Below are 72,089 nucleotides of genomic sequence, written 5' to 3' on the forward strand. Positions count from 1 at the left end.
TTAGTATGGATTTTGGAGTCGCCATGAATAATAATGATAATTAATTGAATATAAAGAGCATCAGGATTAAACTAAGATGAAGCTAAGAGAAAGCCACGTTAAAGTATTGTGTTTTCAGCAGTGTTTCAAAGTGCTCCACTGTATTAGCCTGGTGAATTTCTATCGGTCAGCTATTCCAGATTTTAGTTGTATAACAGCAGAAGGCCGCCTCACCACTTCCTTTAAGTTTAGCTCTTGGAATTCTAAGCAGACACTCATTTGAGGATCTGAAGTTATGATTTGGAGTGTAAGGTGTAAGACATTCTGAATTATAAAAGATGGAGCAGATTATTTAAGGTTTTGTAAACAATTAGCAGTATTTTAAAGTCAATTCGAAATGACACAGGTAACCAATGTACCATAAAGGAACCATAAAGTGGTATTAAAGGGCCAGTATTTTTTAGAGTCCATCTGCTCTTAACATTCTTCGCATGAACCTGTAACAATGACACACAATTCCATACAGCATTCGAAATCTAATTGACAAGACTGAAACTGGTTATCAGGGCCAAGATACATTAGAACAGCTGGTAAACAGCCAGCCAAATGCCACTTGTTTGACATTTAATTATTTATGTGTAACACACTCATGAAAAACTCTGTCACATAAACTTTCAGTGCCTGCACCCAAATTGGAATTTGAATCACAGCACAGCCCAAGCTCTCTCTCTGTCTGCCTGATGGCAGTCCATTATAGCAGTGATGGGCTGAATTTAGTATCAAATTGAAAATCTTAAAAGACAAATGCTCAACACAAAAGATTAGAAAATGAAGAAATTCAAGAGGGAGGATACCTCTGGAATTAACAAACGAGAACCTGTGTGACTGGTGTGCAAGAAAGAGGGAGGGATGAGGTGGCACCTTAGGGGTATATATTGCCCAGTAAAGTGCCATGCAGTTACTCAAGTACAGGACACGGGCACACTTCATACATCAAGTAATATATTGATCTCAGGTAAATCCTGCTTAACTTTCTTTTTATTTTAATATTAGGATATGCATGTACCTTCTCAAAAATGTTAAATAATACTTGATATTAAGAAAATATAGATTATTATATAAGCATTTAAAAAGCTTCTGCAGCTAAATTTCAAAATTAATTTAAAAATGCAGTTCAGAATTTTTACCTGGGATTGTCTGATTTATTTTAATAAAATATCAAAAAGAGTAATCATATTAAATTCTGGTATTAAAATAATGGGAAAATATGTTCATATAACTTACTGAAATTTTTTCACACTATTTCCTTTAAATTATGGCCTGTCAATAAATGTACTGCATACGTTAAAATACAAATTTATCATGTCATTTGTCATTTTCAAACCCACTTATTCAGATTCATTTTGGGACTTAGTCCACTGATGGGAAAGTTGGAGCATTTTACCTTATTTTGACTAATTCATGAAGGAGTCAGATATGACTTTTTTGGATTAAATAGTTTTATAACAGTGAGTCATATACATAAATAACACATGATTGTAGTCTACATTAAATACATGTATGTTAACAGCACTTCATAATATCAGAGAGTTCAAAGTGAGTTGACTCTATAGCTTCCATAGACAGCAGATTCCCATTCAAATGATGTGATGTGATACCCCTTTAAATAAATGACCAGATAAGTTACTTTATTTTTTAATGTTAACATTTAACTCACCTCATAGAGCAGGGTACGTGAGCTGAAAGACAGCAGATTTCAGTTCAAGTGCTGCCCATACGAATGAAAAATTAAAAAAAGAGACCTGCTGAATATCCTTTTGGTTTCCCCCAGACAACAATGAGATAAGACAGAAATAAAATGCAGACACGTTCTTTTGTCTCATGCGTCTCAGATTTTCCTCCTGAGACAAAATCTACTCTTGAGCTTCAGCAGAGTCACACATTGGGCTCAGATTTTCCAAGTAGTGTCTTAACATTTTTTTTTTTTTTGCAATTTGAAGTACTTGCATTGTGTGCTCATTAATACCTGAAATGTGTGGGCAGTTGTTTGAGGTAATAAAACACTGTTTATACATCTGTTGTCCTTGCTTCTGAATAATGCTATTAGCTGCTCTCATTTCTATTGCTGTGCTCCGATTAGATCACACTCATTCTAAAAGAAAAGAAAGGCTGTATATCATAATGGTTAAGACTTTGGACTTCACTCCCTACGATTGTGAGTTAAAATCCCACTCCTGACACCACTGTGACCACAAGAATGTCACTTAATCTGCTTGAGCTCCAAATGGAAAAAGAATTGGAATCAATTGCATCTCATATGGTTGCGAGACATGGATGCTATCCAGTGACCTGAGGTGAAGACTGGACTCCTTCAGTACTGTGTCTCTTCAGAGAATCCTTGGGTACCGCTGGTTTGACTTTGTGCTGCTCATGGAGTCCTGAATGAGGCACATTACCTGCATTGTGAGGGAGTGTCAGTTACGGCACTACAGCCATGTGGCGCGTTTCTCTAAGGGTGATCCGGCTCGTAAGATCCTCATTGTCGGGGACCCGAGTGGCTGGACCAGGCCAAGGGGTCACCCACGTAACACCTGGCTGCGGCAGACAGAGATTTCTGGAGGGTGGGACTGGACCGCATGTCTGCCTGTGGGGATTGCCAACTGAGATCCTCAGCTGTTTCGTCATGTAGTGGGTGTGACAATACTCTGTACCGATGTATGCTCCCCAACTTGACTTGACTTGATTTCATATGTCACCTTGAATAAACGCATCACATGTCAATGTAACATTTTGTGTGTGAAAAATAAAATGAATCAATTTTCTGGGTAAAGCAACACTCAAATGCTCAAATTTCTTATCTGAGTGGGGCCCAGACTTGAAGTGTGATAATGTATGTACACTACTGAACCAATCAGTAAATTGTTTAATTGTACAATAATACAAGTTAAAGTAAACATCATCATGTTTCTCAAATGTATACAAAGAGGTTCCGGGCCTCATAGTTTCTGAAGTGCTCAGATCTGTCGGGGGCCTAAAACTGTCCTGACTGCAGCTGGAAACTTCTCATTGTTTGTAAAGTAACATACATTTTAAGGATATATTTGTTCACTCTATGCTTTCAGAGTGACACATAAATAACTCCTGTCCTCTAAACCTTTAAAGCAAATTTATAATTAAGTGATTTTTTTTTAAATAATTTCTAATATTTAACTTACCTTACTTAGAAAGAGAAGTGAGCTGATGTACAAGTGGCTTGTGCGCAGGTCTCTCCTGGATCCATTGGGGATCCACTTTTTTATCAGAAGCAGTTGCCAGATGAATTTGTCTTCTTCTTTCGACTGCTGCCGTTAGTGGTCGCCACAGCAGATCATCTTCTTCCATATCTTCCTGTCCTCGTCATCTTGCTTTGTCACCCCCATCGCCTGCATGTCCTCTCTCACCACATCCATAAACCTTCTCTTAGGCCTTCCACTTTTCCTCTTGCCTGGCATCTCCATCTTTAATATCCTTAAATAAAAGAGGAAGTGACCACTCTAACTGTACATTTGAAACAGTAAACTAGTCCATAATTGAACGTTTCTGCATTTTCAAACAGGCTTTAAAGTAAACAATGTATTTCAAGGGGAGATATTTTTTTTCTTTTGAAATTTCAAAAAAATTTAATACACAATTTTGAAGAGATTTCAACAACAATTGAACTTACCAGACAAATATCTTTAAAGAATAAATGCGCTTAAATTCAACAAAAGCGGCCCAGTGGGCGCCAAGTTGTATCAGGCAGACAGACAGACACAGACATCACAACAGGTGCTTAACCCATTGTATGCAAATGCACCTGAAGATGGATATGTGTGTAATAAGAGTTTTTACCTAATTATTACCAAATTGTATATGTACATACATCAAGTCTGTGTGGTGTACTGGCAGTAAATGGTTGCCTACCCACATCTCCCGCTCTAGCCTACAAGGATGCCCTCCTCCCCTTCGACACAACACGTGTCATCGAAATGCCAAGGGGGTCACACACACCACCCCCATTATTGTGTACATACATCATAATGTTCCAAAGTCCGGGCCCCACTCAAATAAGAAATCATTGACAACTTTCACCGCGTTGGGAGGACGACAAAGAAGTAAAGAAAAAACAGGGAGTACCAGCACTTTTTGTTTGTTTCCACTTCAGGCACTGATCAGGTTTGTTTCTTTAAAACAAAAACAATGCACCTTATAATTAAATTGTCTTGAAGTTCAGATAACTTGAAAAACAGATTGTTATGGTGTCAGATATTGGTGTCAAATATTTTTGTAAACCTATGTTGCAGTTTTAGGAATTCTTTTGTATCAAAAAAATGTCATTTTGAAACTTAGGAGGATTTAAATAACCGTTTCATGTTGTGGAATGTGAAACCAAAACGAATCTTCTGAAAAATGCCAATGATTGTGTAATAAACCTGATGGCTGTAAACTGAAACCATTGGAAAGAATTTACTGATGAAAGATAAGTACCGTCATTCACAAGTATTTCTTCATTTCATTTATTCATGCTGCTTGGCAAGAGTTACTTCCGTAGAGCCAAATTACCAAACCACCTGGGTGGTGAAGCGCTGCACAGATGATCGTCCTTCTGACGGATCCTCCTATAACAGCAGAAGACTTCTGAATTTCTGTTTCAATGACCATTTTGTTTTCATTTATCTCCTCTGGCGAATGCCCTTCTTGACAGGTTGTTCAGTTTGAATGGGCAACCAACTCCAGGAAGAGTTCTGGTGGTTCCAAACTTCTTCCATTTCAAAATTATTGGGTCCACTGTGCTCCTGGGGACATTCAAAGCTTTAGAAATATTTTTATACCCTGGTCACAATTTAATTATGGGGGTTTATAGAGAGTTCACACTGGTTTTTGACGTGACATGAAATGTGAATTGTGGACCTTATGTTTACAGGTGTGTGATGTTCTGAATCAGTGGTCTCAAACACCAGTCCTGGAGGGACGTAGTGGCTGCAGGTTTTCATTCTAATAATTTTCTTAATTAGTGGCCTATTTTTGCTGCTAATGAACTTCTTTTGAATTCATTGTAATTGACTTGCTCTTGAAGACTCAGACCCCTTAATTGTTTCTTTATCCTTAATTAGCAGCCAAATAATAATGGGAAACAAAATGAGCCAAAACAAGACCAGCAACCTGTGACTATCTTACAATATCTGAAAATAAAGAAAGATGAAGGTCTCAGGAATGTCGATCAGCTCAGGTCCCCAAAACATTTTACCAGCGCTCTTAGAAAAGTAAAGAAAAATCAACAATTTTAAAAATGTCTGTTATTGCACAATGAAAGCAGCAACAAGCAATAGAATTAAAGAACGGGTTTAAATAACAACGAGACACGACATCTCATTAAGCAACTGGTTGGAGTGAAATTGGTTGGAGTTTGAGGCCCTGACTTAGCTGGTCTTCTGTTGGCTCCCTCAATTCACATTTCATTTCTATTTGATTGCCATTTAAGAAAGAAATTAAGCCATTCAGAGGAACAATGAAGAAATTCAGGGGAACAAATCTTAAATAACAAGTCTACTAAAGTGAAAGTAAAAGGAGTTAATTAGCAGAAAAAACTGGTCACCAATTAAGAAAAGGGTTAGAATGAAAACCTGCTGCCACTGCGGCCCTCCAGGACCAGAGCTTGAGACCGCCGCTCTAAATGATGTCCAATCAATTCACTTTTCCACAGATGGACTCCAGTCAAGTTCTTGACACATATCAAGGAGAATTAAAGCAAACAGGATGTACCTGAGCTCGACTTGAAGTGCCACAGCAAATTTGTTTTCTGAACCTACTGATGGGCTGGAAACACTCCTGGTAGCATTTGATGCAAGGCAAACACTTCAGCATGCGTGGCTTTCACTTAAATGAAGATAAAGATCTGACTGTTCATGTAGTCTAAAGTCATTAATCAAAACTACCAGCAATTCTTGTTTTTTCCGTCATTCATACTTCTTCATATAATTTTTTTGGAGAGTTACCTAAACAACATCCCAAAATCCTGAAGTATTTCAGAAATGGCATTAGTTTACTTTCCTTCAAATTTCTTCTACATTTCTGTCTCCACTTCTATTGTAACAATACCCCCTTGGGATGCAGTGACCACAGTTTCAAAAGGAACAGATATAGGAAAAGATAGTAATGACGGCAATGTTGGCAACGGTAGCACAAAGAAAGATACGCTGACTTAAGTTAAGTTCATCAATGCCAAAGTGTTGCTACCTGATAACTACCAAGACTTGAATTTGAATCCCTACCTGCACATCATCCAGACACATTCTTCCCTTTCCTTTTTCTGTGTGTGTGTGTGTGTGTGAATTATCTCTCAAGCTTTGCTCCAATGTCAAAAAGATGTGTAGGTTAGCTTTAATCCATAGGAATGAAAAATTCAAAAAAGAGATGTTCTTAATATCATTTTGCTTTCTCCTAGAAAACCATGAGATAAAAAGAAATAAAATTGCTTTAGTCTTATGATCTTCAGGTGTTTCTCCTGAGACAGAATACCCCACACGTGTCTCCTCTCCAGTTTCAGCAGAAATCTCAGTAAAGTCGCACAATGGGCTCAGATCATCCAAGTAGTGTCTGACATCTGTTTTTGCCATTTGAAAGTATTTGCAGTGCGTGAAATGTGTGGGCAGCTGTTTGTGGTAATAAAACACTTTACTCTGATTACAAAACTGAAGCTCTTGGTTCTGAATAATTCTGTTAGTTCCGTTGATTTATATTGTTGTGCTCCAATCAGATCATACCTATACAAGAAGAAAAGGCAGACAGTGTGGCATAGTGGTTAAGACTTTGGACCTCAAACTCTGACATTGTGTGTTTTAATCCCACTACTGACACCAAGCAAAACAAAAGAAATATAACAAATTATATCTCAGATGTTGTAAGTTACCTTGGATAAACACATCAGACCAATAATAAATAAAAAATGAGGTCTTGAAATAAATTAAAACAAAACTAGAAACAGATTTCACAAAATACAACATTCTTTTCAAACCAAATTCTCAATTCTATTACTTTGTCTTCATTTATATCTCATGTCTCCTTTTTGTCTGAAGCTATTTTTCCTAAGGAATTGTAGAAGAAACATCTGTGACAAAGTCGATTTTTAAATGATACAAAAATAAGAATCTCTTTAGGTCTCATGAGCCATCAAAGATCAACCTTTGAGAATCATGCATTAAGCAAATTTGACAATCGCTTTGTGATGCTTCAGTCTGCTCCATCACACACTCTGCATTTCTCATTTTCTGAGTATGTTTATTTATTGTGCAGGCACACAATGTGCAATTGACTGTCAGAATTCCACCCATAATGGCTGCTACAAGCAGATAAGCAAGCAAGAAGTAGTGCCAACAATCTTGTCACAAGCATTTCTTAGAAACATGGAAAGCATATTTCATTTAAATGAAACCTTTGATACTTCAAAGTGGACAGATTTGGAAAGTTTGAGACCCATTAGCTCCATTATAAAATTCAACAGCGGTCTAGTCATTAAAAAATTTCTAAAATACACATCACATTCGGAGTGGCATGGTGGTGCAGTGGTTAGCTGCTGCGTCGAGGTAAGGAAATGAATGTTCACATTCCAGGTCCTGGACTTTGAATATTCTCCCTTTTTCCATATTTGCAGTGCGTGAAATGTATAGGCAGCTGTTTGTGGTAATAAAACACTTTATTCTGATTACAAAACTGTAGCTCTTGGTTCTGAATAATTCTGTTATATTGCTGTGCTCCAATCAGATCATACATATACAAGAAGAAAAGGCAGGCAGTGTGGCATAGTGGTTAAGACTTTGGACCTCAAACTCTGACCTTGTGGGTGCTTCAGTTTTTTCTCACAGTACAAAGACATGCAGGTTTGATAGATTGGCAATGCTAAATTGGCCCTAGTTTGTGTTTGGTGTGTGTGACGTGCAGTGAGGTTCATGGCTGGTGAGGCATTGATTCCTTCAGAGTCAGATTTACAAATATACGAACCCAAAAGAGTAGCTTATTTACTATTCAATTGGCAGTCAGCATACACATTGACTACTGTTTATGTTTCATATCTCATCAGCATTATTTACACACACATGGTAAGGTACATATTTAGCTATGAAAGAACGTTACATTTATATTGGGGAGAGAAAGTGGAGAGAGCGTATCTGCTCTGCACCCTCCATGTGTTCTCAATTTGCCACTGCAATTCCACAATTCATACTCATTCAATACAAATGAAAATATAGAGTGGTGTACAAAAAAAAAAATGGATTTAAATTTTGACCATAATTGAAATATTTAGTTGTTTTTAAAAGCTTTAATTCAGATGCTTTAATTAATTTTAATACAGACTGGTAAACTAAAGGATAACAAGAAAAACAAAACTTTATTTAAGGTCAAAATTTAGTTGTCCCTTAGTTTGAAACAAACCTTTTAAATCTGGCATTGGTTTTCTGTTATTTATCACTACCGGTTTTGTCTGAAAGTCCAGTTTTGAGAAATTGTTAAGGTTAGATGTTTAATTTTCCATTTTGGTAGTCAGTCGGAACAAAACATAAAAATAAACGGACCACTGAATTGCATTTGATTTTCTGATATCGCTAACTTATTGGTGCCTCTGCATAGAAGAAGAGCAGCAACAAGCACTTGTTGGGCTCACATGTGCCCCCTTCAGGGCAGCATGGTACTGTCTGCCTCACCTTGTGCCTTTTTTTTTATATATGATCAGCAAGACTGAATATGTCACACATATTCATTAAAGATATTAGCCAGACTGTGGAAAGTCACGGGTGTATAATAAACATGTGTGCAAACATTATATTGGCGACAAACAGAGAGATAGCAACAGGCAAACGCCAATTGCATGCAACAACCCCATGTGTTAAGGGAGAGTGCAGTCTGAGGTGAGTTGAGGCTCCTCGCTGCCACACCTTGTGTTTCTCCCCTGTATTTAAACAGGAAATGCGAAAATCCAGCGATTTTGACTATAACAATGATCAAAATTATTGGAATCATACAGATAACAAATTTATAGTACAGACCAGTGGACACATTTATTTTATGTTATCATTATTAGTTTTTTAACTTTTCATGATGACAGGTGAGGCTCTGCCTCCCCTGGCTGCACATCCCTGCCTGCTATGCATTGGTGCCCCATCTAGGGTTCATTCTAGCCCTGTGTTAGCTGGGATAGGCTCGAGTAGACCCCTGTGACCCAATTCAAGACTAAGTGGGTTAGGAACCTGACTGACTGACTTCACTTTTGTATGTAATTTTATATGGAAAACTATTATATAAATATCAGTTTGAAAACATGACTTCAACTAGAAAAACACCAGACGTTTCCTTTAACTTTCATTTTCCTAGGTGCTTAGATAGCCTGTCTACTTTTATTAATTTTAGTCCTTTCTTCATCAGGTTAAGATGGGAAACGTCTGCTGTAAATGCAAATGCATCGAAGAAAGACAATTCAGGTAATTTGTTTAATTTCTATTATTTCCCCTGAATATCAGAAACAAGATGAAAAAAGGAATTGGTAAGAAAACAGTCAGCTTGGCATTTACACCTCTTAGTCTCTAGATAGATAGATAGATAGATAGATAGATAGATAGATAGATAGATAGATAGATAGATAGATAGATAGATAGATAGATATTAACTTTAGTGTAGTAGGCAGGATAGATAGATAGATAGATAGATAGATAGATAGATAGATAGATAGATAGATAGATAGATAGATAGATAGATAGATAGATAGATATGAAGTACTTTTTTCAAAATATTCGTCAGTGTCATGGTGTAAAGTATAGAATGTGAAAGTTGGCAACTTTAAATATTCAAGATGTTGTGTAGACGTGGCTCAGTTGCAGTGCTAAGAAAGTGTCTGATGAGAATATATTCCTGACAAGCTGTTTGGTGGTTAGTGCTGTGTTCTTTGCTTCTTTCTGGGTGGCTTCTTCTCCTTGTGTCTTCTCTGCCTTTCTCTTGGCTCACCTTTTCCCTCTCATATCAGAAAAATTGTCAAGTTCCATACGAACTAAATCATTTCACTTCTTTTTGTCTGAGAGGCAGTGACTGTAATAACTCTGCTAACATTCTCTCACATCACACTTTTACTTTTATTAAAAAAGTTTATTACATTTTTTCTTAACAGAAAACAATATCAATTATTCCTGAAGGCTTTTGAAGAACGTGAGCAAAAGTTACAAGGGTACGTGAAGGAAATTGAAGAAGTGGCAGGTTCTTTAGAAGAAATCCAGAAGAATATTGATAACACAATTGACCAGGGAGCAAAAGCCCAGGTGTTAGGGGGAGTCTTAACTGCTGCTGGCATAGCTTTGTCCCCCTTCACTGGTGGTTTAAGTCTTGCAGTTAGTGCGGCTGGAAAAGCAATGGATGCTGTAGGGGCAGCAAAAGGAAATGCAGCAAATGCAGATGTAACACGTTACAAAAAAGAAGAGAAGCGAGTGAACAAGCTGTTGGAGAATTACAAATTAACCATGGAAGAGTGCTATAATAATTTTAAAGATCGAGAGAAAGCAGCAAAGCGGTTAAATAGGAAAAGTGTGAGGTACACTCAGTCAAATAACGGTGAAAGTCTGACCTATGAAAACAAATTTCCTGAGTTAAACGAATCTGCAGTAGAATACAGAGAATCGGGAGGCGATCTCTCCAGCGCCAAACGCCTCGCCGAAGCTCTCCATTCCACTGGCGAAGTATACAGCAGATACCAAATGCAAATGTCCCTAGGAGATAACTCCATCCTTGACGTAGTTAGAGAAATAAGGGACAGAGTCGTCGTACTGAAGGATGAGCTGAACAACTACAGAAACCTGTGTGATGAGATGCACTGCAAAAAGCAACCTTCAAAAAGTCAGGCTTGTCATGAAGAATCCCCACAAGGGAGCAGGCAGCAGGCTGACTCTGACTGACTTTGTCTGTGACTTTCTTTTAATAACCCCCTCTGGACCCACCAGCAGTTTATTTTCTTCAGGGTTACTGCTGGCTGGAACTTTTATTTTCTTCTGTTCTGTTGGCCACTTTAATCACAACAATAACATTAATCACTTTCATTGTTAGGATGCTTTAATATTAATCTGCCTTATTATGTGTTTAAACTAATGTATATTTTATTATGTGGGTGTTTGGTAAATTGTGAAGTTTGCTGTTGTATTTTACCTTTGAACTCATTACAGCACTTTCAGTCTGAACATAGTGAAGAGTGTTATAACAAAATAAATTCATTTGACTTGAAAAAATTAATTTTGCAAAGGTGGCAGAATGACTACAAAATTATAACATTGCGTCACTTGTCTCCTTAATGTTATGTTTACCCCCCCAAAAAAATAAGGCAAAAATATATAAAGAGCTTAATTACATAATCATGTAAATACCAAAACGTCAACATGCTTGGTGTTTGAGCATGAGAGAACAGAATGTCGGTTCCTGAGGTGCATGATCGATATGTACCTTGTGTTGATGTTGGCTACCACAGCGTGAGGATTACTGACTTTCATGTTTATTCTGACATTGACAGTTGCTGGACTATGAAAAGCTCTCAGGGGCATAACATCTTGCTTGTCTTTCCATCGATTTAATTTATTTTGCATTTTTTATCATACAGCTACTGATGCTCCAAGTTTCACATGACCATATTCACTGGGCATATCACAGAGGTTCAGTCATCCAGTTCCATATAATGAATCAGTTTCACTTTCCATGTCAACATCTGATGACCAATTCACATCATCATAACTACCATTCGGTTTCAGCAATGGGTCAGCTTCAGTTAATTGTAAAACTGCCTTTGATATGTCAGAGGACAGAGACTTTGTGAAGTGGGATCCAGCCTCACGCACGGAGGCAAAATGGGTTGGGGTTAGATAAGGGGTGGAGAAAAAAGAGCAGGCTATATCTAATATATCCTTTAAATCCTTATAATTATAATTACTAACGTAACAATAGGCTGCATGGCAATAACTCATGGGAAAATTGGAAATTAAGGTTAAAGTTGTCTCACTTCCTGTTAAGACTGCAAAATGACATCAAAAATTTAGAATCAATGTCTCCATGATGGGACAGTTAACTTTATGAGCTGGGATGTTAAAGCACTGAATCACAAAATAAAGAGAAAGAAAGTACTCTCTCACCTAACAGGCTTAAATGCTAAAATAGTATTTTTACAGGGGACCCACTTACTAATTAAGGATCAGTTCTGGCTGCAAAAAGACTGGACTGACTAAATGTTCCACTCCAGCTTTACAAAGAAAACTAGAGGTGTGGAAATTCTCATACATAGAACAGTCTCATTTGTAGCATCAGATGTAGTATCTGATCCTGAAGGGAGATATGTGATTGTCATGAGCAATTTATTTAACTGTAAAGTGATTTTGATAAATATTTATGCACCCAATGTCGATGATAGGGAATTCATACAAAATGTATTTGCATCCATTCCTAAAGTGAACACTCATAAAATTATAATGGCTGGGGACTTTAATTGTGCTTTAAATCCACTCTTAGATAGGACTCCTGTCACAGGGGTGATGACATCTAACACTGCAAAGATAATTACACAGTTCTAAACTGACCACAACCTATCAGAACCCTGGAGGTTTCTAAACCCAAACTCAAGAGAATATTCCTTCTACTCACCAGTGCATCATTGCTACTGAAGAATTGATTATTTTTTTATAGATAATAATTTCTTGCCTACGATTAAATCTTGCAAGTACGATGCTATTGTTATTTCTGACCATGCCCCTCTGATCTTGGAGCTAAAATCATTATACCCCACATACTCATCTCGTAGATGGCGTCTTAACCCACTTCTGTTAGCAGATTAGAACTGTACAGAATTTATATCAAAACAAATCAGTTTCTTTCTAGAGACAAATACATCCTCAGAGGTCTCTGCAGGAGAAATACTCTGGGAAACTCTAAAGGCCTTCTTAAGAGGACAGATTATTTCATATCTTTCCTACACAAATAAATTAGAAACCAAGAAGGTATCAGAGGTAACCAGCGAAATTACTAGAATAGATCAAGAATATGCCAGGTGTCCAAATGAGGCTTTTCATAGGAAAAGACAGGCTCTGCATTCAGAGTTCAGCCTCTTAACAACCAAAGAAACTGAAAAACTCATTTTAAAATCAAGACATCATTACTATGAACATGAACAGAAAGCTAAAAAGCTCTTAGCTCAACAAATCCTCAAGCAAGAAGGTTTTCAATGCAATCCCAGCAATCACCAACATGAACAGTTAATAAAATCATTGACCATAAAATTATAATGCAGACATTTAGAGACTACTATAAATCCTTATATTCTACTGAGTTTAAAGAAGACAACACACAATTTAATGCATTTCTGGAAGCATTATAGATACCACAAATAGATACTGTTAGTGTAGAGGAATTGGATAAACCTCTGGTGCTATCAGAATTACTAGATGCTATAAAGTCACTTCAGACCGGGAAAACAGCAGGCCCTGATGGCTACCCCGTCAAATTTTATAAGAAATTCTCCACTCAGCTAGATCCCCTCTTATTAGCAAAATTTACAGAAGTTATAGACAATCAAATTCTAACTCAAACTTTTTGCCAAGAATTAATCACCTTCTTTCCTAAACAAAATAAGGACTTATTACAATGTGCATCATACAGACCAATCTCATTTCTGAATAATGATGTTAAGATACTCTTCAAAGTCCTAGCTAGAAGGATGGAGAAAGTGCTGCTTTCGGCAATATCACAAGATCAAACTGGATTTATTAAAGGCCGACACTTAGCTTCCAATCTTTGACGCCTGTTTAATGTAATGTATTCACCAGTAAAGTCAAACACCCCAGAGATATTATTATCATTGGATGCAGAAAAAGCATTTGATATGATTGAATGGAACTACCTTTTCACTACATTAGTGAAATTTGGGTTTGGCCCGAACATTTGTGTATGGATGAAACTACTATATACAAATCCAGATGCTTCAGTTTGTATTAACAACATTAATTCAGACTACTTTAAACTAGAATGTGGTACCAGACAAGGATGCCCCCTGTCACCACTACTTTTTGCAATCGTCATTGAACCACTGGCAGTTCACTGTCAAAATGTTTATCAGATAAAGGGGATTATCAGAGAAGGACTTGAACAGAAAATGTCTTTGTATGCAGATGATACGGTACTGTATATATCAGACCCACAAAATACTGTGCCTGCAGGCCTAACAGCACTTACAGAATTTCAAAAGATCTCTGGTCTCAGAATTAATTTGAATAAAAGTGTGCTCTTTCCAGTGAATTCTCAAGCATGCAATATTATATTGGACACCTTCCCTTTTATCATTGTAGATCAGTTTAAATACCTAGGGGTAAAAATCACAAGTAACCATAAAGCTCTTTATCAAAAAAAAAAGTTTGCCGTCTATATGGAAAAAATTAAGTAAGACTTGCATAGATGGTCAACCCTTCATCTCAATCTAGCTGGAGGAATTAACATTGTTAAGATGAATATCCTTCTCTTTTTATTTCAAAACATTCCAATATACATCAATAAATAATTTTTAAAGCAATCAGATTCAACAATAACCTAATTTATTTGGAACTCAAAACATTGACGTATCCAAAGAGCGACACTACAAAGACCTAAGGCAGAAGGTGGCATGGCTCTACCTAACTTTTAGTTTTATTACTGGGCAGAAAACATACAAGCTATAAATACCTTGACACAAAAAGATGAACATACACAGGCCTGGTGCACAATAGAAATAAAATCCTGCAGTACTTCTTCATATTCCCTGCTTTGTGCCCCAATAAATGCAAATTATCTGCAATATACTAATAATCCAGTTGTGTTTCACTCACTCAGAATATGGAACCAATGTAGAAAGCATTTTAAGATGGAGAAGCTTTAATCTGTGGCACCTCTGCATGATAACCACCTTTTTCAACCCTCGCAAACATATGCAGTTTTTAATATCTGGAAAACATTTATGATAAAATTACTTAGAGATCTTTATATAAACAACATCTTTGCATCCTATGAACAATTACATTCCAAATTTAACTTTCCAGAGGCACATTTCTTTCATTATCTTCAAATTAGAAACTTTGTTAAACAGAACCAGCCCGATTTTTCTCATCTCCCACCTTCCTCTATGCTGAAAAAAATGTTGCTCAGTTTTGACGACTCAGACAGCATTTCTGCAATATATAAAATTATTTTGCAGTCCCTCCCTTTCAAAGATCCAAGAGGACAATGGGAAAAAGACCTCTCACTCAACATATCAGAAACGGAGTGGAAGGTAGCAATGCAGAGAATTCACTAAATCTCCATATGCACAAAGCATACAACTCAAAATTATATATTGAGCACATCTGTCTTTCTTTAAACTGTCCAAAATGTTTCCAGGGCATGATCCAACCTACGAACGCTGCAATCAAGTTCCAGCCTCACTGGGTCACGTGTTTTGGGCCTGCTTCAAATTAACATCATTCTGGACAAAAATTTTTAATTACCTTTCAGACAGTCTTGGTGTCACAATCCCTCCTAACCCATTAACAGCTGTGTTTGGTGTTCTTCCAGATGGGCTTAAAGTGGAGAAGGACACACAAACTGTAATGGCCTTTAGTACGCTATTGGCACGCAGACCTATCTTGCTAAACTGGAAGAATCCTAACTCTTCTCTTTTAAGTCAGTGGGTAACTGATGTCTTATTTTAGTTGAAACTGTAAAAAATGTAATTCTCACTTAGAGGATCTATGCAAAACATTTTCAAAACCTGGCAGGATCTAATCAATGATGTTTTAGAGTAAGCTTTTAAAGCACAAAGGAAGCAGATTCTCTTCCCATTTCTTTTTCTTCTCCATTTATCTTTATCCGCTTATTAAACTCATCAATTTATTTATTTTAACTACCTTTAAGTCTTACTCCGTTGGCCATGCTCTCTTTCTCAGGGGTGGGGGTTGATTTGTTTTCAATCCTATTTTTTTGTAAAAATTGATCTATTTGTATGGAATGATTACAATAAAGTCAATAAAATTAAAAAAAAAAAAAAAAAACTGCCTTTACAGCTTTCATTTGACATTATTGTTTTAGTTGGAGTCTCCACTCCTCTCATGGATATTGATGAGACACCTAAGACTGGCAAAGCTCATAGAAATATTCACAGTATTTTTCAGCATGATTTTATTTCATCCACTAGAGGGCAGCAGAATATTTCCCCAAGTATTATTCAGGCTTAAAAATGTAAAACAGATCATTACGCGTCACCCAAGTCTTACTTGTTGTTACCAGTAATTGCATAGAATCCCAAGCCCATTTTACACTCAGAGTTAACAGCAATGAGGTTAAAGAACCCTATTAGCTAATTCTGTTTAATAGGAGCACTTGCATATTATGCGAGAACCACCTATTGCAATAGCCACGTGTGTCCGTCTACCTGTGTTTCTCTCCATCTGTCTTTTGGTATAGTGGGTCCACAGCTCAAATTGAAAAGGCCAGTTTCAATATATAATTGCCACACTCGCGACTTTAGAGGGGGCATGGTAGTTTGGCCGGAGCGGTTCCCGAAAGCTTCGTGATGCGGGCGGTCCTTGCTTAAGTGCACAGGTGAGGGATCGTCCGCATCCGTAGTTGATGTCGAGAGCTGCTAATCGTCACACCTGATCCATGTCCCCGTAATATATAATAAAAGCATGAGGTGGATAGAAAAGAGAGAGAGAGAAAAAAAAAAAAGAATAACAATGGAGGTTAATGGAGAAGAAGAAAGCCGGTGCATGAGCGAGTGAGAGCAAGAACAGGATCATTGAAGGTTGAATGCAGCTGGTAGGAGAGCCCCAGAGAAATGTTTGGCCAACTCTCGGGGGCTGGAGTGACCGGTAGAGGAGTCGACTGGACGTTGAAGGAAGCGGCAGTTGAGGAGGCTTTGGGGGTGTTGAGCCCCAACGTGAGCACCCTGGTTGCTGGGGAGGGAACCCAAGTCTCGGTCCGTCTGGAGCCGTACGTAGCCGGGGATCGGAAGGCTACCAGTACAGAAAAGGAGGGAGCTGCATTTGCTGGTAGGGTGACTCCCCTGTTGCGGGGCCCATATGGAAGAAGCAGGGGAGCCGCCGGTAGAAAGAAGTAAACACTAGATTTTTAAGAAAAGACTGCTTCCAGCCATTGTTTTTAACCTCCACTTTTTCACCTGTTTAAATGGATTACTTCTTTAAGAACTATTTGAGACACTGCACTTATTTATTTGGACACTGTCTTTGGTTTTGTTTTTAATAAAAGCACTTTGCACTTTTTGTACCTTCTCCTTGCTTCGTTGTTGATGCCTTCACTGTCTAGCTCATCGGTGGCATTACCAACTGTCTGGACGGATGAAACAACTCCGTCCCAACATAATAACAAATGGATGGATTTTGTTGAAATGTGGGACACTTATCCTTGAACAAATTCTGTCTACACAGTTCAATTTTCGTTAAGATATCTGGTACAAATTGTGGTCTATAAAAATATTACATTTCAGAATTTGCCATTGAAAAATATTGGTAAATTTGTAAACTCATCTTAAAATAAAGAAACATTTTGTGTGGCCTCAACTACAAATTAGTTTACTGTTTTAATATTACCTTTACTTTGGTTACACCAAATTGTATATTTTCCTCTTTTTTACCTTTGACAGCCACTGCAGATAGCAAACATATCCCCAGTACAAGTGAAGGAAGCAGCAGCAAAGGTAGATACTCGCTATCAAGAGCACAGAAACCTCTCCATCAGTAAACTGCATCGGCTTTATGAAGTCTTCCCAGCTGCTGGGGTGCAAATGAAAGAGAACCAAGGCATCAGAGTCTCACACTTCCTGATATTTTAAGTAGGAATAATTTAAAATGCAAGCAAGGAAAGCGAAAAAGTATATATAGATATGAATGAATTTCCCTGTGGTGGTTAAGCCATTATTCATGAAGTAAATAAACATTTACTCAGAATTTACCTTACAGTAAAACCAAACTCACAGTTCCATAATCTGTACATTCACCTGATATCTGTAATACCTAATACTAGCTAACACTTTTTTGTCATCAAAATGATAGCCATGATTTCATCAAAAAAAAGAAAAAAGTTGACAAGCCTTGATTAGTAAAATACATTTTTAGTATTGGTGTTCTTCCCCACATGTTGTTAGCTGTTACTGTTATTGGTCGAACTGTGCTCCCCCTTTCGTCTTGTCATTTATTAACACACCTGTCAGTCACGTCCCACACTCACAATCATGTCATAAATGTCTATGAAACTCACGTAAAGCATGTAGGTCCCATAATAAACATTTAAATACAATACATCGCTTGTGTCTCACGTAGGCACCCCTTTATCTTTTGTTTCAGTCACGTCCGAAGTGTATCTTTAAGGTATATAAACCCCTGGGTCTGGTTAGTTGTGGTACGCAGCACTTTGGACCTCTGTCTATGCACGTCTCTTTGTCTCAATCCGACCGTGGAAATCACTTGCCTTTTTACAACGAGGTACGTCTACAACGCGGCTGCAGAGAGCTTAGACAACTCTGCACATCCACATAAAAGACTTCAAGAAAGCTCACCCTTGTCATTTTTATGGAGATGTGATGAGTTGTTTAAACTCTCTGTGGCCGCATTGCATGGACAGCATGGAGTGAGGCAGAAAAACTGGTTTTAGTAATTAAAAAAAATCACCCTATACGAGGTGTGGCAGAAAAGTAATGAGACTGGCAACACTGCAAGCGATCTGGCAACGCTGCGCTGTTGTCCTTGATAGAGCACGTGATCAGTACCCTCCCATAGCTCAGTGCGAGTTTCAACTCCTTCCGTTAACTACGTGATTTTTGTGACTGCTATTAGCGAAGTTGTGTTTTTGGTTGTGCGTCACGCAAAATGGAACAGCGGAATTTGGAGCAATGTTGTGCCATTAAATTTTGTGTTAAGCTTGGAGAATCGGTAAGTGTGACGTTTGAAAAGTTAACACTTTGGCACAAATCATTTTTGGAAGGCAGAAAACACGTTGAAGATGAACACCGTTCGGGGAGGCCTTCAACTTCGAAATCCAATGAAAACATTGAATGTGTGAACACTCTTGTGAGATCAGACCGTCGTTTAACATTAAGAATGTTGAGTGAACAATGAAAGGCTCAGAAAAAGAGTCATTCGCGTGAGACCAGACATTGCAGACAAATGGATGCTCCATCATGACAACGCCCCATGTCACACTGCCCTCTCCATAACAGAATTTTTGACCTCAAAAGGCATTCCTGTGGTTCCCCAGCCCCCTTATTCACCTGACCTCAGTCCTTTTGTGGAGTTTAGTTTTTAAAAATGTTTCTTTGTTGTCCAGAACCCCAGATTATCAACAGACTCAAATCAAGTGTGTTCCTCATTTTAATTTCACCCCACATCATAAATTATATGACAGAGATCGATCACTGACCTTAATTCTTGTCATTGCTCCTTGAACACCATGGACACCTTTATGCTCGTCTTTAGGGATTATTCTTTGAGAAGATGTTAGACTTGTCAACTGTTCTTTGGTGCAGCGTTTCTCAGCCTTTAAATATTTGCAACCTAAGTTTTCATAACAGTTTTAATCGTGCCTCCCTAACATTTTTTTGAAATCCTAATAAAATGTATTCCTATATTATTTGCTGCCGATACACAGCTACAAGTTTTATTATACCTACTTAACTTTTATCGACATTTATCTAACTCTATATTTATTTTTCTAGTATCAGAATGTAGTTTAAGTTAATTTGTTTTGGTTTCAATAGATGTATTTTTCATATTTTTGATTTTTGTTCTCTTTTTTTTTTCACATCTTCACGCCCCCTTTTTTGTTACCCCCACAGGTTGTGAGAACTGCCCCTTTGGTGTGATTTTCTTTCATATTTTATATCTAACATTAAGACATGAATATTTGAAGTGATAAAGGATGTTTTAGAAAAACATCAGTAAGCAGAAGAAGTAAACAAAGTAGTAAACAAAATTCTTGTAACTCTCTTGGCACTAAAGCTGTTTTGGTAAATGATATCATATTAAGTACAAAATCTGATCTGTGTCTTCTTACTGAAACCTGGCTTAGTAACTGTGACACTGTTCCCCTAGCAGAGGCGTCACCAGATGGATACTCGTTCCTTCATAAGTCTAGAGATTCTGGTCGAGGAGGAGACCTTGGAATAATTCATTGTAACAAAATGCAAATCACTTCTTAAAATTTAGGCAACTTTACATCCTTTGAGGCATTCATTTTAAATATTAAAACAGATTCCAACACAATTATAGTGCTAGTCTACAGACCACCAGGGCCATATTCATTGTTAATGACTGAATTTAGCAACCTTCTATCTGATTTGGCTATAAATTATGATCACGTAGTTCTGATGGGGGATTTTAATGTACACATTGATGTGGAAACTGACACTTTTAGCAAATGTTTTACTTATTTGTTAAATTCAGTAGGATTTTGTCAGATTGTCAAAGGTCCAACTCATAATCATAACCATACATTAGATTTAATTATAACTTACAAAGTTGAAATTCAAAATTTAAATATTACTCCATTAAATGTAGTTATTTCCGATCACTTCTTAATTACATTTGATTTAGTTCTGCCCATGCCAACACACTCACAGATTAAAACAAAGACAGTGCGACATCTAGATTGTAATTCTGCTTCAAAATTTATAGATACCTTGAGTAAGTCGAGTGTAATTGTGGAAAACCATTTAGATCAGTTAACATCAAATGTAAACGTGGAAAACAATTTAGATCAGCTAATATCACATTATAATGTGACCTTGAGAGATGCTCTGGACACAGTGGCTCCCTAAAACAAAAGTGATCAAAGCACATAGAAACTCTCCCTGGTTTAATGAAAACACTCAGCTCTTAAATTAGAGTGTCAAAACTGGAGCTGATGGAGAACAACAAAGCTACATGTCTTTCAAATTGCATGGACAGAGAGTGTTAATAAATATAAAAAAGCCCTCTTTAAAGCTCGCTCAGAATACTATTCTACATTAATAGATAGCAATAATAAAAATCCTCGGGTACTTTTTAGAACAGTGGCTAAATTAACAAATGGGAATTCAGATCAACAGTGCAAAATACCAACAGATATTAGCAGTACAGACTTTATGAACTTCTTCAATGAGAAAATTAAAAATATAAGATCCCAGATCTCAGCATCACAGTACAAACCAAATACTAGCTTAGCAGACCCTGCCACATTGCATTCAGCACTTTAATAATTTTAATCCTGTAACTGAGCAGGAAGTCTTAACTTTAATTACTAAAATGAAGCCCACTACTTGTTCCCTAGATCCAGTGCCAACAAAACTAGTAAAAAGTGCAATGGATGTTCTTGCAGCCTATTCTAAACATTATCAATAGTTCATTATTGCATGGCACAGTACCTGATGCACTAAAAGTGTCAGTCATTAAACCTTTACTTAAAAAGTCAGACCTAGACCCACACATACTAAATAACTATAGGCCTATTTCAAATTTACCATTTCTCTCTAAAATACTAGAGAAAGTAGTCGCCAGTCAGCTTCAGTCACACCTTACACATTACAATTTATTTGAGAAATTCCAGTCTGGTTTTCGCACTGGTCATAGTACAGAAACGGCACTAACACGGGTTGTAAATGACATTCTGATATCCTCTGATGAAGGAAACTCCACTGTAATTATGTTGTTGGACTTAAGTGCAGCATTTGACACCATTGACCATTCTATTTTACTGCACAGGCTAGAAAACGATGTTGGGCTTACAGGCCCGTGCTCGCTTGGTTCAGTTCTTATTTATCAAATCGATTCCAATATGTACAGAAATGTGCTGACAGTACTCCATCATTATACACAGAAGTTCAATATGGTGTCCGCAGGGCTCAGTACTGGGACCTTTACTGTTTTCACTTTACATGCTTCCACTGGGATCTCTCATTAGGAAACATAATGTTAATTTTCACTCGTATGCAGATGACACCCAGTTATACCTTTCATTTAAATCAAATGAAGTTTCTCCGATGTTGTCTTTAATTAGTTGTGTTAGTGAATTAAAGGAATGGATGAATGAGAACTACTTGTCTTTAAATACAGATAAAACAGAGATGTTAATTGTTGGAGGGAATGACGCTGATCACAGCAATATTTTGTCATCATTTAACTCAGTTGGAATCCCAATTAATTTTACTGAATCAGCCCGCAATCTAGGAGTTATCTTTGACTCTAGCATGTCATTCAAAGCAGATATTACAAAGTTGTCGAAAACATGTTTTTCCATCTTAAAAATGTTAGGAAATTAAGGCGCTTTCTAAATAAACAGGATTGTGAGAAATTAATTCATGCATTTATCTCTAGTAGGATTGACTACTGCAATGCGGTGTTCACTGGCTGTTCAAACTGTTCTCTATACAGCCTCCAGTTAATCCAAAATGCTGCTGCAAGAATTATTACAAGAACAAGAAAATATGAACACATAACTCCAGTTCTTAAATCTTACACTGGCTCCCAGTTAAGTTTAGGGCAGATTTCAAAATCCTCCTTTTAACATATAAAGCATTAAATGGCCAAGGTCCGCTTACTTGTCTGAACTTATCATGACTTACAAACCTGAGCACATTAAGATCTCAAGATGCCGGTCTGCTTAGGATTCCAAGGATTAATAAAATAACAGTGGGAGGTCGAGCTTTTAGTTACAGGGCCCCTAAACTGTGGAATGGTCTTCCTGCTTCCATAAGAGATGCCCCTTCGGTCTCAGCCTTTAAATCCCGGCTGAAGACTCACTACTTCAGTTTAGCATATCCTGACTAGAGCTGCTGATTAACTGTACAGACTGCATCTCTGTTGTTAGTCATTAGCACTAAAATATAAGTAACATGATAATTATATTTGAATACTAACCCTCACCTATTCTGTTTCTTTCTCGGTACTCAAATGTGGCATTGGTGCCACGCCCCCCTGCCAAGTTGTTTGCCTGCCTATGGTAAAGTCATCCCTGATGGAGGATCACAGGAATCATGGGAAAGAGGGTCCTTTCATCGGATTGGCAGCACTGTTTCAGCCGTGGAATGGCCAAATGGGGTAGGCAGCTTGACGGACGAGGTCTCCAAGATTCTAAAAATATCCAAATATTATTATGTGATATCATCTACTGTTAAACTGCGTACTTCTAAAATTTTTATTTTTATGCTGTATTGAGGATTTGTTTTGTTCTGTGTATTGTATTGTATTGATCCCCTTTTTTTGACATCCACTACACGCCCAACCTACCTGGAAAGGGGTCTCTCTTTGAACTGCCTTTCCCAGGTTTCTTCCATTTTCCCTACAAGGTTTTTTGGGAGTTTTTCCTTGTCTTCTTAGAGAGTCAAGGCTGAGGGGCTGTCAAGAGGCAGGGCCTGTTAAAACCCATTGTGGCACTTCCTGTGTGATTTTGAGCTATAGAAAAATAAACTGTATTGTATTGTAAACTGTATTTCCATGTACCAGAGAATAGATAAGATCTTCATATGCCTGTGCTACTCACTGCATATATGAGTATAGGGAGGGCTGTTATTTTATTGCATGTAAAACAGTGATTCTCAACCTGTGGGGCGGGCCCCCCTAGGGGGTCGCGAAGATGTGAATAAAAGAAAACAAGAATCAAAAATATGAAAAAAAAATCGGTTGAAACCAAAACAAATTAACTTAAACTACATTCTGATACTAGAACAATAAATATAGAGTTAGATAAACGTCGATAAAAGTTAAGTAGGTATAATAAAATACGCATCTACATGTTGGGGGGGTGCGATTAAAACTGTTATGAAAACTCAGGTAGCAAATACTTAAAGGTTGAGAAACGCTGATGTAAAAAGTTTCTATTTGTTTCTGTAAGGCTATGTTTTTTTATTACAAATTTATATTAATTAGGTACCGCTAACAGAATTCCAAATGTCAATCTCAGCATTTGTTGTAGATGACCAGTATGGTGAAGGCCATCAAAACATTCAATTTCCAAAATCCATTTAACATTGTTACAGAAGGCAAGCAGTTTCCCTACTATTATACGGCTTAAAATAATACCCATCCTAAAAAGGGATGCCAGTCTGCTGCAGGGCACATTCGCTCACACTCACTCAATCCACTCACGGGACGGAAGGACAATCCCAACCGCTTTTATATAGTAAGAAAGAAGAAGAAGATATCACACAGTCTGGAGTAGAAAATCATCTTTTACCTGGAAAAACAAAACTACAAATCCCATCGTGCATTGCAAAATGGACGGGGCGTGTGTGAAACTCCGCGCCTGTGTAGCACTCACAGGACGGAAGGACAATCCCGACCGCTTTTATATAGTAAGATGAGACTGATTTTCTAGTAGTGCCAGATACCTCTTCAAAATTGTACAATTTCTCAAACATTAAACTTTAAATAAGAAACAAGTTTGAACCCTGATGCTTAATTAAAATCCAGGTCTGTGGCATCACACTACTGGAGTGTTTCTGACTGAGCTTAAGAAGAATTCCTGTAGCCGGGGAAGCCAACATCCATGTTATGCTCTCAAGTGGCTCGCATACAGTTAGACAGTGGCAGGTTCTTACATTGTTGTCCCTCAAGTGGTCAGCCGACCCAGTGACTCTGTCCTGAGCTATCCCAAACACTCCTGAAGCCAGGATAATGATTTCAGGTTCCACAAGGTTTCTGTTCATTGCAAGGTTTGTGCCTGGGTCTTTAACATTTCATCACAAATATCTCATGCAATGTCAAAAACCCAGGTTCAATCCATGGTAATGGTAGAAATCTTAAGTAACCTGAGACCATTAGACTGGTGCCAGGAGTGAACCAAGTAGTCCATGATAGGGTCATTGGGACAGCTGACTGCAAAGAGGGTCAGCAGTGTAATGAGTGTGTAAGATTCCCCAAATTAGTTGTCTGTACAACAGGAATGCTATCTTCCTGGGATATAGGTGTTCTTTAGCTCAAACAATTCAGTCCCTGTGGTGGAACGTCATAGACCCAGGTTCAGCACCAGACAGAAGCGGAAAATCTCAAGGAACAAAAGGTTTGTTACTTCAGTAGAAATGTTGATTTTATAACCTATTCAAACTATCAAATATAAAATACCTAAAACTGAATCTTTTGAAATTCCAAATATATCTACACACTCCTTGATATACAAGTGCATAGAGTTTTGTTTTTCAAAGTTTTCTCTTTAACGCAGTAATTCTATTCGTAAACAAAAAATTTAATTCCCATCCAGTCTCTGTTTTTCAGTACTTCCGGCTCAGCACAGAGACACTGCTCACATTCCCTCTATCCTGGCACTTTACACATGCGTATAAACTTTCCTAAGTGTTTTTCAACAACTTTCACATCAGAGTCATCCCATTTTTTCTTCTTGACATTTTTACGAGAGTTATTACATTTTCTCTTGGTTTTTTCCAAACCTAAGAGATAAAAATGCTCTTGATCAGTAGAATGACATTTATTTTAACATTGGCGTAGAGTTGGATTTATGACATTACCTTGCGAAACATTAGTAATGCTTGCGTCCTGTTCTTGCTGTGGAGGATTGTCTTCTCTAACTAAAAACAAAATTGACTGAAATTAATATATTTTGTATCGATCACTGTGGGGCATGTCAGCAATTTACAAACGCACAAGTCAAGCTCTGTCTGCAGCATTAACAAAACTGTCATTGTGTGAAGGAAAGAGTTCTTACCTTCTTTTTCCTTGACAGCTTCCAGTTCATCCTCACTTCCTGAAGAGTCAGTATGTACTTGAATTTGTTCTTTAAAAAAATTAAAATAAACAATAAAATCAACTATATACACTCACCTAAAGGATTATTAGGAACACCATACTAATACGGTGTTTGACCCCCTTTTGCCTTCAGAACTGCCTTAATTCTACGTGGCATTGATTCAACAAGGGGCTGAAAGCATTCTTTAGAAATGTTGGCCCATATTGATAGGATAGCATCTTGCAGTTGATGGAGATTTGTGGGATGCACATCCAGGGCACGAAGCTCCCGTTCCACCACATCCCAAAGATGCTCTCTTGGGTTGAGATCTGGTGACTGTGGGGGCCATTTTAGTACAGTGAACTCATTGTCATGTTCAAGAAACCAATTTGAAATGATTCGAGCTTTGTGACATGGTGCATTATCCTGCTGGAAGTAGCCATCAGAGGATGGGTACATGGTGGTCATGAAAGGATGGACATGGTCAGAAACAATGCTCAGGTAGCCCGTGGCATATAAACGATGCCCAATTGGCACTAAGGGGCCTAAAGTGTGCCAAGAAAACATCCCCCATACCATTACACCACCACCATCAGCCTGCACAGTGGTAACAAGGCATGATGGATCCATGTTCTCATTCTGTTTACGCCAAATTCTGACTCTACCATTTGAATGTCTCAACAGAAATCGAGACTCATCAGACCAGGCAACATTTTTCCAGTCTTCAAAGTGGTACCCAGTGGGGTCTTCTGCTGTTGTAGCCCATCCGCCTCAAGGTTGTGCGTGTTGTGGCTTCACAAATGCTTTGCTGCAAACCTCGGTTGTAACGAGTGGTTATTTCAGTCAAAGTTGCTCTTCTATCAGCTTGAATCAGTCGGCCCATTCTCCTCTGACCTCTAGCATCAACAAGGTATTTTCGCCCACAGGACTGCCGCATACTGGATGTTTTTCCCTTTTCACACCATTCTTTGTAAACCCTAGAAATGGTTGTGCATGAAATTCCCAGTAACTGAGCAGATTTTGAAATAGTCAGACCGGCCCGTCTGGCACCAACAACCATGCCACGCTCAAAATTGCTTAAATCACCTTTCTTTCCCATTCTGCCATTCAGTTTGGAGTTCAGGAGATTGTCTTGACCAGGACCACACCCCTAAATGCATTGAAGCAACTGCCATGTGATTGGTTGATTAGATAATTGCATTAATGAGAAATTGAACAGGTGTTCCTAATAATCCTTTAGGTGAGTGTATATATACACATATATATATATATATATATATATATATATATATATATATATATATATATATATATACACATATACATATACATACACATACAGTATATACATATATATATATACTGTATATATATACCCACTTCGAGATACAGTACAGTAAAATTCAGTGGTAAATTCTCACTGAAGGCATCAAAACTATGAATGAACACATGTGGAGTTATGTACTTAACAAAAAAAGGTGAAATAACTGAAAACATGTTTTATATTCTAGTTTCTTCAAAATAGCCACCCTTTGCTCTGATTACTGCTTTGCACACTCTTGGCATTCTCTCGATGAGCTTCAACAGGTAGTCACCTGAAATGGTTTTCACTTCACAGGTGTGCCTTATCAGGGTTATTTAGTGGAATTTCTTGCTTTATCAATGGGGTTGTGACCAGCAGTTGTGTTGTGCAGAAGTCAGGTTAGTTGGACGATCATTTATTTTTCGACAGGACAATGACCCCAAACACACCTCCAGGCTGTGTAAGGGCTATTTGACCAAGAAGGACAGTGATGGAGTGCTGCGGCAGATGACCTGGCCTCCACAGTCACCGGACCTGATCCCAATCAAGATGCTTTGGGGTGAGCTGGACCGCAGAGTGAAGGCAAAGGGGCCAACAAGTGCTAAACACCTCTGGAAACTCCTTCAAGACTGTTGGAAAATCATTTCAGGTGACTACCTGTTGAAGCTCATCGAGAGAATGCCAAGAGTGTGCAAAGCAGTAATCAGAGCAAAGGGTGGCTATTTTGAAGAAACTAGAATATAAAACATGTTTTCAGTTATTTCAGCTTTTTTTGTTAAGTACATAACTCCACATGTGTTCAGTCATAGTTTTGATGCCTTCAGTGAGAATCTACAAATGTAAATGGTCATGAAAATAAAGAAAACACATTGAATGAGGAGGTGTGTCCAAACTTTTGGCCTGTACTGTACACTTGGAATAATTTTATCATAGGAAACTGTTATTAAGACCTGATTATGGACTTGCCCTTTATTTATTTTTTGTTGTTTCCTGTCATCTACCTGCTTATTCTTGGAGATTCTGTGGCCCTACATGACAACAAAGAAAGAAAGAAAGAAAGAAAGAAAGAGGGAAAAATGACTTCTTGCCATTAGCTTAGCAAACATTCAAAGTTCAGAGTGATAATTCCACTATTTCCATGTTTGTGTACGTCTTTTATAGAAATGGTACAAAGCCAGTTTATTATAAAGACAAGAAAACTGATCTGCTAGTTTGTTTCTTACAGTCTTTATTTCTCATCGTTCTCTAGCTATTAGTTCACAAACTAATTCTTCCTTGTTGCTCATACGACTCTGTTTTGTGTTTTCATCGTGCTCACTCAGTAGAGTGTAATTTTATTTTCGATCAGTTTAACTTTCAGACTCTTCTGACTTATATAATGGAGAAACAGAACATGGCCTCTATACTTGTATATTCTGTCACAGAGCGCAGGATTCTGTAAATACATGAAGCCAAGCTACTAGAGCTGTACAGAAAACAGGAATTGATGGTCTTTTGGGGACTGAATGTCTTGTTCATTTTAAATATGTACAGTATTTTTAGCAGAATTATTACAATTTTATAATCAAAAATAATTAGAAAAGATGTTGTCTATTGACTATATGTGACTATTTAAATAAAGGTGTTAATTGATAGCTAAGCTTCTCAGAAATGTAGAACTCCCAGTGAGTATTACATCTGATCTTCATGAAGTGTAAGGCTCAGGTAAAAGATCAAGATGTCTTTCTGGGTGCTCCAGGCATAACAAAAAGTGATGAAATGGCTGTCTAAGTAAGGGAGGTGTAGGTGTGGAGTAGCAGCTTATCTATCCTTTAGTATTAGTGGTAAGAAAGGCAAGAAAAGTTTCCTGTTTTATTTTATACATTAGGTTTTTGTTGTTTTCCTCAGTTTTCCATGGTTAACTGCTTAGTATTAATCATAGGGTACTGTTCTTCTTAACAGTCTATTTTGAAGTTTTATTATTTTAAAAATATGAGAAACAATGCCGGTAAAAAAGTAGAAGTGAGTGTTGAGGCATCAGGTTTAAAATAGCAGTAACATATACTGACCTGTACAGCCCATATGTCCACCTGAACCTGCCAGTCAGTGGCCTACAAACGTTTCTAACAATAATATTGCAGCCTTGTTAAAGATAAAATATTTGTGGCATCAATGAAATCTTAAAATATTTACTCAAACCTATTTTCATCGTTGCACAAACATAATAGGCAATACAAGATCTACTTACTACAGCTTTTTAAAGAGGATGAGGTAAAAGAAGTTTCTTTACTTTACAATAAAAAGGGCTGTGAAGAAGTTGTTTCCTGAATTAAAGGAAATAATGAAGCTCTAGAAAATGAAACAGTGAAAAATTGCAGTTACTGGAGCGTCTGGCGTGGGCAAATCTGCCTTAATCAATGCCATGAAGGGTGTGATGATGACCCGGGTGCAGCTGAAGAGGGCTCTACAGAGCAAACTATGGAGGTCACAGCTTATCAACACCCACAACTGCCATCTGTCTGTTTCTATGACCTCCCAGGTGTTCGCACTACAGAATTTTCAAGTACAACATATGTTCACAAACTTTAACTTGACAAATACAATGTTTTCATTATTGTTTTGGGAGTGAGGTTCAATGAAGGTGATGTTTTTGTTCATAGAAAAATAAATGAAATGGGAAAGAAGATTTACTTCCTACGCAGCAGAATAGACATTAAAATGGATAATCTAGAAAAACTGAACCGAAAACAAGACAGGGAGAAAGAATTCGACAAAATCAGACAGTAATGCATCAAAAAGCTAGAGGAGAACAAGTTCCCTTCACAAGAGGTTTTTCTTGTGTCCAGTTACCGTAGGAGTGATTTTGATTTTCCCAGGTTTTGTAAAGTGGTGGAATCCGATCTGAGTGAGAACAAGAGGCATGTATTTAAACTCTCCCTTCCCAATTTCAGCACTGATGTCATTGAAATGAAAAAGGCCAGTCTACATGGAAAAATCTGGCAGCTGCTGTGGCTTTTTTTGCTGGAGGTGCATCTCCTATTCCTTGAGTGTCCTTAGCTTGTGATATCGCCATTTTAGTAAAAACATTTCTTGAAATATGGAAAAACTTTGGCCTGGATGATGACTCCCTTGGAAGCCTTGCATTGAAAGTTGGGAAACTTGTTGAAGTCCTCAAAGCAGAAGTCAAGAATGATTTTATCTCCGGTATCACTAGCACATAACAAGCTGAGGAACTCTATAATTCAGCAGGGTCTGAGACAGTGCTTCATTAAAAGAGAAACCTTGTGACAGGTGGGCCCTGAGGTCATTTTTTAGGCTCTGATTAAAACGTTCAACTCCTCCATTAGCCTGAGGGTGATTAAAGGATGTTTTGCTGTGGCATATACCTCGGTTTTGGACAAAATCAGTGAACATGGCAGATGTGAACTGTGGACCATTATGTGTTATAATGCATTTTGGTAAACCCAGTGAGCCAACAGTATGTCCAGGAAACCAATGAGGGACTCTACTGTGACTGAGCCAATGGGAATGACCTCTGGCCACTTTGCATGGAGGTCGTATGCTACTGCCAAGAAGCGCTGGTGATGTGGCACACATTTTACTTCGCCACAGATATCTACTTGAATATGTTGCCAAGGTTGAAAAGGCCATGCCAAGGGTTGGAGAAGAGGAATTGGTGGTGGCCCAGTCTTACCACTTATTAAACATGGTGCACTGTTCCTCAAAGTCTCAGTCAATGTCAGGCCACCAGACTAGGTCCTTGCAGCGATACTTTAGTTTTAAAATTCCGAGGTGGCCCCGATGAGCCATGGCTAGAACCCGACCCTTGAAGCTGCTGGGTACAACTGTGCGATGTCCATGAGTTAGACAAGTCTCATTCCAACATGAAAGTTCATCTTTAAATCAGATGCAAGACTGGAGGTCAGAGGGCACTTCCAATGGCCAGCCAATTAGTAACATACTGTCGTAGAACTGTGAAAACTGGATCAAGGTAGATTCTTTTGTAAGTTCCTGAAGTGATACTAAATCTTGGTATGGACAGTGCAGCATGTGAATCAGATCCTCCTCATGATCAATTTAGATATTGATAGGGGAATGAAAAACAGAACAGGACAACAAATCAGCCACTACATTGTCCCATCCTAGGGTAAACTGTAACATAAAACTGTACCTCTGGAGACGCTCACCCCAGTAGTGCATGCGCAGCAGCCTGTGACTTGAACTCCCCTACTGAGTATTTCTGTTCAGCAGGGCTCAATGCACGGGAGGCAAAAGCCACAGGCTTCTCCACTCCATCTTGTATCTGTGAAAGAACTGCACCTGATGCTGAAGCAGATGCATCACAAGTTACAGTAGTTGGACTGTCCACATTAAAATGTGCCAAGACTGGTGAAGTAGGAAGCAACTCTGTAATTTTGTAAAAGGCTTCTGCACAGTCCACAGACCAACTCCAGGCTGCCTCCTTTTTTAAAGCAGCTGCTGAACAGGCATAGTGAGTGCAGAGTATTGTGGCGTGAATCTCATGTAGTACCCCATCATCCCCAGATATTAGGCCAACTGTGAAGCTGAAGTAGGTGCTGAAACACGCCGAATGGCCTCCACATTTGACTGAAGGGGTGATAAACCCTGAGTCGACAAGCACAACCCAATAAAGTCAACTTCATGTGCAGCAAACAGGCACTTATCTACATTTAAGGTAAGGTTTTGGTGACTAAGAGCTGAAAAGGTTGCTTGCAGATGCTCATCATGGACAGCATTATCTGAGCCATGGACTACAATGTCATTCAAGTAAACAACGACCCCTGGAATTCCTGCCAGGATAGTGGACATCATTTTTTGGAAACAACTGGGAGCAGAGCACAGACCAAATGGCATCCTGGTATAATGAAAAATTCCAGCGATGGTGGTAAATGCAGTCAAATCCCTGCTGTTCTCATGCTGAGGAACTTGAAGATAACCTTGACTAAGGTAGAGCTCTGAAAAAACGTTTGAGCCATGGAAGTGAGTGGTGAGCTCTTCAATGGTTGGCAAGGGGTAACGATAAGGGATGATAGCCTGATTTACTGCTCTTAGATCCAGACATAACCGCAGCTCTCCTGACTTTTATTCTTCTATAACCAAATTTGATATCCATGGGGAGGTGTGGATTGGCTCTTTAATGCCATCTGTCAAGAGGCGTTGTAGTTCTGGTGTGACAGCTTCCCACAGGGCTGGGGCACACACCGAAGAGGTTAAAAAACAAGGGAGACACTTGTATTAAGCAGGGGCTTGTGCGTAAATGTGCTTAGATGTCCTAAGCTAGTGAACAGGGTAGGCCATTTCTGATGCCACAGTGATGTCACATTTAGACTAATTAATACTTCACTGTCCAGAAGTGTGAACCCTAGACTGGTGAACACGTCAAAGCCCAAAATATTGCAGCCTTGTCTTGTAATATGTAAAGGAAAGTGTTTTTGCCATATGTTACAGTGCAGCGCACAAAACCCATTCATCCATCCACTATTCAACCCGCTATATCCTAACTACAGGGTCACGGGGGTCTGCTGGAGCCAATCCCAGCCAACACAGGGCACAATGCGCGCACAAAACCCATCACATCAATGGAACTGCCACATCCGTAGAGGGAAATATTAGGTGGCTGCAGTGGTACGTGCAATAAGAATGTTGTATAGGTGGCCATGTTTAGAAGTGACACTTTAGCTCCTGTGTCTAGTAGAAGAAGGATGCAAATATCATCTAGGAGCGAAACACAAGTAGAGAGGAAAAGATTGTCTGGATAATGCTGTTATTGCTGTGTACAGTTACCATTTCCAGGGTCTGGTGCTGACCTGCGCCATATTGCAAAATGGTTGGGTTTTCGACACTGCCTACATATTTGTCCACATGCAGGGCAGTCCATGGCACGAGACACATGTCTAGTAGAACCACAGTTGCCACAGCGCTGGCGAGACTGAACTATATGAGGCCTCATCTGCTGTAGTGATGCTTGAGACTGACAGTGAGATCCACAGTTACACTCTGTGCCCTGTGGCTCATTCATTGTCTGAACAGCAGTTAAGGGATTCGCTGGAGGCATCTGTGTTTCAGATATTTTATGTGCACACTCAGAAGCAGATTCTATTTGGCAAGCAATAGTCAAATCTTTAGAGAATGTCAAGTCATCATCTTCCCAAAAAAGCCTTTCACACACCAGTGGAAGACTAACTTTTTCAATCAGTTGGTCTCTAATCATTTCACCACGAAGGAGGCCAAAATTACAAGACTTGGCTAAACTCTTTAAATCAGCCAAGTACTGCGAAATAGACTCACCAGCACATTATATTTGATGATTGAACTGTAGCCGTTTCGAAAAGGCATTCTGTTTTTTTGTAAAGTGCTCATCTAGAAGCCCAATAGCGGCTTTGTATGTGGCAGCGTCACCAAGAGTCTGAAGAACTGTAGTTAATAGATCACATGTGATGAAGACCATGGAGCGGCTGCTGCTTCACCACCTGAGGCCACAGGTCCACCACACCCTCGACCCTCTGCAGTTCGCATACCAGGAGAAGGTGGGAGCGGAGGATGCCATCATCTATATACTACACAGATCCTTCTCCCACCTGAACAGTGGCAGTGGTGCTGTAAGAATTATGTTTCTGGACTTCTCTAGCACCTTCAACACCATCCAACCTCTGCTCCTTAGGGACAAGCTGACTGAGATGGGAGTAGATTCACACCTGGTGGTATGGATCGTGGACTATCTTACAGACAGACCTCAGTATGTGCATCTTGGGAACTGCAGGTCTGACACTGTGGTCAGCAACACAGGAGCGCCGCTGGGGACTGGACTTTCTCTGGTCCTGTTCAGCCAACGTACATTGGACTTCCAATACAACTCGGAGTCCTGCCATGTGCAAAAGTTCGCTGACGACACTGCTATTGTGGGCTGCATCAGGAGTGGGCAGGAGAAGGAGTACAGGAAGCTAATCAAGGACTTTTTTAAATGGTGCGACTCAAACTACCTACAACTGAACACCAGCAAAACCAAGGAGCTGGTGGTGGATTTTAGGAGGCCCAGGCCCCTCATGGTCCCCGTGATCATCAGAGGTGACTGTGTGCAGAGGGTACAGACCAATAAATACCTGGCATTGAAGCTGGATGACAAATTGGACTGGTCTGCCAATACTGATGCTCTATGTAAGAGAGGACAGAGCCGACTATACTTCCTTAGAAGGTTGACGTCCTTCAACATCTGCAATAAGATGCTGCAGATGTTCTACCAGATGGTTGTGATGAGCGCCCTCTTCTACGTGGTGGTGTGCTGAGGAGGCAGCATAAAGAAGGACGTCTCACGCCTGAACAAACTTGTTAAGAAGTCAGGCTCTATTGTAGGAATAAAGTTGGACAGTTTAAAATCTATGATGGGCACTAAGCAAACTCCCATCAATCATGAAGAATCCACTGCATCCACTGAACAGGATCATCTCCAGACAGAGGAGTAGCTTCAGTGACAGGCTTTTGTCACTGTCTTGCTCCACTGACAGACTGAGGAGATCGTTCCTCCCCCACACTATGCGAGACTTCAATTCCACCCAGGGGAGTAAATGCTAACGTTATTCAAAGTTATTGTCTGTTTTTACATGCATTTTTATTACTCTTTAATTTAATATTGTTTTTTTTTTTGTATCAGTATATTGCTGCTGGATTATTTGAATTTCCCCTTGGGTTTAATAAAGTATCTATCTATCTATCTATCTATCTATCTATCTATCTATCTATCTATCTATCTATCTATCTATCTATCTATCTATCTATCTATCTATCTATCTTCTGAGCTGAGGCAATGCAGGAGAATAGCTCTCTTTCTGGCACTGGTAACTGCGTCCACACCCATGCCAAGCAGGTACGTTTGAAACGAAGACTTCCATCTGTCCCACGGGTTGGGTGGTTCACCCGGCTGAGGCAAGAAAGACTCAGGAGGTGGCAGCGAAACAAACAGAACATTTTCAGCCATCCTTGTGCACCAATTTAGTGTTCTTTAGGCTGAAGTAGAGACACACTCAGAGTAACGTTTCGAAAGCTGTTTATTTTCTAACCCTGTTCAACCAGCTCTCCATACAGCGTTTTAGAAAACCGCACCCTTCCCTCAAGATTTCATACATCCCAAAAGACGCAGACCATAGTAATCAATACCTGAACATAAAATAATTGACTAAAGCATTATTGAACAATCATATACAACAGTTATGGCTGGCAGTTTGTATTGTGGTAGAAATCAAACAAGTTAAATAAAGACAAGTTTGATAAAAAAAAAAACCTTTTTGAGTCAGTAATTGTATATCAAATCGAATTTCCCCATAAGAAATAATGGTAACTCAGATGACTCGTTCCACAACCCAAAACTATTCATATTAAAATGTTTATTAAAAAATATAAAGTAAAAATACATAAAACAAATCAACCTGCACTTTACCTATGAAAAGAATGATGGCTGGTGTGAGGAAGACGAGAGAGAGGAGGATTATTGTGTAGGTCGGTTTTCACTCTAACTACCGGAATCAATGTTGGCTCACTGGAATCTTCTTCTTTTTTGCGACTTTAACAAGGAGCCTCTCCAATGACAATTGCTTTTGGCTGAAGAATCACTACACTTGGAAACAAATTTTTTAAAAACTTCTTTACGCACTGTAAGGTTTCTAAACTGTTTTTGGTTTCCCCCAATGGGACGACACGCGGAAGAGAGTCCCGAAGCAACTGCAGGCTCCCAGCGCTGTAGCAGTTTGCCGTAAAAGTGAATCCAAAAAGATCGCAGGTATGCTATAGGGGCCTACCGTCGATGGGTGATGCAAGGAATATTATAAATGCAGGGCACAGTATTACTTGGCCACTAACCTGGCCCTGACCCTGCCTGACTGCTGTGTCTGTGTATAGGAGAGCGGCAGATCCCGTTACAATAAATAACCGTGCTGTTCATGTTTCAAGCTGAATAAAAGCTGGTTTTGCTGAAGTACTGAGACTCAGCTTCGTGCTTTGGGGTGCGAGACAGGGACTCACACATTACATCACACACAATGCTATAGTAAACTGTGTACCCTCTTACGGATGTTGACTATACGAGTGAGGCACACCAACTGAGACCAAGAATGGGAGAGGATTACTTACAATCCCACAGCGAGAGAGAGAAGAATCATCGGCTCAGATGGGATCACGTGACGCTCAGCGGACAAAGCATATATACATACTACTTATATTGCTTGCCTAAGATCCATTTTAGAAAACAAGACAGAACCATAAAACTTTGCCGTGAGTTCTTCTGAAGTGGGATGTGGATATTGGTGAAGAATTATTGCTTTATTTACTGTACAAAGATCTACGCAGATGCCCAAGCCACCAGACTTCTTAGCTGCTACTATTTTGGAGACCCATGGGGAGGCTTTGACTGGTTCAATGATGCCAGCTGCTAGTAGCTGCCGCAGATCAGTGGACACCCCATCTCGGAAGGCCAGCGGGATATGTCGGAGTGGCTGTACAAATGGCGTGACAGTGGGGTTGAGTAAACACTTGTGAGTGTAGGCAGTAAGGCAACCCAAACCTGTAAAGAGTCCCGGCCATTTTTGTTGTTGTTGTCTTTTATCTAAGACAGAAAATCCCAGGGCAAGAAACAGATCTAACCTCATCAGATTCACCCCTTTTTTGCTTGTAACACGAAAGCGAATATTAGGCGGAACATCTCTGCCATACTGAACAGTGAGTTAGACTGAACCCATCACTGAGATCCGTGAGTTCCCATAACTATTGGAAGTAGTTGTAGGTGGAGACAAGGCCATAGAACTGAAAAACTGTTCATATGTGTGTATATTTAAGAGAGACGTAGTAGCACCAGGCCTCAAAAAGAGGGGAATGTTCACACCATTTAAACTGACTGTGCATGACTTGAAAGCTGCAGGTCCTGAAATCAAATTATGAATTATAGTTGCAGTCTGTCCGTGCGCACTGATTGGAGAAGAACGACATACCTTAGCAAAGTGATTCCGTTTACCAGAGCCGCGACGGTGGCTTTGAGCTCTGGTCGTGTGTGATGGTGATCCACACTTTTCCACAGTGCTGCTGAAGTTGTTCTGAATGCCAGCGCTGCACAAACTGCACTGTCTGTTCTCCGTCTGTTGCGCTGACTTCGGATGCTGCGGAATCGTCTGTCTAAAGTGCTGAGCGTAACTCTCTGATGCGGAGACAGAAGCAAAGCGTTTCGAAAGCTCCGACGCACAAGCAGCGGAGGATTCAACAGTGAATGCCACTGCGACTGGATTTAGTAATGTCAAATCATTTGTTTCAAGCAAAAGCCTTTCGCGAACTTTATCATCGCTAGTGCATTCAGTTAGCAGGTCGCAGATCATCTCCTCTTGTAATGTCCGAACTTTTATGAGCTAGCTAGTCCTCTTAAGTCTGCGACATACTGATGCACAGTCTCCCCACGAAGCTGACAGCGCTGTCTGAAAAAGCACTTTGTGGGGCAGAGAACTGGGCATTCAAAAGTGTAACTGCAGCATCGTATGAGTCAGCCGGTCCAAAAAAGTTCCAAGCACTCGCTGCCCTTCCGCTACCAAGCAATGAACGAGTAGCGACGTTTTGCGTGCGGCCGAAATATCCGTAATGCCCAAGGCAGTGCCATAGACTTCGAAGGACAGTGACCAGCGAGTCCACAGAATAGGAGGCTCAAAAGGGTAAAATAGGAAGGGAGACGGTGGTTAAAGAGCCATTCTCGTCGCCAAATTTAATGTCTAAGAGAGAGGCTGACAGCTGGAAAATGCAACATCCAAAAAGTCCTTGTTTTCTTTCTTTTTTTTTCTTCTTTTTTTTTATATTTCTCAGACCAAAGCAATCAAGCTTCTCACAGAAAGCAGACCTACAGCATATGGCTGCGTAATCAAACCCTGTAATTCAGTTATACAACAGTGCACATATACTGTATACAACAGCATCATTTACTCTTTACTAAACACTGAACAGGGAGCATCCATCACAGAAGTCTATTACAGAATGATCAAAGACACAAAGGGTAGAAGTTAATTTTACAAAGTACTGAATTTATACACAGAGTCAGTCAATGCATATGTTTACTCTGGTTGGTCTAGACCCAAATGACTTGTTAAAAATCAATCTATTCTGCGATCCTTTGGATTTAGCCATCACCCTTGAAATTTCTGTGTACGTAACAACTGTTTTTTTTTTTTTTTTACATCTGCTGATCTCTTAGTCATTTCCTGGTAAAATTTATGGATTACATCAACCTTCCTCTGTTACCAAAACTAATTTTTATATATTTCAATGTACACTGCAAACCAAAATGCTTAACTATTGTTACCTCTAAATTATTCTCTCACAGTATAAATGTGTGTGGACTCCAGTACCTTCGTCTCTGAAATTTACTGCAAGATAGAAAAAGTATAACTCAGCAAATCAACAGAAAATATTTTGAACAAGAAAATTATACTCTTAAAATTGATATATCTTTATTATTTTTGGAATCAAATTAATGTTCTCTATTTGTAATTGACACTGCAGTTACAAATTTAGAAATAAAAGTATATTACGCTCACTAAAATTCTCCTTGCAAATCAATTAAGAAAGACCCTAAATTACAGGCAGTTGATGTATATCACATTGTTAAATGTCTGTTTCATGTACAGAATTAAAGCTTTCAGCTCATGATGTGAACTTGGAATTACTTCTCTGTGGCCTTTATAATCACCCTCACTGCCGACTTTCCAAATTCATCAAGTGAATTTCTCAGGATGGTGTAGATAGTTAGAAAAGACACAGGCACCCCAACAAGTGATCCAACAATTGGGATTAATTGAACTGCTTCTGCAGCAATCATAACAGCACCAGCAACTGAAGTGGCGATCAGTCTCATAACTGATGCTGTGCTAATGTCAGAGATAAAAGGATTCTTGACTTCTGCTTTGAGGACTTCCACAGATTTCCCAACTTTCAATGCAAGTCTCTCAAGTGATTCATCATCCAGGCCAAAGCTTTTCCGTATTTCAAGAAATGTTTTTACTAAAATGGCGATATCCCATTCTAAGGACGTTCCAGGAATAGGAGATGCACCTGCTACAAACGAAGCCGCAGCAGCTGCCAGAATTTTTTGGTGTAGACTGGCCTTTTTCATTTCAATGACATCAGTGCTGAAATTGGGAAGGGAGAGGTTAAATACATGCCTCTTGTTCTCACTCAGATCGGATTCCACCACCTTACAAAATCTGGAAAAATCAAAATCATTCATACGGTAACTGGACACCAGGAAGACCTCTTGTGAAGGGAACTTGATCTCCTCCAGCTTTTTGACGCAGTACTGTCTGATTTTGTTGAGTTCTTTCTCCCTGTCTTGTTGTCGGTTCTTTTTTCCTAGATTATCCATTTCAATGTCTATTCTGCTGCGTAGGAAGTAAATCTTCTTTCCCATTTCATTTATTTTTCTGGCAAAAAAACATCATTTTTCATGACCCTCACTCCTAAAACAATAATGAAAACATCGTATTTCAGAAGTTCAAGTTTTTCGACATATGTTGTACTTGAAAATTCTGTAGTGCCAACACCTGGGAGGTCATAAAAACAGACAGTTGGCAGTTGTGGGTGTTGATAAGCTGTGACCTCCATAGTTTGCTCTGTAGAGCCCTCTTCAGCTGCACCAGGGTCACCATCACTCACACCCATCATGGCATTGATTAAGGCAGATTTGCCCATGCCCGATGCTCCAGTAACTGCAATTTTCAGTGTTTCATTTTCTAGAGCTTCATTATTTTCTTTAATTCTGGAAACAACTGCTTCAAAGCCCTTTTTATTGTAAAGTGAAGAAAGTTCTTTTACCTCATCCTCGTAAAAAGCCGTAGTAAGTAGATTTTGTATTGCCCATAATGTTTCTGCAATTATAAAAATAGGTTTGAGTAAATATTTTAAGATTTCATTGATACCACAAATATTTTATCTTCAACAAAGCTGTAATATTATTGTTAGAAAAGTTTGCTGGCCACTGAGTGGCAGGTTCAGGTGGACATATGGACTGTACAGGTCAGTATATGTTACTGCTATGTAAAACCTGATGCCTCAACACTCACTTCTACTTTTTGGCCGACACTGTTTCTAATATTTTTAAATAATTAAACTTCAAAATAGACTTTTGTTAGGAATGACAATACCCTACGATTAATACTAACCAGGTAACCATGGAAAACTGAGGAAAACAACAAAAACCTAATGTATAAAATAAAACAGGAAACATTCCTTGACTTTCTTACTACTAATACTAAAGGATAGATGAGCTGCTACTCCACACCTACACCTCCCTTACTCACACAGCCATTTTATCACTTTTTGTTATGCCTGGAGCACCCAGAAAGACATCTTGATCTTTTACCTGAGCCTTACACTTCATGAAGATCAGATGTAATACTCACTGGGAGTTCTACAATTCTGAGAAGCTTAGCTATCAATTAACACCTTTATTTAAATAGTCACATATAGTCAATAGACAAGATCTTTTCTGATCATTTTTGATTATAGAATTGTGACAATTCTGCTAAAAATACTGTACATATTTAAAAAGAACAAGACATTCAGTCCCCAAAAGACCATCAATTCCTGTTTTCCGTACAGCTCTAGTAGCGTACTTCATGTATTTACAGAATCCTGCGCTCTGTGAAAGAATATACAAGTATAGAGGCCATGTTCTGTTTCTCCATTTTATAAGTCACAAGAGTCTGAAAGTTAAACTGATCGGAAATAAAATTACACTCTACTGAGTGAGCACGATGAAAACACAAAACAGAGTCGTATGAGCAACAAGGAAGAATTAGTTTGTGAACCAATAGCTAGAGAACGATGAGAAATAAAGACTGTAAGAAACAAACTAGCAGATCAGTTTTCACGTCTTTATAATAAACTGGCTTTGTACCATTTCTGAAAAAAAGATGTACATAAACATGGAAATAGTGGAATTATCACTCTGAACTTTGAAAGCTTACTAAGCTAATGGCAATAAGTCATTTTGACCTTTTTCTTTCTTTCTTTCTTTCTTTCTTTCTTTCTTTCTTTCTTTCTTTCTTCTGTGAGCAATCCTTCACCAACCAAAGTGTTGTCATGCAGGGCCAGGGAATGCCCAAGAATAAGCAGGCAGAAGAAAGGAAACAACAAAAAATAAATAAAAGGCAAGTCCATAATCAGGTTTACGTACATACAAATGCTTTGAAAAATCACATTAGATAGACAGATGAAAGGCACTATATAACAGAATCATGATAGATAGATAGATAGATAGATAGATAGATAGATAGATAGATAGATAGATAGATAGATAGATAGATAGATAGTCGCTTATAACAGATAGATAGTGGATAGGACTGGCGAGCTTTGTTGGGCTGAATGGCCTGTTCTCGTCTAGATTGTTCTAATATTCTAATCACCCTGAACTCCCACTTCTTTTAACTTGATGCCCAACCTCTATTGTGGCACCTTATCAAATGCTTTCTAAAAGTCTAGATAAATAATATCATAAGCTCCACTTTGATTGTATCCTTTTGTTGCCTCCTCATAGAATTCCAACATGTTAGTAAAACACGACCTCCCTCTTCTGACTCCATGCTGACTGTTCCTAATAACTCCTGTCCTTGCCATGTGTTGCTCAATCTTTTCCTTAATAATTCCTTCCATTAATTTTCCTGTGATGCTTGTTAAGCTTACTGGCCTATAGTTGCTTGGATCTGCCCTGTCACCCTTTTTATATAATGGGATGATATTTGCCATTTTCCAGTCCTTTGGAATCTCTCCAGTGCACAGTGTCTTCCTAAAAATGTGTCAAGGGTTGATATATGTACTTACTAGCCTCCTTAAGAACACAAGGATAAATATTATCTGGGCCTGGTGATTTGTTTGATTTCATCTTATTTAATCTGAGCAGCACTTCTTCCTCTACAATTTCCAAATCCCTCAGTACCTCCTTAGTAGTCGTGTTTACCTCTGGCAGGTTATCCACTTGCTCCCTTGTGAAGACCTCAGAAAAATGTAAGTTTAGGGCATCCGCTATTTCATTGTCTGTATCTTTTAATTCCTCTTTACTATTCCTGATAAACTTGACCTCCTCCTTGACTGTTCTTTTACTACTAAAATACTGAAAGAATCTCTTGGGGTCTTCTTTCGCCTTATCTGCTCTATTCCTCTCCAACTGTCTTTTAGCCTCTCTGATATCCTTCTTAATGGTTGCCCTCATGTTCTCATACGCTCTACGGTTCTCTTTGCAGTCATTAGTCTTATATGCCTTATACAGCAGTTTTTTCCTTTGCAATTTCTTTTTTAAATCTTTATTAATCCATTGTGGAGATTTTTTTAGTTTCCTATTAATTCCAAATTTAGGTCTGTATCTGTCCTGCATTACATGTAAAACATTTTTAAACCTGTTCCACTGTCTCCACATTTAAAAGCTTATCCCAGTCTATCCTACTTAGACTTTGTCGCATCTGCTCAAAATTAGCCCTACCAAAGTTCAACTTAACAATTTTAGTCTTTGCATCTTTACTCTTACAAAATACTTAGAACTGTATTACATTATGGTCACTTGACCCTAGTGGTTCAATCACCTCTACACCCTCAATTCTATCCTGATGTTTTTAGATGGGTGCAGAATTGGCTCAGACACAGGAAGCAGATGGTGATGGTGCGAGGAACCTCATCAGAACTGGCCGATGTTAAGAGTGGTGTTCCACAGGGGTCAGTGCTAGGGCCGTTGCTATTTTTAATATATACAAATGATTTAGATAGGAATATAAGTAACAAGCTGGTTAAGTTTGCAGATGATACCAAGATAGGTGGATTAGCAGATAATTTGGAATCCGTTATATCATTACAGAAGGACTTGGATAGCATACAGGCTTGGGCAGATTTGTGGCAGATGAAATTTAATGTCAGTAAATGTAAAGTATTACACAAAAGGAAGTAAAAATATTAGGTTTGAATACACAATGGGCGGTCGGAAAATCGAGAGTACACCTTATGAGAAGGATTTAGGAGTCATGGTGGACTCAAAGCTATCAACTTCCCAACAGTGTTTAGAAGCCATTAAGAAGGCTAACAGAATGTCAGTTTATATAACACGTTGTGTGGAGTACAAGTCACAGGAGGTTCTGCTCAGCCTTTATAACACACTGGTGAGGCCTCATCTGGAGTACTGTGTGCAGTTTTGGTCTCCAGGCTACAAAAAGGACATAACAGCACTAGAGAAGGTCCAGAGAAGAGCGACTAGGCTGATTCCAGGTCTACAGGGGTTGAATTATGAGGAAAGATTAAAAGAGCTGAGCCTTTACAGTTTAAGCAAAAGAAGATTAAGAGGTGACCTGATTAAAGTGTTTAAAATTATGAAGGGAATTAGTACACTGGATCGAGACGTGTATTTTAAAATGAGCTCATCAAGAACACAGGGACACAGTTGGAAACTTGTTAAGGGTAAATTTTGCACAAACATTAGGAAGTTTTTCTTTACACAAAGAACGATAGACACTTGAAATAAGTTACCAAGTAGTGTGGTAGACAGTAAGACGTTAGAGAGTTTCAAAACTCGACTTGATGTTTTCTTGGAGGAAACAAGTGGATAGGACTGGCGAGCTTTGTTGGGCTGAATGGCCTGTTCTCGTCTAGATTGTTCTAATGTTCTAATACTTTCCGGATGAACTGTATATATCTATATCTATATCTATATATATATATATATATATTATGGGGTGCCAAACAGGCAATTACAATGATTTTCGGAATATATAAAGTCATTCTTGAATATATAAAGTCAGCGTCAGAATATATAACCTCATTTCTGAATATATAGATTTAAAGTCAGATTATATTGATATTGATTGAAACGACTCAGGCACATTTTTAGTAAACTCAATGAGTTCCTAATACAACATAATGAAATAAGTTAAAAACATCTTCAGAAAAAAAAAAAAAAAATATATATATATATATATATATATATATATATATATATATATATATATATATATATATATATATTTTTTTTGTACGGTTGCATTTTTGGACGAACCTCACAAGCCCCATCGACTCTGAGTGGCTTTTCTCGAAGTTTACCTTTCACTAGTACGAATGAAATGACAAGCACGGACATTTTATATATTCGGGAATGATTTTATATATTCCGACGCTGACTTTATATAATCAGGTTTTGGTGTTATATACTCAGAGCAATGACTTTATATTTTCCTGAAAATCATTACATTTGCCTGTTTGGCACCCCATAATATATATATAAACATATATATATATAGACAAGGGGGTACCCATAATTAACCGGAATTGAAAAGAAATATGTTTTAATAATTTGTATTAACTGAAACTTTATTCTCCTTCAAAGTACTTTCTGTGTGAGTGAATGCTCTTGGTCCAACGGTTTTTTGAAAACATTTTTGGAATTTCTGAAGAGGAATGTTATCCATTGCCTGCAGCAATTTTTCTTTGACTTCCTCCTCAGTACAAAAACGCTTTCCTTTGAATTGATTTTTTTACATGAAAAACTCGAACGGAGCAAATATTAACTGACATTTCCCCTTGTTTGAGATAACGTGAAAATCACTCATAGACGTGTGTTTTACTTAAAGCTCCCGTTTATAAAATGCAGTTTCAAGCATCACTACTGTTTCAGCAGCTGTTTTCACTAACAGGAAACAAAATGTATTGCCGACTCGCTGTTCTTTAAGACTTCTCATCACAAAAACAGCGAGTCTGCTTTCAATTCCGGTTATTTTATTTTATTTTTTTTTATTTATTTATTCATCGCTGATGTGACAAAGATTAAAGCATTTCTGCTGCTGGAATTAAGTAAACTCGTGTCGTTGTGCCATATACAGTAACTAATAACTGGAAGTCAGGGGGCTGCTTCTCGGGGATGGTGGTATTTAGCAGCCCGATCATGAATTTGGCACACGTTCCCCATGAAGGAATTATTTACGAACCAAAGACGTGTTTCTAAAACTGTAACAACTTTTCACTTTAAATGATTATTTCCAAATGTATTAGATAATAATAACAGCCAGCTGAGAAGAATGTGGAAAGAGGTGATTAATTTACGGATTTTCAAAAATTAAGCTCAAAATATGAAAGGATGTACAAAGAATCAAAAACGGGTTCGTCTCTCTTATCCTTTCCTGAGCTCAGAATCCTTCACCATGTTGCAGAACAAGTCCGATAAAGTTCCGAGTCAAAAACAAACGTGATTGTATCAAAAATCAGCTGATGACAGTAAATGGATGTGCTTGTCTCATTGAAATGATAAGATAGTTTGATATTGAGTGAACAATAATGTGTATTTTCATCCTGAATTCCAGCCCGAATATTGTGAATACCAGATTATCTCCACGAAATGGCGTGTGCAGACGAGATCAAAAAATAAATATCTGAAATTTCTGCATGTACAATGATACAGTACAAAAACCTAAAGATTAAACAAGCGCTAAACAGTTTACAATGTTAAGAACTGAATCCTTCTAGCATTTACCTGATTGACCGATGAACTGATGTTCTTCTGATAAAGGATTATTGTTTCTGTTTGTCTTTTAGAAGCGGTGGCATTTGACCATCTTCTCTTTTGACTTACAGAAGTTTGGAAAGTTCATTTTATACTCGGGCCCTCCGCCCATTAAAATCCGGTCTGCTTCCTGTTTATTTATTGTAGATAAAACTATTTAGAAACTGGTACATTTCGGTTTCGATTCCTCTAGCATTGCCTCCAACCGCTTACTGTATCCGGGCAAACTAGAATACAATACAAAATGAAGAGGAGGAGAAGCGATATTTAATACTTTAAGCTTATGTTTAGGAGTTCGACTTCTAATCCTGTGCACCAAACTGCATCACATTGCATTAGGCGAATTAGAGTTAAACACTGGAATTACAGCAGAAATCAGTCTCAGGGAAACCAGTTTTATAAGAATAAAGAATATTTATTCATAAGTGACTTTTTTGCTCAGTATATTGCTGATACAATTCTCTTCTATTTATTTTTTTTTCAGCTGATTCAGTTTGGAGGTGCAGCCGATCTTGATAGCATCAGACAAAATGCAAGTGCCAAGCCTGGACAGGATGCCATGAACATTAATGACATTAATCCCGTTCAGAGTAGAAGGGAACTGGAATCTTAAAATAGCTGCACCATGTGGGAGACTCTTACCCATACACTCGTAAGGACAACTTAGAGTCACCAACTGAAATAACCTCATGTCAAGATGAGAGTGGAAAGCCACGTTGAAATGGTCAGAACATGTAAACTACACAAAGGTGAAGACTAGGGGAGAATTTTGAAACTAGGATGGTGACTTCATGAAGGAAAAGTGCTAGCAATTATCCCATACTTACACCCTGCACTGGACAGGCACTCTCCATTTCCTTCCTTGTGTCCAGTGTTCCTGGTATATGTGATCTGACCGGCTGTGAATTGAAACAACCAAGTTTGAGAATGCTTTGTTATGCTATAAATAACTCATATTTTTACATATCCATTATGTTATATTTACATCTAGAAAAAAAGATATAGTAAACATTAAAGAAATATCTATGGTAAGAAACCATTTCCATTTGTATATCAGAGTACGAGTATGGTGGCCAGACGTCTGTCCTTTTAACTAATAAGAGAGCAAAATCTGACAGGAATATTTTTTGGGTTGTTGAAAAGAGATAACATATCCTGGAAACTAGAAGGCATTTGGGCTCAGTAGGGAACTTAAGGAACAGTGCCTAATTTTGTGAATGTTCTCTCAATTTTTTCTTTTTATTATTCTGCTACATACTGGTTATGATTCCTGTTCAAAGAACTGGTTTACAGAAGCTTATTCCTGCACTTCAAAAAAATTATTTCTTTATTTCACAAAAGAATTGCATTATTTCGCAATAATAATTGCGTTACATCGCAAAAGAATCACGTTTTCTCACAATAATAATTTCGTTATATCACAAACTTATTGCATTATTTCGCAATACTGATTGCGTTATTTTGTAAAAGAAGGCATTGCAGGAGGATTGCAGTATCTGCATATTGTCTACTAGCAGCGACTAGTCGCTCATCCATCTTCTGAGGACAAAGCGCAGCAGGTTCACGACGCAGGCATCTGCAAGGCAGAGGTAATCTACAACTCGAAACATCAATTAAACCATAATCATATATTTCATCTATACTAATAAAAGGCAAAGCCCTCACTGACTGACTGACTCACTGACTTACTCATCACTAATTCTCCAACTTCCCGTGTAGGTAGCAGGCTGAAATTTGGCAGGCTCATTTCTTTACAGCTTACTTACAAAAGTTAAGCAGGTTTCATTTCGAAATTCTACGCGTAACGGTCATAATGGTCGACAACATCTGCCATGTTGAACTTTCTTATTTATGGCCCCATCTTCACAAAATTTGGTGGGCGGCTTCCTTGCGCTAACCGAAAATGATGTACATACTTATTTCGGTGGTATGACACCACTGTCAGCCGCCATATTGAACTTTCCAATGGTTTTGTTACTTATGGGCCCATCTTCAAGAAATTTGGTACACGTGTTCCCAACACTAACAGAATCCTACTTATGTACATATATACGTCCATAGCCTGCAGCTCGGTCACCGTGTGAGGCGGCATTTGGTCCCCCATCCAAACGACTCCCACGTTGTTGGCTGCTAGCCTATATAAGGCCGTCCGTCGCTCCGGTCTCTTCATTCCCTTCCTTGCTTCACCACGGGATTTACGTCTCCCTGCTAATATCTACAGCCTTTTTATTTAATCCACGGCTTCTCCGCTGTTTTATTCTTCTTTTATTACGATTATAGTTATTGTGTAGGTATTTTAGACGTACTTTACATTGTTCAGGTACCCATTTCCTTTATCATTCCAACCATACCCCCATTAACATGTCTATCGAGGTGGTCACCATCGATCAAAGAACTGTCACTTACTGAGTGGTTTCCATGCCCGGAGATGGCACCTACCTTTTCCATTCTCTTTGTTACATATTGCACGGCCATATCAGGCTCACTCTTGATATCCGGAGGAACTTTGTGTCTTATGTATTGAATGACTGGGACAGGTTCAAGGTGTGGACTGATGACGGTACAGGAGATAATTATACTACACAGGAGCACTAGAAGAGTGAAATGCTTAAGCCCTTCACCTATGCATCTGCATGTGAGTTGATGGCTGCCGCTAAATTGTTCGGTTGTCGCTTTCAAGTGTACCGAAATGGCCAAATATTTTACACCTTTGGACAACCACCACTGCCTCTTAAACATCTTAGATTCACAGGTGACGATTTCAGTAGTGGACACTTTGATGTTTATGAATGTTTAAACTCTCAAAAGCTGGATGTGAAGTTATCGATGAAACTGTTTGTGTGCTTACAACGCTTGACAGATGCCGAATGTCACTTCAACACAAGTCCTATAAATACTGTCGTAATTGAAACAAACCATGAAACTCAAACCGATTATGACAGCAGCAATCCAAGATTACTGTTCACATGGCCAACTGTACGTTGCATGATCAAGAGTAAGCTCAGCACTCAGCTTAGTCATATTACAACCGGAGGGCCGAACTGACAATGTGGTATACAAAGAGATCCTTAACAAATAATTATTGCTGTATTTTCCCTCAGTTTAAAAAAGTTTACTTTTCTTCTTAATAAAAATTTCAAAGCAGTAATTCGCTGCTGCGAAGTGCGGGTATTTTGCTAGTTGATAATATAGGTTGATAGAGATACCATATAAGTATATCCAGAAGTTCCGTTTTTAAGGATGACATACAGCTCTGTTAAAAGAACGGTTCGAGTGAAAGATGTCTAATTCAAAATCCTGCTAGTGGTAAAGATAACGAATATTGAATTGTAAAGATAATGTTTAAACAGAGCAGAACCTTGCTCATCTTTAACTACCGCCTGACTATAATATGTGTAATTTAGATGTTATAAGCGACTGGGTCGTCAAAAATGGACGGGTGCCAACTAGATTTAGTACAGCAGAGTGCATTTCCAAGTACAAGCACACCTGCTAATTTGAGATGACGGCGATGAGGTGGATATTCCCAGGGCCGTAGCTCGACAGGTAAAACGTAACTCATTAAACTTGATGAGGGTTTATTTGGCAAAAATGAAACATGATTGGATTGCTACTGCAATCTTCCTTGTAGTGCCTGAATGAAGTCGAAAAGAAGCTCACATCGAACATACTTAAAGTAAAGATCATTCTCCCCTTATTTGCATTTTTAAGACCCACGTGTTTTAATATTAAACGGTTTATTTCACTACTACATTCCTTTACATTTGAAGGAATTATGTTCAAGTTGGAAGATTTGGATTGAATTGCGATGTAAACAAGTATAGACAACACTGTAAAAAATTACAATAAATTACTGGCTACTAGTTGCATTACTTTTACAGTATTTTTCTGTATCATATTGCAGTATATTACAATAAAATTACCATACCATACAGTGAGTTCACAGTAAACTGGGTAACAAAATTACTGTGATGTACCAGTATGTTGCTGTTGAATTACAGTAATTAACCATTTCCAATTTACATTAATCTACTTTATTTTTACATACCAACTGTAAAAGTAATGCAACTCAATAGCCAGTAATCCATCCATCCATTTTCCAACCCGCTGAATCCGAACACAGGGTCACGGGGGGTCTGCTGGAGTCAATCCCAACCAACACAGGGCACAAGGCAGGAACCAATCCTAGGCAGGGTGCCAACCCACCGCAGGACACACACAAACACCGAGCACACACTAGGGCCAATTTAGAATCGCCAATCTACCTAACCAGCATATCTTTGGACTGTGGGAGGAAACCCACGCAGACACAGGGAGAACATGCAAACTCCACGCAGTGAGGACCTGAGAAGCAAACCCGGGTCTCCTAACTGCGAGGCAGCAGCGCTACCACTGTGCCACCATGCCGCCCAGCCAGTAATTTATTGCAAATTTACAGTTGCAATAACAATATTAATTACTGCAAAGGACATTAAAACCACCTTGATTGTCCATGCTATTCACCTAATTTCCCCCAATTTACATCAAGTTGAGTTCTGAAGGTCCCTAAAGTCCACCTCACTATTTGTTCACTTGTTGCTTGGATTTGTGGTTTTCTGTTTGAGTTCAAACTTTTTGATGTTTCCATCAGTGTCCCTGTAGTCAGGATTTGATTTTTATCAGTCATTTTACAACACATATAAACTTCAAATTATTGAAAATTAATAAAGTTAAACAAAAATAAAAACAAAAACACACTATCTGTTTTACATATTTATTCAGCTGTGTTTCTTCAAAAGTAAACGCACAGAATACCTCAAGTACACACTTTTAAGTTCAATAAAAGTCTTAACAAGCAGTTCAACTTTTTTTTTTTTATTGCACAAACAAAATGACTTAAACCTCCCATAAAGTAAGTATATGTACAATAAACAAAAATGCATTTTTACTGTATATGTAATATCATCTGAAGTGAACAACTTGCCACTTACCACAGTGCCAGCCTGCAGTTATTATGTGCTGTAGAGGAGGAGTAGTCAACACTGTATTATTTGTAAAGATATGCTACTTTCTCCAGATATAAATACATTTGTGCAGAAAATCAACCAATAATTCTGAAATCTTGTCTCTTTTTAAAAAGTATATTCTATGAAATTAAATTAAAGACATTGAACTTCAGTGTCTAATATTTAAACAAAAATATTAAAAAACAAAAATATAACTTCAAGATAGAAATTAAACTGAGGCAAAACAGGCGATAAAAACACTTGAAATCTATTTTGAGGTATTAGGAGTCCTTTTAGAACATAATGTCTACATTGACATCTATTCAAAATCAATACGTTTCCTCAGAAGTGTACAGATTTGTTGGTTGATGTGTCTGTGTTTCTTTTTTGATTTCGAGCCCGACTCTGGGTTAATACCAAAAAAACACCTGTAAACGAAATATAGAAGCTCTCGGTTTTATTTGAGCTTTTTCACATTAAGACATTAAATGCTGTTCCTTTCTACAGAATACTAATGCCTAACACTCCTCCTAAGAAAGCCAAACAAGATTTCTCTGCCATTTTAACAATATTGTGGTGATTTACTGGTCTCACTATTACCCATGCTTCTTTAAAAGGGTAATGAGAAAGTGAGTGAGAAAAAATATTTGGAATACCAAGAAATTATGGTTTCATTAGTAGTAGAAAGTATGGTTCATTATACAAGCAATGTTTTACTTTCTGATATTAAAAAGATGTTCTTCTTGTACGACATTGACTCACACTTAAAAAATTCTATTAATGCATATATAGCAGAAGAACTTAAAACAAGTTTCTAGATTAAGTCAGGAAAATCAAAGCACTTTATTTCCTATTTCAATGTTTTCATATAGTGTGTTAAAAAGAGGCATATTTGTGTGATTACTAAAGAACAAGATTGTAATATTTTGGCTAAATTATTTTTAACAATATTATTTGTTTGAAATATTGACTTAATTGTTATATGAATACTGTTAAGTGTTCAGTTTGATGCAAATATTCTCACAAAATAAAATTTGTAATGCTATCATTACTCTTGTGAAATGGTTAAAACAAACATATTATGTGTATTTTCTTGGACTGTTTTAAAAGTCCTTTCACTTTTTTCTTCTGGAAATTAACAACATTTTTTGTACAACAAGTTTAATGCAGAATAAAGAATTATGTGTGCCTTTACAGTTTTTTTTATTAATAATAAAATAATATTAATAATAAAATAATTACCAACTTTTATACTCCTTCATTTTCATAAAGTGTTACATTTTTGCCTAATTTGCAACTGCTATTTTTGTATAGTGAAATACTGTGAAATAATGCAAGAAATACTGTGAACATACGTATGTGCTAATAACATAAGAAGCACAGTGACTGGATTGGCACTATTTTCTCAGAGATAGTCCTGTGTTCGGACACTATTCTGGACACTGCCTGTGTAGTTTGTGTGTTCTGTCTGTGTCTGTGTTAAGTTTTCTATACCAATTTCTTGTCTTTGCTATGTCAGTCTTCCACTTTTCACCATCCTGTTGCTTGGCGTGTTTTGTCCCATTCTGTCATGCTCAGCTCAGTTACGATACTGTTGGTGTCGAATTTAAGAATGTCAAAAACAGAAGAGGGAGCTAGGAGCTAACCCAGACAGTCAAAGTTACTTATTCCTTTTTTTTTTTTTTTTGACATTTTATTAATTTTATTGCAATCATTCTATACAAATCAATTAATTTTTCCAAAAAGTAAAATTAAGAACAAGTTGACCCCCACCCCTGAGAGAGAGAGAAAAGAAAATGGCATAAAATTTAAGGCTTGTAAACATACCTAAATTAATAAGTTTGATAAGCCAATAGAGATGAATGCAGAAGACAAAGAAATACAGAAATAATTGCTTCCTCTGTGCTTTAAGAGCTTATTTTAAAATATTACTGATTAGATCCTGCCATGTTTTAAAAAAGTCTGTACAGATCCTCTATAACTGAGTATTTGATTTTTCCCAATTTCAAATAGTATAACACATCAGTTTCCCACTGACTTAAAAGAGGAGAGTTTGGGTTCTTCCAGTTTAGCAGAATAAGTCTGCGTGCCAAAAGTGTAGTGAATGCAATCACAATTTGTTTGTCCTTCCCCACTTTAAACCCATCTGGAAGAACACCAAACACAGCTGTTAATGGGTTAAGAGGGATTGGGACACCAAGGCTGTCTGAAAGGTAATTAAATATTTTGGTCCAGAATGATGTTAATTTGGTGCAGGCCCAGAACATGTGACTCGGTGAGGCTGGTACTTGGTTGCAGCGTTTGCAGGTTGGATCATGCCCTGGAAACATTTTGGAGAGTTTTAGGTGAGACAGTTGTGCTCGATATATAATTTTGAGTTGAATAATTGTATGGTTTGTACATTTGGAGCTCGAGTGAATTCTCTGCATTGCTACTTTCCACTCCTTTTCTGATATATTATTTGAGAGATCTTTTTCCCATTGTTCTCTTGGATCTTTGAAAGGGAGGGACTGTAAAATGATTTTATATATTGCAGAGATGGTGTCTGAGTCCTTGAGATTGAGCAATATTTTTTCCAGCATGGATGAGGGTGCAAGATGAGGAAAATTGGGAAGGTTCTGTTTAACAAAGTTCCTGATTTGAAGATAGTGAAAGAAATGTGTAGCTGGAATGTTAAATTTGGAATGTAATTGTTCATAGGATGCAAAGACGTTGTCTATATAAAGATCTCTAAGCAAGTTAATCCCAATTTTTTTCCAGATATTAAAAACTGCATATGTTTGCGAAGGTTGAAAGAGGTGCTTCTCTTGCAGAGGTGCCACAGATAATAGCTTCTCCATCTTATAATGCTTTCTACCTTGGTTCCATATTCTAAGTGAGTGAAGCACAATTGGGTTATTAGTATATTGCCGATAACTTGTGTTTATTGGGGCACAAAGCAGGGAATATAAAGCAGGGAATATAAAGAAGTACTGCAGGATTTTACTTCTATTGCGGACCAAGCCTGTGTATGTTCTTCTATTTGTGTCCAGGTTTTTATCGCTTGTATATTTGCTGCCCAGTAATAAAACTGGAGTTAGGTAGAGCCATGCCACCTTCTGCCTTTTGTCTTTGTAGGGTCACTCTTTGGATACATGGATGTTTTGAGTTCCAAATAAATGAGGTTATTGTTGAATCTAATTGCTTAAAGAATGATTTATTAATGTATATTGGAATGTTTTGAAATAAAAAAAGGAGCTTCGGAAAAATATTCATCTTAACAATGTTAATTCTTCCAGCTAGAGTGAGATGAAGGGTTGACCATCTATGCAAGTCTTGCTTAATTTTTTCCATGGCGAAATTTTGTTGATAAAGAGCTTTATGTTTGCTTGTGATGTTTACCCCAAGGTATTTAAACTGTTCTGCAATGATAAAAGGTAGAGTGTCTAATCTAATATTATATGCTTGAGAATTCACTGGAAAGAGTACACTTTTATTCAGATTAATTCTGAGACCAGAGATCTTTTGAAATTCTGTGAGTGCTGTTAAGACTGCAGGCACAGAATTTTGTGCATCTGAAATATACAGTACCATATCATCTGCATATAATGAGATTTTCTCTTCCAGTCCTTCTCTGCTAATCCCTTTTATCTGATCAGTATTTCAACAATGTATTGCCAGTGGTTCAATGGCAATTGCAAACAGTACCGGTGACAAGGGGCATCCTTGTCTAGTACCACGTTCTAGTTTATAGTAGTCTGAACAAATGTTGTTGATACAACCTGAAGCTTCTGGATTGGTATACAGTAGTTTGCTCCATGCACAAATGTTCGGGCCAAACCCAAATTTCTCCAATGTAGTAAAAAGTTATTTCCATTCAATCATGTCAAATGCTTTTTCTGCATCCAATGATAATAATATTTCTGGGTGTTTGATAAAGTTACTTATTCCTAAACAAATCATTAAATATATTAAATATAGCAGCTGCCCCAGCACTGACCTCTGTTGAACGTCAGCCAATTCTGTTGAAGTTCCTTCCACCATCACCTTTTGCTTCTTGTGTCTGAGACAATTTTGCCCCCATTAACACACAACACCCTGAACTCCCACTTCCTTTAGTTTGATGTCCAAAATCTCTTGTGGTATCTTATTATGCTCCACTTTCATTATATCATACTGTTGCCTCTTCATCTAATTCCAGCATGCTGGTAAAATACGACCTCCCTCATCTAAACCCATGCTGACGCTTCAGTAAATCTCCTGTTCTTGCCATGAGTTGCTTAAGATCTTCCTTTAAATTTAATTCCATTAATTTTCCTGTGATAATGCTGGTCTATAGTTTCTTGGATCTGTCTAATCACCCTTTTATGCACTGGGATAATAATTGACATTTTCTACTAGTAAAAGAAGATCTCAATGATAAGTATGGATAAAAAAAGGTGTTTCATTTAGTTTACACCCTGGGAAAGGAAAGCAGCACCAAATCATAGAAATATGAAGGAATTTCAACAGTCATCAATCATAAGGAGAGCCAGGCAATCAAATGTGGGCAATGTCACATGTCCCCAAGCCCCATGTAAAATATTAAGAATAAATAATGGACGAAGGGACAACAATAGAATGCAGCAAAGACACAGGAAGAAATTTCAGAGATTATGACACTTGTGACTTTTTTATAAGGACATTAGAGAAGGTAATCTTTGAATAACATCGGTCACTAAATCAAAATGCTTTCCAGCACAACATTCCCTCCTGACATTGCTAATTTTTTAGCAAGCTTTATTATGACTGTATACATCCAGACTTTGTTATCTGTTAAATCTTTTCTTTGGTATTTCTTATACTTAAATAAATACCACAGTACCTTTACATTTTGATACTTTATAGTTATATCTTGAGTGATTGAAGTAAATTTTACAGCACCTACTGTGAGAAGAGTGCCGCCTTCTTGCCCATACAGTAGGGTTGACAAGACTGAGAGGTTACTCCACGATATTTAGAACAAGCACAGTAGAAGTAAAAAACTGCTGGTTAGTAAGAGTCCCTCTAACCAAAGTGATTGAAGTTTTATGAGTCGTAATAACACCATATATTTGTTAGTGCTGATGACAGTGAGTCCTTATGAAGAGTACTAAAAGTGGCAGGCATTTGGCGTCATTCTTACACAGTACATACTTATGTCAAGGGCATCCTATGTGGAATATTGTGGGTTGGGTTAGCAATTGGCATCACCCGAGACTTTTTCTGGATTGGATATGCATATGTATGTGTTTATGTGGGTTATTCTTCAAGTGTGGGAGTAGATGAACCAAAGAAAAGTACTTGGTAAGTCTTACAGATTCCATGATAATACACTCATTCTATCAGAAACATTATTATCTCTATTCTCGCTGAAAATATTTTAAATGTTTTTTTTTTTTTTTGGCCATCAGCACAAAATGTCATTTTTGGGCAGCACGTTCTTATAATCCACACGATAAAATAGATTTGCTTTTATTAATCAAACACAAGAATAAAAATGTTTCAAATCAAAACATTTAGGCTGAAAGGCTTGCTGCAGTTACAGGAAGTGTCAACACTTTCACAGTGAATGTAAGTCACTCTTGGATAAAAGCGTTTTTGTTGGCAGTTTTTGTTTTCCTGCCAACTCATTCATTTACATGAAGTGTATGCATGTCATGATGCTGTTCAAAATTACAAGGTGTCTTTTGTTTACAGATTGCATTTAATTATCTCAAGTTCTAAAATAGCTAATTTACAAGACAAATAAAAATGAATCCTACAAGCCTATATTCCTTTAAAAGCATATATTTATAGTACCAGCGTGCAACATTGGAGCATTAACAGTCAGTCATTTTCCAACCTGCTATATCCTAACACAGGGTAACAGGCATCTGCAGGATCCAATCCCAGCCAACACAGGGCACAAGGCAGGAACAAACCCCGGGCAGGGCGCCAGCCCACCATAGGACACACACACACACAGACACCAAGCACACACTAGGGACAATTTAGGATCGCCAATGCACCTAACCTGCACGTCTTTGGACTGTGGGAGGAATCCAGAGTACCCGGAGGAAACCCATGCAGACACAGGGAGAACATGCAAACTCCATGCAGGGAAGACCCAGGAAGCAAACCCAAGTCTCCTTACTGTGAGGCAGCAGTGCTACCACTGTGCCACCGTGCCACCCACTGGAGCATTAACATTACACTCTAATTACAGCACTGGGTGAGGTTCCACAATATTCATCGCGTCACGCATGTAAGTCAGAGGGTCAGCTTCTGTGTTCCTCCCAGGTATGTGATACCACCCCAGACAGACCGAGGGCACTGCCACTAACTGTCTTGTTTTCTTCCTCCTCCGCAGTGCTGAGAAAATGCCCAATGAGGGTGTCTAACTCCACCCCTTCTAGTCTCTGGGCCATAAAAGCACAACTGCCTGGAAAAAGGCATCACTTCTTACACAAGTGACCAGAACAGAGGAGCCACTCAATCACCTGATGGCAGAGAAAGCAGTTTTTATTGTAGTAGCCTTGTTATTCTGGTGGCAGGAATTTCTGTTTCATTTTCACACCATTGAGTGTTATCTTTGCTTGAGTCATTAAGAAAACAGGAACAGCCAGATTGGTGCCCTAAAAGTTATCCTGGTATCAGCCTGTCATTCCATTGGGTGACCACAAAGTGAACAACAACAGGCATGGTAATCCTAAAAATATGACCATGGCACAAAAACATGGGTATTCGTGGTTTGACTATTTCTTATGCATTTTTAGCACGATTATAATCTTAAGAGAGTAAATATGCAAAGTGTTTTGCTTTTCGGCATGAACAATTATTAACTCATATTTGGAAAGATTTAAATTCTCTGATCCTGCAAAAACCTTATTTCTTATTCAACACAAGATTCCTAGATATTGATTAATAGTGCACAGACTTTGGAAATGTGAATAATTTGTATCTATGTCTGCCATTAATTATAATTTAGGTCTTTCTCCTAATAAATCTTGTGAGACTAAGAAATATCTGTTTTGATTTTTTTCCAGAAAATTCAAATGCTTCAAATATTGACATTAATGCCTTTATGAAACATCTATCGATTCCAAATCTGGTTGAATAGGAAGTTTTGTTTTTATATTTCCCATTATTATTGTCTCTATGTAAGAAATCCTAAGACACCATAAGTGAATTGAAATTGCCAGGCTCTAATGGAATAAGTTCTGAGTTTTTTTCTACTTTGTGGTATCACTTCTCTGGCCCACTTCTTTAAATGCTAAAGTCGCAGTCTCCTCATCTCAGATAAATCTTTTAATCACCAGGGCACAAATAACCCTCCTGCCAAAACAGGGCGAAAACCCCTTGGATTGTTTGAGCAACCATCTGATTTTATTGATAAATTTAAATCCACGTTGCTAGCCAAAATTCTTGCCTTGTGTTTATAACTTAAAACACCCGGATCAAACTGGCTTTATCCATGCACATAATGAAGCTGACTACATCCATCTTTTTCTGTATTCAACTGATGTATCACCAACCTTACCCTCACCAGCTGCCCTTCTGTCTTTAGATGCTGAAAGGCCATTTGACTGAATGAAGTGCGCTAGCCCTTGAAAAAATTGGATTTCGTACAAAGTTTATTGATATGATTAAAACCTCATACACATTGCCTTCTGCAGTAAATTTTATTAATTTGGAAATATTTCAACCCGTTTGAATTACAGAGTTGATAGACAAGGCTGTCACCTGTTGCCTCTCCTTTTCCATATCTCCATTGAACCTTTGGCCATCCCCCTCAGGAAAACAGAGTTAATCGAGCCATCGGTTACACGTGAAATCCCATAAAGGATTTCTTCATATGCTCCTGGATGATGCTCCCTCAGACAAACCTCTGGTACAAAGTTTCTTCAATGCTGATGAAGTCATGTCAGAGTACAACTTTAACTGGTCCTAATCTGCCCTCCTCCCTTTAAACCATCTTTGTCAACACTCTCCTCTCATTTCTTCTTTCTTTTTCACAAAATCATTTAATGATCTTGGCAATGGCATTTCTAATATAGGGTTAAACATCTCTAATTACTGTTCTGTCTTTAATAACATTAAAAACTCCCTGTCTACCTGTCACTCTTGCTTGGCCATTATTAAAATGAGTATTGGTTCCCACATAAATTTTGTTAGCTGAATGTTCCCTCTATCTTCTACTATCTACTACTATTGGCCTAAAAATCTCAAATTTTTTTTGGAATGTTATCGACCTCATATTAAGCATTCTTTCCTAATCTGAGGAGGAGCTGATGGGAGAATTTATCTTCCTGACTTGAATCTTCACCACTGATCCTATACCCTCAGGTCTACCTGGATCTCACTTGATATTCCTCCCTATCCTCCATTTTGGATTTTTATTGAACAAGGCTTTCTGTTCCTCACCCTTTACACACTCTACCAATCACCTCCTTAAAGCTAAAGCCCCATCTGCCTAAATTAGGTCCTTTTATTCCTTATGCTTTAAAGTCTTAGTGTCACTTCCATTTAGCACTCATTTGGCACCCTATTTTTCATAATGAAGTTTTCTGCATTGGTGGACAGTCTAGTTCTTTTCCACATTTCGCTGTTTTAGGATTTAAACTTCTTTGGGAATTATCATTGATGACTCCAGACATTGCAGACACTAGAATCCAGGTTCTCCGTTCTCCCCCTCTTTTTTCTTTTATCTCTAATTGAGGTCATATGAAGACATGTGGTTTATTGCTTTTACTTTCCTCTTCCTTCTCATCCACTTTATTTCTTACACTATGCAAAGCTTCCTACAATCCCACTTGTATTATGTGTGGTAATGTGATCTCCCATCCTCCATTGTCATGTTATGGAACACCATTTTTAAGACTATCACTTTGTCTTTCAGGAACTCCAATCATCAGAATACTGTTTAAATTTGTCTATTGCTTGTATCTTACCCCAGGTATGTGTTTATCACCTGACCATCTTTGTCACTTTGTTCCTGGAACATTTCTTCATATGATTTGGAACTGCTTTACTGTCACTCCCTATTGGCTTGCTGTTTTGAGTTCTGTCAATGCTCTCTACCAGGATTCCTCTTACCTCATATTTTCCTTCCCCAGGACCAGTCAGTCTCACTTAGCAGGCACTGTTGCAACCCGGGGGGATGCCATCTAGCTCAACGGGGGAAATAATGCCCTAAATAAGCTCTCTCAACCAGTCCTTCCATTATGCATGCGTTCTGGCTGGGTAAGGGCCGCAGCTGTCTGCCATATATATATATATATATATATATATATATATATATATATATATATATATATATATATATATATATATATATATATATATATTGTGAAGGACAGCCAGGTCCCATGCTCGGCAGGGACGCCCCTGCTGCTTATGTTCCGGGGGAGCCACCATGGGCAGTCCAATACCTCCCCCGGGACGCTTGGTGGCAGCCTCCCTGGCCGACAGTGATTCCCCAACCTCCCGCTGGGCTGGGTTGGGGCCCGGGGTGGCCGCTAGGGGGGGGCTGTCTGCTTCCCACAGCCCAGCTGGATGAGTCTTCAGCCCCACCCGGAAGTGCAATTAGGACCAGGTGGTTAATCACCTGGAACACTTCCGGGTGGGCTATGAAAGGGCCCATCCACCACCACTTGAGGAGCCAGTGTTGGGAGGAGGAGGACTAAGCTTGAGGAGGAGTGGTGGTAGAGAAGAAGGATTATTGGTTGTGTTTATTGTGCTTTGGGAATGTGTTTGGGCTGTGTGGCACGGGGAAGACGTGTCCCACAGCTGAAGAAAATAAGAGTCTTTGTACTTTTTATACGTGCCTCCGTGACTTTCTGTGTCGGGTCAGGTGCCTATATAGCGCCTTTGTTACTATATATATATATATATATATATATATATATATATATAGTCACAATAGCGAGACTTTTGAGACATGAAAAAGGTTTGGGCCAACCACCTGTATAATTGAGTTTCTGGCTGCAAAGTCGATTAAATGAAAATAGCACTGCTGTGCACAAAACCGAGTCCAAAACAGAACTGAGGGAACAGGAAAAAGGTGGAGGCTTTTAAAGGGGAAGACAGGAAGTGAGATCATAGGGGTCAGGCTCATTGAGGTCTTCAAGCATTGGTTCGAACCTGGACATGACATCACAGGGGCCGGAGCCAGCAATGTCTCCTTCGATAGGTCCCGGAAGTGATGTCAGGAGAGCCAGGTGGAATCTCCTGGAAATGGTCTGCAGGTAAGGGAGAAAAAGAGTCATTGCACTCTACCACATCCCGGTATGTCTCGGAACTGTCCTTACGCAAGCCCTTTAGATGCCTCCCATGCACACGTGTGTGACAAGGCCCCCCCCTCAGCCCAGACCCGTCGGGTCGGACGACCCTGACCGAGAGGCCGTGAACCCGAGAGAGGTCATTCAGCGTTGGCGTGAAGAGTGCCCCGACAATGAACAAGCGAAGACTTGTACGGCTGGAGGTCAAGAAACCACCTGGTGACCCGCTGATTCAACTCCTTGTGCAGGGCCATCCACTGTAAAGGAGCATGATCTGTGACAAGGGTGAATTCCCGGCCCAGCAGGTAGTACCTCAGCTGAGTAATTGCCCATTTAACCACCATGCCTCTCTCTCCACTGCCGCATACCTGGTCTCCCGGTCCAACAGTTTCCGGCTCAGCAACATAATGGGGTGATCCGCACCATTGACGTTTTGGCTCAGCCCTGCCCCCAGGCCTGTGTCCGAAGTGTCCGTCTGGAGGATGAAAGGCAAGGAAAAGTTAGGAACTTTCAAAATAGGTGCGGACATAAGGGCCTGCTTCAAGTCACTAAATCCAGCACCTGTCTTTTCAGTCCATACCACAATGTTCGGGGCCCTCTTCTTTGTCAAATCAGTCAAGGGCACCGCTCTCTCTGAGAACCGGGGCACAAACCGGCGGTAATATCCCACTTGGACCTGCCGCTTGGTTCGCGGACGGTGCCACTTCAAAATGGCATCTACTTTGGAGCACTGTGGTTTCACGGTACCCCGACCCACCAGTTAGCCTAAATACTTGGCTTCGCTCAATCCGAAGAAATATTTCTTGGGATTGATCTGAAGACCGGCCTCACCAAGTGTCCGCAATACCGCTTGTCGGTATGCTTGACAAAGAACCATTCATTCTGGGAAGGCTTCTTTGCATATGAAGTTGGCTCTTTGTACATGACGTCATATGTTAGGCTTTTCTTTTAGTAATGAAATTAGTATTTTTACTCTGGTTTATTGTCTTTAATTCTACTTAGTGCTTTGTACAGTACAGTATATCCTGTATCTATCTGTTTTAGTGTTCTATACCCAACACTGTAAAGAAAAAGTAAAATTTATGGTAAAGTACTAGCAGCTGTGGTTGCCCAAATTTTAACGTAAAAAGAACATGACAATATTTTTAGGTCTACGGTATAACTTTGTAGTAAATAACTGCTTTCTTTACAACACATTCCATAAGAGTTGAACATTTAAACATGCACTGTAATAAATATGTCAATAAATAAACCATTTAGAAAATACTGTCAGGATCAAACACCAGCACACAGCAAACATGTATCATTTAATTATATACATTGAAACGTATTCCATGTTTAAGAACGTTATGGCACATTGTCAGGTGGAGAAGTAAAGTTTGTTTTTGTGGTGTTTGGTGCCCTACAGGTGTGCCAGCTTATTGAATACAACTCACCATAAATCAGCTTCCATAACCTCAGAAAACCTTCAGCATGCAGGGAAAAATAAATCTGCTAACTTTGATTAAGTTTTTTCCCTGCTGTTCAAAGGTATGCGGTTCACCAGGAACAATACGGTAGAAAGGAACGTTTCCTTATGCAAATATTGTTACTTCAGTGTTACTGAAACAGCGCTTTGCCATTTTACATTTTACGTTTGTTTACCTTCGCTATGTAACAGTTTTACACTGTAAAATGAACAGAGATTTTTTCAGTGTAACTTTAAAGTATCAGTAAACGGAGTGTACCAAATTTTAAAGGCAGGAAAATATTGATTTTACAGAACTTGGCTCTAAAAAATAATAAAATGTATTGTTTAAGATATACAGGTAATTTTCAGTAGAACATAAGGTAGCTTTCCTTTTTTTCAGAAAAGGCATTTTACGTTCACCATTTACAGTATTTACTGACATTTTTTTACAGTGAATGTGACATATATTGTACATATAGAAATAAAATGCATTATTATTATTATTATAAAAAAAACTTCCTAATATGTAGAAAAGATGTTGAAATCTTTAATGTTCAGTGGACTGCAGCACACCAGAAAACCTGAATTTAGCCTTGTGTTACTGGACCTACACAGCAGGAGACCTTCTAAAATAATGAGTTATTGGTATTTCACAATTCTGTTACCATCTTTTCGTGGTTATTTACTGTGTGGAGTCTGTTGTGGATCAAAATAAATAATGGGCTCTTTCTGGAACTTTCATGCGATGGGTTTCTTTGCAACCAAAAACGTTTCCCTTATGGCATCACTGAAGAACCCCTCTGGCACCTTTATTTTCAAGAGTGTAGACCCATTGCTTGACAAAGAATCACTTCATTCCAGGAAGGGTTCTTTGCATGTTAAGTCAGTTCTTTGGGCTTTGAAAAGGTTCCTACACTGTTTGTTTTTTTTATTTTATTGAAATTATACAACATCCTATACAAATAAATCAATTTTTACAAAAATAAGATCAAAAACAAATCAATCTCCACCCCTGAGAAAGAGAGCTAAGCCAGCATAGCAAAACTTTAAGCTAGTAAAAATAAATAGATGAATTAATAAGTGAATAAAGATAAATGGAGAAGAAAAAATCTGTTTCCTCGGTGCTTTAAGAGCTTATTCTAAAATGTTATTGATTAGATCCTGCCAGGTTTTGAAAAAGTTCTGCACAGACCCTCTAAGTGAGAATTTGATTTTTTCCAGTTTTAAGGAGTATATAACATCAGTTACCCATTGACTTAGAATAGGCCAGGTCATCTTCCAGCCTAATGCCCAGAAACCTGAATACTGGGACCCTCTCCACACAAGCGCCGCCAATGATGAGTGGCTGGATGTCAGTTGTGTTTCCTCTAAAGTCAGTAACAAGCTCCTTCGTTTTGATGGTGTTGAGGAGCAGGTTATTGACTCTGCACCACTCTGATAGCCGCTCCACCTCGTCCCTGTATGCCAGCTCACCCTCCTTGCCACCGTTGTGTCATCTGCAAACTTTATGATCTTGTTGCTATGGTGAGTGGGGACACAGTCATATGTGTAGAAGGGTGTAGAGGAGCTGGCTGAACGAACAACCTGTCAGCTTTGACCTCATGTGTCAGTGTGTAGAGACTGCTGTATGACTGTTCGTGAGCGCGCAGCCCCTCTCTCCACGAGAGGTAAAAGAATTTAGGAATAGCGTGTAAAGCACGAGCTAACTAGTTTGATATAAGCCGTTTAAAAATCACACAAAGGTATGCATTAGTTCCCTTTTAAATCACATTTGATACGTATAAAAATCGATCTAAAACAAGCCCTTTTCTATCAAATATATCCCACATTTTAAATAATCAAATACATGTATTTTCAGCTGAGCTGGAGCCACAGGTGTCCGGCCAAAGGCTTAGATGTAAGCCCCCGTACACCGACCCATTAAGGATAAAATGGAGCGTCTTCATGATCGTTTTAGAACAATGATTTCTATTTTTTATGGATAGGACTAAATTAAATATAATTATCGTTAATATATTCTATTATTCCCGAGAGTCACGGCAGTCAAGATCACGGTATGGCATATTTTTGATTATTATACGCGCCAAATGAGTACAGTATGTTTTAAAAAACGGATGGCTGAATCCTTATATTTTATCCTTAATCTTTCCAAGTTGATTCTCCAGTAAATCCCTTTTTAAAAATTATACCTGTTTAAAACGAGAGGGGTTGGGGCTTTAAATTCAAAAATGCTCATTGGTTACCGTTAATTATTATGTTCAGTAGCATCTCTCTGTGTAGCCACGTGAGTGCGCTAATGTGTGAGTGTACAAGTTGCAGCATTTTATTTCTAGCTATGTGAACGATGATTAAGGTTCAAATTCATATGACTGAAGTAAGCAATAGCAGTTTTTTCTGTTACCGAAACGGGTAATCCATTCCATTATGTCTCGGCGTCTGGAAATTCAACAAGGGCCTCTCGTCTGAGAATCTTCAGGAGTGGTTTAAAAGCGCAGGCAGGGATTGCGTGCGTTAGCTCTGACATAATAAGATGTCAGTATTCTGAACTACGTACGTACAGAAGGACCCGCTTGTGCAATGCGTACTCTTTCAAAACAGACTTTCGCTGTAGCCGGGTGTTCTCTGTACGGAGCCGCCTGTTTTTAAAAGTCTGAGATAACGAAACATTTTTTGCTTTATAAACTCTCATTTGGACAGCCGGTTGGAGACAGACTCCAGGGTTGAACAGTGACCAGGAGCTTACTGCATCTGTGTTTTCATTGATTCCGCTAAATGAAATGTAATTATTTTAATACAGACTAGTAGCCCCAAAGTCCGGATGATATTTAGATATATCAAGTGTATTGTTGAATAATTGAGTAAATGAATATTAGAATATGTTCCTGTATTTATGAGATTATACTCGTATCTTAATAAACCTGAAATCAGGCTGTCTGTTTTTATTTACGGCTTTAGATTTTAAAAAGTTTGTATCTATACATTTTTTATGTGGTGCCTATTTCTTTATCCACTTTTTTCACAAAGGTAAGGTATCTTTTGCAAAATGGACATATAAAGTTTTACTTTTGCATCGACGCTCAAGTCACCGCGTTCAAGTATGAATTTTATTTGTTTATCCAGTTCACTTTCTATAGCGTTTAAAAGGTCGCTGGAAGCCGGAGCTTTCTGTCGCAGTTGAGCCGTTTGTTTTCGAGGTACTTGGTACATCTTGCGAGTGTATTCATATTTATACTCTTGAATGAATGAAAGGAATGACCGCACTGGCTCTGAGAAACCCTCCTTTCTGAATTAAAAGTGTTTTTTTCTTTTTAACGGAAATTTTCTATCGCCGAGTTTTTTAAGGACGCAACAAGGCTTCTTCAGCAGAGGTTTGAGTGTGTGTGTTACCGGGGTATGTTTTAAGCTGCTTCATCAGGCACAGAGTATCCAATATATTAATACGGTACTAGTCAGGGTCTATTGAGGATCAGGATTTCACTTTCTTTTTTTAAAATCTGGTACCTCCTTTTTCGATCTTGTGCATTGTTCAGTAAACCTTATTTTTTGGTGGACCAGAACATTTTGCTTACACTCCACTCATTAGTCTCTTTAGGTTTTTAACTGTTATACCTATCTATATTTATAAGTTTCAGCAGTCCTTTGAAAATATTTCAGTGACAGTAGTAAGTTGTAACTTAATCATATTGTGCAAAAAACCAGACTACTCACTTTTAAAATCGCTGCTCTGAATTTACCAATTCAACCAATATGTCAGCTTTGGATCCATCTCATCACTGCAATTGGGCCTTCCTTTTTGTAGATTTAGGTTGTAGGGCAGCATTTCTCGACCTTTACGTATTTGCGAACCGAGTTTTCATTAACAGTTTTAATCACACCTTCTAACGTTTTTTTGAAAGTAGTCCAATAATACCAGTATGTCCTTTTTTAATTAATGATATATCATAGATGCATATTTTATTATACCTACTTAACTTTTATCCACGTTTATCTAACTCTATATTTATTTTTCTAGTATCAGAATGTAGTTTAAGTTAATTTGTTTTGGGTTCAATAGATGTATTTTTCATATTTTCGATTTTTGTTTTCTTTTTTTTTCACATCTTTACGCCTACCCTTTTTGTTACTTGATCGGCACCCTATGATTGCCTGTTTTGACCTGAGGATATCGTACCCAACTCAAGATTACTCTACGCCTAACACTAGACTACCTAAAAGAAAGAATAAACCTCACAGTTTTAGTAAAATTTTAATCATTGTGCTAACACATATAATAGCTATTATGTAACTATTCACTAAAACATTTTCCATCCTGATTTGTCTAACATGTCCAAAATAAGCCTAATCATGAGCCCTGTAGTGTATAGGCTCCTATAACCTACAATAACCGTTCTTATTTTCAGGGGTTCATAACTGATGTAAAATGGAATGCTATTACCAAGCATTAACAGAATTTCTAAAACTTTTTATTATACAAAGAACCCTGAGTACCAAAGAGGTTATAGCATGTTAATGAAAATGACTTGAGAGTCGATGCAAAAGTAAAATTTTATAGATCCATCTTAAAAAGATACCTTACCTTTGTGAAAAAAGCAGATAAAGAAACAGGTACCACAGAAAAATGTATATTTACAAACTTTTTAAATTCTAAAGAGTAAATAAAAACAGACAGCCTGATGTCAGGTTCCCTGTGTATTAAGATATAATCTCATAAATACAGGAACATATTATAATATTCATTTCATCATCCGGACTTTTGGGCTACTAGTCTGTATTAAAATAATTACATTTCATTTAGCAGAATGAATGAAAACACAGATGCAGTAAGCTCCAGGGGCCTCATGTATAAATGGTGCGTACGCACAGAAATGTTGTGTAAGAACTTTTCCACGTTCAAATTGCGATGTATAAAACCTACACTTGACGTAAAGCCACAGTACCTCATACCTTGCCCTAAGCAAGTTCTCCACTCGGTTTTGCAGACTGGCGGCACCCAGCGTCAAAGCAGTGCTACTGTTACTGTGTGGTTACTCTTTTATTTTCCTGGCACGGCTTTATAAATACACTGAAACTAACCACATACTGTTTATTAGTGTAATCCATCTGATTGTAATTAACTTGTAACAATATAATGGCCCAGGGAATAGCCATAGTATTCCAAATACCATAACTGCTTTAGCGTTCTTACTCTCACTGCACCTTCTTCTTCTTTCAGCTGCTCCCGTTAAGAGTTGCCACAGCGGATCATCTTTTTCCATATTACTCTCACTGCACCACTCGGAGTATTTATATCACTGTATCTGAGTGTGAATCACAGCAGCAGCTGATTGGAAAGAGAATTATCGGTATACAGCTTCAAGCACACGCTACCTCAGCCACGGCAAAACATTTCAAAGCCTTTCCTGTACGAACCTCGCGGTTCAGAAACCCCCAAGAACTTTAAACGCACTCAATCAATTGCTCCTTGTAGAACTGTTTGTACTTATAAGTACAATCACCCCACTGTAAACTTGCATTACAGTTATAAAATTGCACAACCTGAGCCACTTTAAAAAAGTGCGTATTTACATATGATGACAATATCATTTTTAAGATGGAATGCAGCAAAATATGTTTATTATATTATAAAGGTAAAACTTTAACTTCATTTAAATAATCTATATTCTTCACTGGGACTGTCGTGAAGGATAGAATAATTATACATGTACTACGAAGATATTTCAATGTTCCTTAAATATTTTGAAGAATCGGTGCTCTAAGCTCACAGATGGCTTAACGTCTATTACAGAGCTGATTGTGTGGTGATCAGTTACTTGGAGAAAGACAAGCAAGGACTGCAGGGGTGGCCACGCCAATATATATTGAATATAAAATAGAAAGAGAAAATAACAACACAGCTAAAAACGCAGCTGCAAATTTTGACAAAGTTAAACGCTTGTGTCATGAGCACGAGGCGGCTATACAGTGTCCGCAACGGACGTGGCCATCCACCGTGCATAAGGTACCATATTGATATTGGCAGGCAATGGAGCCACCGATCCTTTCTCTGCCCAGGGCCGCCACAAGCCTAGAGCCGCCCCTGACTGCTGCAATAAATAATTTCATCGAAGGTCGTACATAATCACTGCACCATGAAACCCATGTTTAATAACGTGCTTTAACTCATATCATCATGAAAATTATATCACTTATACATCTTAGTATTTTAGTTATTCAGAGAGCTGTAATATCACAAATGTAATGGATTCTGTGTACAGTCGGAGGAAGAGAGCCGGTTAAAGAAGCAAGTAGTGATTTACACACATAGAGCACGTAGAAGATCAAATACAAAACCAAGCATTTAACGTGCTACTTTAATTACGATGTGATTTGAGAAACTGGTTAATTAAACGATTTTAAGATGACGTTTATGATGTTCTACTTTAATGACAAAATAAACTACATGATTAAAGTGGAAATTTCGAGATTGAAGTTGACATTTCATGCTTTTTTCTCCATGTGTGCCTTTTTTTTCTCTGTACCCTAATCAGCTTTCATATGACACTCAGACAGTGGGCTACGACTCGACTCGACTACGACTCTGAGCTTTCAAGTTTCTCCAACAAGCTATGTCACTCGATCAACTTCCTTTTGTTGATTATACCACGGTTTAATTAAACAAATAGTATGTTTTTCCGTTGTCTCCACTTGGTATTCGCTGAAATTCTTATATTTTCCCCCGTGCTTTTCTCATTGTCTTTTCACAGAAGGCTGAGCTTAAGGGCGATTTATATTGATTTGCATATTCAAAGAGGCGTAATTCTGGGAGGAGTTTGGGTAGGACATAAGGCACGTGCACAAGCGCTACTTTTCACGCTGACTGGGATTTATGTAGCGGAAGAACGTGGAAGTTGGAGTACGCACAAATTCCTGCATCTGCATTTTTCTGTGCGTATGCACATTTCGGCTTTTGTGGTTACGCAATGTTATAGTGCGAATTCTACGCACGGCATTATACATGAGGCCCCTGGTCACTGTTCAACTCTGGAGTCTGTCTCCAACCGGCTGTCCAAATGAGAGTTTATAAAACAAAAAATGTTTTGTTATCTCAGACTTTTAAAAACAGGCGGCTCCATACAGAGAACACCCGGCTACAGCGAAAGTCCGTTTCGAAACAGTACGCATTTCACAAGCGGGTCCTTCTGTACGTACGTAGTTCAGAATACTGACATCTTATTATGTCAGAGCTAACGCACACAATCCCTGCCTGAGCTTTTAAACCACTCCTGAATGTTCTCAGACGAGAGGACCTGGTTGAATTTCCAGACGCCGAGACAAAAACTAATTGAATCGATTACCCGTTTCAGTAACAGAAAAAACTGCTATTGCTTACTTCAGTCGTATGAATTTGAACCTTAATCATCGTACACGTAGACAGAAATAAAATGCTGCAACTTGTACACTCACACACGAGCACGCTCACGCGGCTACACACAGAGAGATGGTGCTGAACATAATAATTAACAGTAACCAATGAGCATTTTTGAATTTAAAGCCCCAACCCCTTTCGTTTTAAACAGATATAATTTTTTAATAAGGGATTTACCTGAGAATCAACTTGTAAATATTAAGAAAAAATATAAGGATTCAGCCATCCGTTTTTTAAAACATACTCGTTTTTGGCGCATATAATAATCAAAAATATGCCATACCGTAATCTTGACTGCCGTGACTTTCAGGAGAATAGAATATATTAACAATAATTATATTTAATTTAGTCTTGTCCATAAAAAATAGAAATCATTGTTCTAAGAAGATCATGAAGATGCTCCATTTTGTCCTTAATGGGTTGGTGTACAGGGACTTACATCTAAGCCTTTAGACGGACACCGAAAAGTCAGGTATTTTTTTAAAAGACGCCTTTATAATAAGACTTCTTTAAGCAGCTGTCTGTCCTGTCTTTAAGACAATTTTACACAGTCCCCAGAAGATACACCCTGAGGTTAAAGGCCTATATGTGTGGATCATCTCTTGTGTCAGCAAAATGCTTGATCTGTACCCACAGCTGAAGTGTGAATCGTCCCTTTTAGCCCCCCGCCCATCTCTCCCTTGGCTTCATGTGGACAACACATTTTTTGGAAGAAGGTGAAAATGTCCGCCGTATGCTTGGAATAGCTATATGGTATTTTAAAGCTTTAAAGTGCCTTTTTCTATCTCCAGAATATCCGAGGGGTGAAGGCATTGGACAGGTGAAGGCAGGGTTATTCAAGTGTGCTCCGTTCACTCGGGGTGTGTCTGAGTGCAGTTCTAACTTTTAGAAAGTTAAATGCCTTTCTTCCGCAATGTGGCTCGATAGTTCAGCTGAAAATACATATATTTGATTATTTAAAATGCGGGGTGTATTTGATAGAAAAGGGCTTGTTTTAGAACGATTCTTATATAAATTATAATTATAATTATAAAGCCAAGAATAGATTTTTTATTCGTATCAAATGTGATTTAAAAGGGAACTGCTACATATTATTTAACTCTGTGTAATTTTTAAAAGGCTAATATCGACCTGCTTTACATGCTAAGCCTTAAAAATCCTTTAACTATAAAAAACCCACCCGTCATGGAAACAGGGGTGGCGCGCTCACCAGTCTACACACAACAGGGGTGGGTGCTCGGGAAATTGCACACAAATGTATGCGTTCCGTGCACACGCAGATCCTTTTAGCTTTGAGCTCATGTGTCAGTGTGCAGAGACAGAGAGAGAGAGCCGGACCCCTGCTGTTTGAGGGAAAGGCTTTTTTCAGCGCAGAGCCTGTAAGATCTGTAAGCCGGCTTAGATAGAAATGATTTTACAAATGATAAAGCAAAGGTTAGACAGATATTTTAAAATAATAGATAGATAAATACAGAGGCATGACCCCACACTAGTGATGGGAAGTTATGATCATTTTACCGACCTTTGAGTCTCATTCAGCAAAATGAACGAATCATTTTTCGAGTCATTTCGTTCAATTCTCTTTCCGGCTCAGACTGCATAGGTTAAGCTTATGGGGCGGTCACATGATGAACGAAAGACTCAAACCCGAAGACTCGAGAGATGAACTAATCAATTCTGTTTCCGGCTCAGACTGAGTTGGTTAAGCTTATGGGGCTGTCACGTGATGAACGAATGCCTCGAAAAACCCGAAGACTCGAAACAGGTGAATCAATTCCAATACAGAAACTATAGGAAGTTGCGCAAATGCACATGCGCGACTGAACGAATCACTCCCATGAGACGACTCTTTCTTCCCGAGTCACATTAAAGATTCGTTCAAAATGAACGAATCGTTCAAGAACGACCCATCACTACCCCACACAGTATATGCAGGAACGGCTAAAAGGTAGATCTGGCTGACTGGTTATGGACAGGAACATGTCTGGGTATGTCCTCGGGAGAAGGGTCAGAGAAGTGGGGGTCAGCCAACAAGCAGGTGTTGACAGACCTGGGGCCAAGTCAGACTCAGGATTTTCATGCCTGGACATGACGATCGACCCGGCAGCAACATGTATGGTCATGTCCTCGGGAGAAGGGGCCGGGAAGTGGGGGGTCAACAAGCAGGTGCTGCCAGACCGGGGGCCAAGGGAGAGGACACATCCATCAAAAATGCTCTTGACACATACCTTGGACAAGCAGGTGGAGGTGCGGGATTAAAGAGGGGTGGGGAGGGGACAGGCTGCCATTCACCAATTTGTTTTGACAGCAAAAAGTTGTCAGTCATCTTTGATTGACAGTTTGACAGAATGTGCCTGGCTTATACTACTCATATCAGGGAGATCCGAGAGTCCCCATAACCATTAGCAG

The 72,089-nt window shown here is 38.5% G+C and overlaps 2 protein-coding genes across 2 annotated transcripts; one reads left to right on the top strand and one right to left on the bottom strand.

The window, feature by feature from the left end:
• The first annotated feature begins 928 nt into the window (after window positions 1-928).
• LOC120536195 lies at window positions 929-11,255 on the top strand. The gene is made up of 3 exons (XM_039764532.1): window positions 929-994; window positions 9,415-9,470; window positions 10,151-11,255. The coding sequence occupies exons 2-3, from the start codon at window positions 9,421-9,423 to the stop codon at window positions 10,926-10,928; spliced, it is 828 nt and encodes a 275-aa protein (XP_039620466.1). The 5' UTR covers window positions 929-994; window positions 9,415-9,420; the 3' UTR covers window positions 10,929-11,255.
• Window positions 11,256-38,480: 27,225 nt separating this feature from the next.
• Window positions 38,481-45,703, bottom strand: LOC120536803 (interferon-inducible GTPase 5-like). The gene is made up of 2 exons (XM_039765297.1): window positions 45,552-45,703; window positions 38,481-39,918 (listed from the first exon to the last, which is right to left on the bottom strand). The coding sequence occupies exon 2, from the start codon at window positions 39,459-39,461 to the stop codon at window positions 38,718-38,720; it is 744 nt and encodes a 247-aa protein (XP_039621231.1). The 5' UTR covers window positions 39,462-39,918; window positions 45,552-45,703; the 3' UTR covers window positions 38,481-38,717.
• Window positions 45,704-72,089: the final 26,386 nt, after the last annotated feature.

The sequence above is a fragment of the Polypterus senegalus genome, chromosome 10 (assembly GCF_016835505.1).
Source record: "Polypterus senegalus isolate Bchr_013 chromosome 10, ASM1683550v1, whole genome shotgun sequence".
Lineage (NCBI taxonomy): Eukaryota > Metazoa > Chordata > Cladistia > Polypteriformes > Polypteridae > Polypterus > Polypterus senegalus.

Bases quoted from the DNA above. Each gene is read 5' to 3' on its own strand.
- LOC120536803 (XM_039765297.1), bottom strand. From the start codon at position 39,461: ATGGGAAAGAAGATTTACTTCCTACGCAGCAGAATAGACATTGAAATG.
- LOC120536195 (XM_039764532.1), top strand. From the start codon at position 9,421: ATGGGAAACGTCTGCTGTAAATGCAAATGCATCGAAGAAAGACAATTC. The intron at 9,471-10,150 runs GTAATTTGTTTA...TTTTCTTAACAG, and splicing joins ATCGAAGAAAGACAATTCAG to AAAACAATATCAATTATTCC.